Genomic DNA, 60,948 nt, shown 5'->3' with positions numbered 1-60,948 from the left:
TGGAGCCCACCATCGTGGGTGGTTGACATGCACACGGCCACACCCAGCAGAGCAGCCTCTCCCGGGTTTGGCAGTGCCATGGTACACAGTGGCTCTGGAGCACGTGAGAGGCTCGAGCACCCCATAACAACACCCAGTATTTACTGGGTGGGGGCCAGTTTCCAACAGAGGCTAGTGCCATGGACTAGAAGATATACCATGGACAACATCAGGGTGTAAAAAGGAAACACAGTCTTATTTTGCCCCTGATGGTTCCAGGGACATGTGGATTTGCAACGGTTGGCATTTACTGAGTACACACTTTGCACCCCTTATCTCTGATCCTTCAATGCTCCCATTTTAGGGACGCGGAAGTGTAGGCTCAGGGGCAGTAAATAATTGGCCCAAGGTACACAGCTCGGAAGTGGCAATGCTGGGATTGAAACCGAGGTCTCCGATTCCACATCTTCTTAGGGGACCTCCGGAAAACAAGAAGGAAACTCATTCGTTTCACCCAAGCGAGGTTTATTCCCGAGCATTTATGGGCTCAGCCGTACTCAGAGACAACAGAGAAGCCGGGGATTCGTGCTCTGGGGGAATCTCGGGGATGAGGCGCGGACACACGGGCAGCTAGTGAATGAGGCAGGGCAGCATTATTTGAGCTCACATCCTCCAACCCCAGCCCAGCCCTCCAGCAGGCGTCCCTTCACCGTGAACCTGCAGGTACCCACAGTGACCACCAGATGGCGGCTGTAGGCTGCCAAACTGGACTCAGTCCTTGGAGACCAATAGGTCAGCTTGGGTTGTTTTTCTAGAATGGGGTGGCATTGCCTGGCAAGCTAAACAGCTCGAGGGAAAGGAATGAAGGGCAAATGTTTCTAGGCATCCATCGCTAGGTGGGTAAAAATGGCCAGGACGCAGAGAACCTCGGAGGAACGCCAAATCAGATACCAGGGCATGGTGGTAATCGTTGGGGGTGGCTTCCTTGGATCCATCTGGAGTTGAACAAACAAGCCCCTGGCCTCCACCTCCCAAAGCTGGGGCCCTCATCCCAATGCGCAGATGACAGGAGTGCTATCCCCTCCCCATGGTGTAGCCCTGAATCATGCTGTTGAAGTAGGCTGGCGTGTTGCACTCCAGGTGGAAGAGGATCATGTAGCACTTGGGGCCGAAGTAGCCCAGGGTGATGCCCAGGAGGTAGAGCACAGTGACCAAGAGGTCCAGGATGGTGACCAGCACCCCCTCGTAGACAGACACGAAGGTGCAGAGGAAGACGGCGGAGGTGAAGTAGAAGGTCATGCAGAAGGTGATGAACTTGGCCTCGTGGTAGTTGGTGGGCAGCTCCTTGCCTATGTAGGCGAAGCCGAAGCCCAGCACGGAGACGAGCAGGTCCAGGCTGGTGTTGATCAGCAGCCCCCGCTGGTAGCTGGAGTTGCAGGACAGGGTCGTGAGCTTGGGGTCGTCGGGGTCAGTGCGGGCAGTAGGGTTGGTGGTCACGGCCAGTATGCTGCTCCCCACGATGACCGTCTTGAGCACCGTGATGAATGCCACGAAGACGTAGGGCCCATGGCAGCGGACCCAGAAGCCGTAGGCCCGTGGGAGGCATCTGGCCACCTCGAAGATGCAGATGACCTGGAAAGAGCGCACGGTGATGCAGGAGAGTGTGAAGAAGGCCTGGAGGCAGAGGCACGTGGAGACCACGGGCGGCCCTACTTACACGGGGACCACCATGTATGCCATCAGCTGAGGCGTCAGCATCAGGAAGCACACAGGCCCCCCAGCCGAGTGAACCATGGGCGTCTGAAACTGCCTCCAGAAGATTATCGAGATGGCCAGGGTGCTGAGGAAGCCCGGGGCAGCCAGCACGACCACAGTGATGGTGGGTGCCTCATGCCATTCAAGGACGGCCAGCTGCCGCTTGAAGCAGGAGGTGTCTTTCCTGTGGGACCACTCGTAACTTGGGCAGGGCTGGCAGTTGAATTCACCTGCAAGAGCCCACAGCAACTCCCATCAGCCAAACCTGCCTTCTCAGCATCTACATCCACTGGGCCTGCATTGGGCCAGGCCACGGCAGGAGAAAGAGAGAGAGAGAGCTAAGGGCGACCAATGCTCACTGAGTCCCTTACACCCCCCGACTCATCAACTCCTCACAGCAACCCCATTTCACAGATTAGGAAACTGAGGCTCAGCCAGGTAAAGTCACAAAGCCAGGAAGTTATAGAGGCAGGATTTGAACCGAGGACTCCTTGACTCAGAGTCTAATAACTATAATTCCTTCCTCCCAAGACCTCACCCTCTGGTGGGAAAGACATAATTCTTGGCCTTTGGACACTTACGTACCATGGGGGAGACCCCAGAGACCCTGCCGAAGGTGAAGGGCCCTGGAGACCACCCCCCTCCCAGGGCAGAGCAGTGGCAAGGCAAGCATGTGGGCCCATGAATCATACCTGCAGCTCGGTGTTGAGGAAGGTGCCACAGAGGCAGTCAATACGCTCGAAGCAGCAGGGGTGGATGACAGCTGGCTTCTTCTTTTGCCCAGGATGGCAGTCCTTGGAACACACAGATACAGCGATCTGGAGGGAGGAGAGCAAAAGACCCTGAGTCCTCTTTCCCACTCTCTGGGGGCTCCCTCACCCTCTCTAACTCATCCCCAGCAGGATGCTCAGGGGAGGGGAACTGGCTTCTGTCTGGGAGGGGGAGGGGTGCTGGGATTGCCATTAGGACTGGACCTCTGTAGACACCTTCTTAGTTTCGCCCAGCAAAGACCTAATCCGCCTTCTTCGGGTTAACAGCACCCAGCTATTGAGATGGAGACTTTCTGAGGTTGCTGAGTGAATAGGATATAACTCTGGAGCTGCTAGCAGCCTGCTGGTTTCCAGGGGGAGGACATGCCTGAGGAAGGATCTGGGAGATGGAGAGAGTGAGACCCTGGATCCAGCCTTGCCTGAAGCTTCCCCTTCAGGTCAACTCCTGGAATTTTCAATGATGTGAGGCAATAAACTAACTTTTTGTTTATATTGCTTTCTGTCGCTTACCACCAAGAGTCCTAATTAACACATCTTTTATGGAGGGGCAGGGGTTTTCAGGTGAGCAAGAGCAGGTAGGCAGTGGCCATGTCTATTGCTTTTACTGCTATATTTCTTTTTTCTTTTTTAAAAAATAAATTTACTTGTTTATTTATTTATTTTTGGCTGCGTTGGGTCTTCGCTGCTGCATGTGGGCTTTCTCTAGTTGTGGCGAGCAGGGGCTACTCTTCATTGCGGTGCACAGGCTTCTCATTGCAGTGGCTTCTCTTGTTGCAGAGCACAGGCTCTAAGCGTGCGGACTTCAGTAGTTGCGGCACGTGGGCTCAGTAGTTGTGGCACATGTAGTAGTAGTAGTAGTAGTAGTAGTAGTAGTAGTAGCAGCTCCACAGCATGTGGGATCTTCCCAGACCAGGGATCGAACCCATGTCCCTTGCATTAGCAGACAGATTCTTAACTATTGTGTCACCAGGGAAGTCCCTGCTATATTTCTAGAAATGAGAAGAGTGCCCAGCAAAGAGGAGGCCTCCAATGATTGTTTATTAAATGAATGAATGAATTACAAGTAGAGGAAACAGTAAGAGCAATGAAGTGGAGGAGAGGATGGTTATGGCATTTTGGGGAAGAGGGTGTGTCCGAGCCTGGCTAAAGTCAGGCTGCATGGGGAGAGGGTGGGAGAGAGTGGAAGACTGAACTATGACACTAAAAATGTAGGGGTGGTGGGAAGCAGCCATGGCTCTTGGGAGTGGCCTGAGTAGATTCGGGTTGTATAAAAATCATTCTGACAACCAATGAGGAGGGTGTTGCAAGAGTACACAGATAAAGGACCAAGGGCCCAGACAAGAAGAGCCATGGTAGGACCACTCGACCTCAGAGCCCTTCTCTTCTGGCCTCTCAGAGACCACCTGCTTTCCTGTTCCGCCCCTCTAGTCTCTTGCACATACATCAGATGATGTTTCTGGATGTCTTGTTCGCTCCCTGAAATCTAATGGAAGAGCCTCTCCATCAGCCAAGTTAAGTCTGATCCCCTGCCAGCCTTCCCTCTGTGGTCTTTTCTGCCTCCTGTGGGACCACACACATGTGCAGGCGTATGCCCACCAACACACACACACACACACACACACACACACCTTATCCAGACCTACACCCCACCACTCCCTTGCCATGTACTCTCCCCCTCCTCCAAATTCATCTCTACACTAACTCTGAGCCCCTAAGTAACCGAATTAATCCTACCTCTTACCCATGGAGTCTCAACCTGATATTCACACATTCATTCATTCAAAAAGGCATTGAGTACATACCGATGCCAGGCACTGGAAATATAGCTGTGAACCAAATGAGACAAAGTCTCTGTTCTTATGAAATGAATACTTTCACGGGGAAGAGAGACAACACACATATAAATCTGTGCTACAACAGATGGTGATAAATATTGTGAAGGAAAATAAAGCCATGCAAGGGATATGGAAAATGATGGAGGAGCTGATTTCACTTTCACATTGGGTGAGAGGGGAAGGAAGGCCTCATCCAGCAGGTGACATTGGAGCAAAGATGTAAAGGCTGGGAGGGAGCAGGTCATGAAGATATCTGTTTAGGCAGCAGGGACAGCATGTGCAAAGGTCCTGCGGTTGGGAGACTTGGCATAGTCGAGGAGCAGTAAGGCCAGCGTGGCTCTAGCAGAATGAGCAAGAGGAAGAACAGTGGATCTGTTCAAAGAGTTGGAGTCGGGCTTCCCTGGTGGCGAAGTGGTTGAGAGTCCGCCTGCCGATGCAGGAGACACGGGTTCGTGCCCCGGTCCGGGAAGATCCCACATGCCACAGAGCGGCTGGGCCCGTGAGCCGTGGCCGCTGAGCCTGCGTGCCCGGAGCCTGTGCTTCGCAATGGGAGAGGCCACAACAGTGAGAGGCCCGTGTACCGCAAAAAAAAAAAAGAAAGAGTTGGAGTCAAAATACTTTGGCTTTTACTCTGAATGAAACGCTACTGGAGGATCCCAAGCAGAGGAGTGACAGGATCTGACCTTCATTTTAACAGGATTGCCCTGGCTGAATATAGATCACGAGGGGTAATGGCACAACAGGAGAGCAGGCAGGGTGTTATTGTAATAGCCCAGCTGAGAAATGGTGGCGGTTCTGACTAAAGAGAGAGCCGTGGAAGAGGTGAGAAGTGGTCAGATTCTGGATGTGTTTTGAAAGTAGGCTGGACAAGATTTACTGCTGGGTTGGATGAGAAAGAAAGGAGTCAAGGATGATTCAATGCTTTTGGTCAAACAACAGAAAGATGGTGTTGCCTTTTACTGGAATGGGAAGACCATGGGGGAGCAACTTTGCATAAGCAGGTGAATATTTGACTTAAAGTTGAGGGGAGAAGTCCAGTCTGAAGATATAAAATTGGAAGTTATAAACCTATGGATCATATTTCCAGCCCTGTAGACAGAGAAGAGAATAAGTCCATTGGCTGACCTCTTGTACCCTCCAGGGTTTAAAGGTCAAGGGGATAAGGAGGGACGAGGAAATGAGACCTAGAAGGAGTAGTCATAGCTGTAGGGGAACCAAGAGAGAGACTGGCCCAGAATTCGAGTAAAGATATTGTTTCCAAAGAGAGGAAGTAATCAGCTGTGTCACATCTGTTCACAGGTTGACTACGATGATGATGGTTGGATTGGCAATATCTAGACATCAGGGACCATCACAAAAGCAGTTTCAGAAGAGTGACGTGGTGGAAAGCCTTGCTGATGTAGATTCAGGAGAGAATGGGGAACTTCTGGTTTCTGGTCTGGCATGTAAGGAGCTTGGAAGTCATCACCTCCATCCTCACAACAAGGAAAAGGCTGAACAAGCTAAAAATCAACAACCCTTCTTAGGTCCATCAGAGAATTGGGGTCATGGGGCAAACTACAGATCCCAAAACCGGGGAGACAGGTGCACACAAAGAGTCACAGCTTAGCAGGAGCAGGAAATGCTGCTGGAGGCAGCAACTGGTAGGAGCAGCTAGAGAGCAAATGACCAGTTGCTGGGACTGAGCTCAGACTAGCTTGAGAGAGAGCTCTAGGGGCGCATCCTTAACCTCAGGAGCCCCACCAGCTTCTCAGGGTAAAGACTGCTCTCCAGCAAGGGGAGAGGAAAAAGCAACCATTCTGAAATACACCCAGAGCATTCTGTTCTCCTTAACAAAGGCCTGCCCTCAAGGGAAACTATTTTGCCACAGCTGAATTGACATAGGGGAAAGGAAGTACCCAACTGCAGCCCCCCTCTGGCCTTCCTGTCTCACCGAAGGTGGGGAGAGCTGAGAGGCACTTGTGAAGGGCACAGCCCAGGGCACAGGCTTACCAAAAGAATAAAACCTGGTCACAGATGATTCCAGAATTCTTCCCCTCCTCCCACATCTTACCACCACATCATTCAGGCTCCTGTATAATAACAGGGGATTACAACCAAAAGAACTGCAAGGCTCAAATTCTGTTTAAGAAGGAGTCTCTAGGGAAACCCAAAGCCAGCAGGGAAGACCAAAAGAGGGAGACATTAGAGGAAATTTTAGCCTCTGACACCACAGCTATGGCAAAGAGTAAACATAGCCTCACTCCTACCCCAAATAAACATAAAACCTCATGCTAAAATTTATTTACCTCAGTTCCTTTAACAAACACATCATGTCTGGCTTTCAACAAAAAATTACAAGGCATGTTAAAAGACAAAAAAAAAAAAGTCTGAAGAGACAAAACAAGCATCAGAATGAGACTCATATATGGTAGAGATTTTCCAATTATCAGACAGGAAATTTAAAATAACTATGATTAATATGCTAAGAGCTGTAACTGAAAAAGTGAACAACATTCAAGAAAAGATGGGTGATGTAAGCAGAGAACTGGAAACTGAAAGAAAGAACCAAAAGGAAATGCAACACATTTTGAAAACACCTATGGTAACAGGTTACCTATGTTACCTATGGTAACAGAAATACAGAACGTCTTTGATGGGCTCATCAGTAGACTGGACACAGCTGAGGAAAAAGCCAATGAGCTTGAAGGTATATCTATAGAAACATCCCAAAGTGAAAAGCGAAGAGAAAAAAAGTGAAGAGAAGAGAAGAGAATACCTAAGAGCTATAGAACAATTGTAAAATATGTAACATACATATAATGAGAATACCCAAAAGAGAAGAAGGAAAGGAACAGAAGAAATATTTGAAGGAATATAGGCTGAGAATTTTATAGTTATGAATGACATGGCAAATCACAGATCCAGGAAGTTCAGAGAACACCAAGTGGGATAAATACTTTTAAAAAACTACTCTTAGGTATACAATATTCAAAATGTAAAAAAAAAAAGATAAAGTCTCAAAGGAAGCCGGTGGGGGGGGGGGGGGCGGAATACCAACAAAAACGTTTACTAGGGGAAAAGAAGGACCTTTATGACAATAAAAGGGTCAATAGATCAAGAAGATATAATAATTATAAACAGATATGCACCTAACTAGAGAGCCACAAAATACATGGAGCAAAGACCATCAGAATTGAAGGGAGAAAAGACAATTCAACACATAATATTCCCCAGTAATAACTGAAGACTTCCATACCTCACTCTCAATAATGGATAGAACAACCAGACAGAAAATAAGTAAGGAAATAGAGGACTTGAACAACACAATAAACCAACTGGATTTAACAGATATACATAGGACATTCTACCCAACAACAACAGAATATACATCTTCTCAAGTGCACCTGGGACATTTTCCAGATAAGGACAGACCTTATGTTAAACCATGAATTAAGTGTGAATAAATTTTAAAAGATAGATATCAGGCTTCCCTGGTGGCACAGTGGTTGAGAGTCCACCTGCCAATGCAAGGGATGCAGGTTCGTGCCCCGATCCGGGGGGGTCCCGCATGCCGTGGAGCGGCTGGGCCCATGGGCCATGGCCACTGAGCCTGCGCATCCGGAGCCTGTGCTCCGCAGCAGGGGGGGCCACAACAGTGAGAGGCCTGCATACTGCAAAAATAAATAAATAAATAAATTAAATAAAAAATAAATAAATTTAAAAAGATAGATACCACACAAAGTATCTTCTCTGACCACAATAGGATGAAGTTAAAAATCAATAACAGAATGAAAACCGGAAAATTTGTGAAAATTAAACAATGCTCTTACACAACCAACAAATCAAAGAACTCACAAATGGGATTAGAAAATACTTAAAGATGAATGAAAATGAAAACACAATGAACCAAAACATGGGATACAGCAAAGCAGTGCTAAGGGGGGAATTTAAAGCTATAAACACTTAACATTGGAAAACAAGAAAGATCTCAAATCAACAACCTAACTTTACAGCTTAGGGAACTAGAAAAAGAAGATCAAACTAAACCTGAAACTAGCTGAAGGAAGGAAATAATAAAGATTAAAGCAGAGTGAAACAAATTAAAAAATAGAAAAATATTAGAGAAAATCGATTAAGCCAAAAGTTGGTTCTTTGAAAAGATCAGCAAAATTGACAAACCTCTAGCTAAAATGGCTAAGAAAAAAAGAGAGGATTCAAATTACTAAAATCAGAAGTGAAAGTGAGGACATTCCCACTGATTCTACAGAAATAAAAACAATTATAAGAGAGTACTATAAGCAATTACACACCAACAAATTGGATAAACTAGATGAAACAAATTCCTAGAAACACAAAATCTACTAATACTAAATCACGAAGAAATAGAAAATCTGAATAGACCTATAACTAATAAGGAGATTGAATCAGTAATCAAAAAATCTCCCCACAAAGAAAAGTCCTGGATCTGATGGCTTCACTGGTGAATTCTACCAAAAACTAAAGAGGAAGGAACTCTCCTTAACTCATTCTATGAGGCCAGCATCAATCTGATAACAAAGCCAGTCAAAAAGACTTCAAGAAAAGAAAACTACAAACCAATATCCCTTATGAATAGTGATGCAAAAATTCTCAACAAAATACTAGCAGACTGAATTCAGCAGCATACTAAAAGGATTATACACCATGATCACATGGGATTTACTCCTGTAATACAAAGATAGCTCAACATATGAAAATCAATCAACATAATACACCACATTAACAAAATGAAGGGAAAAAAAAACACATGTTCCTCAGTCATAAGAAAGAAGGAAATTTGCAACAACATTGATGGACTTGGATGATGTTATGCTAGTGAAATAAGTCAGACAAAGACAAATACTGTATAGTATCACTTATATGTGAAATCTAAAGAATACAACAAGCTAGTGAATATAACAAAAAAGAAACAGACTCACAGAAATAGAGAACAAACTAGTGGTTACCAATGGGGAAAGGGGAAGAGAAGAGGGTCAGTATAGGGGTAGGGGATTAAGAGGTACAAACTACTATGTATAAAATAAGCTACAAGGAAACACTGTACAACATAGGGAATATAGCCAATATTTTATAATAACTATAAATGGAGTATAACCTTTAAAAATTGTGAATCACTATATTGCGCCCCTGTAACTTATATAATATTGCACATCAAGTATACTTCAATCAAAAATAAATAAATAAAATAAATTTAATAAAACACATGATCATCTCACTTGATGAAGGAGAAGTATTTGACTCTTTCATGATAAAAAAACACTCAACAAACAAGAAGTAGAGGAAAACTACCTCAACATAATAAAAGCTCTATGTGAAAAGCCAACAGTGAATATCATATTCAATGGAGAAGGTCTGAAAGCTTTTCCTCTAAAATCAGGAACAAGGCAAAGATGTGCAGTTTCACCCCTTCTATTAACACAGTACTGGAGGTCCTAGCCAGAGCAATTAGGCAAGAAAAAAAAAGTCATCTAAATTGGAAAGTAATCAATAAAATTACCTGCTTACAGATGATATCTTATATGTAAAATATCCTAAAGATTCTGCAAAAAAATTGTTAGGACCAATAAGTGAACTCTGCAAAGTATCAAGACACAAAGTCAACACACAAAAATCAGTTGTTTTCTACACACTAACAATGAATAATTCAAAAAGGAAATTAAGAAAATAGTTCTATTTACAATAGCATCAAAAAGAATAAAATACTTAGGAATTAACCAAGGAGGGAAAGGCTTGTACAATGAACACTACAAAACATTTCCAAAAGAAATTAAAGAAGACACAAATAAATGGAAAGACATCCCACGTTTACGGATTGGCAGACTTATTACTGTTATGATGTCAATACTACCCAAAGCAATCTACAGATTTAATGTAGTTCTCATCAAAATTCCAATGAGGTTTTTTTGCAGAAATACAAAAACTGAAATTCATATGGAATCTCAAGGGACCCTGAATAGCCAAAACAATCTTGAAAAAGAACAAAGCTGGAGGAGTCACATTTCCTGATTTCAAAACTTTCTACAAAGTGACAGTAATCAAACAGTGTGGTACCAGACTAAAGAGACACACAGACAAATGGAATAAAATAAAGTCCAAAAATAAAACCTCACATATATGGTCAAATGATTTTTTTTTTTTTTTTTTTTTTTGCGGTACGCGGGCCTCTCACTGTTGTGGCCTCTCCCGTTGCGGAGCACAGGCTCCGGATGCGCAGGCTCAGCGGCCATGGCTCACGGGCCCAGCCGCTCCGCGGCATGTGGGATCTTCCCGGACCGGGGCATGAACCCGTGTCCCCTGCATCGGCAGGTGGACTCTCAACCACTGAACCACCAGGGAAGCCCTGGTCAAATGATTTTGACAAAGGTTTCTAGGTCATTCAATGGGGAAAACATAGTTTTTTAAGCCAATGATGCTGGGAAAACTGGATACCCACAAGCAAGAGAATGAAGTGGCCTGTACTTAACACCATATATAAAAATTAACTGAAAATAGATCCATGACCTAAATGGAAGATCTAAAACTATAAAAACTCTTAGAAGAAAACACAGGGCAAAAGTTTCACGACACTGACTTTGGCAATGGTTTCTTGGAGATGACACCAAAGGCACAGGCAACAAAAGAAAAGAAGTGGTGAAATTGGACTTAATGAAAAATTTTAAATTTATGCATCAAAGATACTATCAACCAAGTAAAAGGCAACCTATAGCATGGGAGAAAATATTTGCAAATAAGATATACAAGGTATTAACACGCAGAATACGGAGAACTCCTAAAACTCAACAACAACCAAAAAAACCAACCTGATTCAAAAATGAAAAAAATAGGGGCTTCCCCGGTGGTGCAGTGGTTGAGAGTCCGCCTGCTGATGCAGGGGACAGGGGTTCATGCCCCAGTCTGGGAAGATCCCACATGCCGCGGAGCGGCTGGGCCCGTGAGCCATGGCCGCTGAGCCTGCGCGTCCGGAGCCTGTGCTCCACAACGGGAGAGGCCGCAACAGTGAGAGGCCCACGTACCGCAAAAAAAAAAAAAAAAAAAGACAAATACTGTATGATTCCACTTATATGAGGTATCTATTGCTGTCAAATTCAGAGATAGAAAGTAGAATGGTGCTTTCTAGGGGCTGGAGGAGAGGAATGAAGGAGGAGTTACTGTTTAATGGGCACAGAGTTTCAATTTTGCCAGATGAAAGTATTCTAGAGATGGATGGCAGTGATGGTTGTACAACAGTATAAATGTACTTAATGTTACTCAACGGTCAACTTAAAAATGGTTAAGATGGTAAAGTTTATGTTATGTGTATTTTACCACAATTAAAACACTGGGAAAAATCTTTTAAGACGGTAACGTTTATGGGGTTTTTTTTTTACCATAGTTAAAGATAATTTTTTCAAGTAACAAAACTTATGAAATACAATGAAAGCAGTACTTAGAGGGAAGTGTCTAGCTGTCAATGCCCACGTTTAAAAAGAAAGACCTCAAATCACACTCGCTACCTTGTTGCAGAGTTACGTACTCTGCTACTGTCTGTCATGACAGACTCCACAAGGAGCTTGATCACTCTAGAAGACGTGGGTCCAGCAACCACAGGGTGGGAAAAGGATTGGCCACACTCACCATTCTTTGCAGAGGCCCATGGTAGAATCAGGGCTTCTCATCTCCAGAACCTTAGATTCTGCTAGAATAAAGCATGGTCTCCAAAGGGGGAATACTCCCACCAGCAGACACAATAGGGCTCTATGGTTACCACCTGGTCATTTAGGGGGTCTCATGCCAGCGAACGAGAAAGCCAAGAAAGGAGAGGTAAATGACCTGGATTAGCAGGAGGGGCTAGGAGTGCTGCTAAGGGTAGGAAGGCGTAGGACTGGGATCCAAGGTGGCATTTGGTGTTTCTAGCCCAGTGATGACTGCTACTAGACAGCCACCGGACCACAAGCCAGCCAGGACAAGGTGACAACAGCCTCTGACACCTTGGGGATGAATGTCTGGACCACCCCACATGCCAATGACCTAGAGCAGCCAATGGCTGAGGGTGAAGGAATCCAGAATGGATGGTGGCAGAAAGAGAGGTTGAATCAGGTCCACCCGGGGCCCAGGGCAGCAGCAGGGCCCGTGGCTGGGTTCACTCGACTCCCCTTGTGCAGAGACCAACCTGGCCGCTCTCTGCCCAGGGGCTGCAGGGTGAGACGCCCGCAGGGAGCTGCTGGGTATCACACGAGCGCGACCTGGAAACGCCAGGGAATTCATACCCCCTGGCACAACCCTTGACCACTGGGAGATACGGAGCCAACGGATCAGTGCCATCCTCTTCCCACCCTCGGGGACCGTTCTAAAGTGACTTCTGAGAAGGTCCAGGTAAGACTGAGATCCCATGGCTCACAGCAGCACCCAGCTTGAGAACATTCCCTTATACTGACTCTTTCTCTGTTAAATACTCCCCAGCCTCCTGTTCCCCCAGATCATATCCTGAGATAAACCATCTGCTGGCCAAGCTGGGCTGAGGAACCTGGATTCCAGGGGCCCAACACATGGGGCCAGGAAGCATTTCCCTGTAATTCTCCTGAGTAGGCAGGGCAGGGCCTATTATTGGCAGGGGCCTGGGTCTCTCTGGGCTCCCCTTTTGGGTCTGAGCCTTGCTTCCCCTTCCTCACCTAGCCCCACCTCCAACCCCAGCAGTGGCTCTACCCCCAAGCCCCAGCCTCTCTCCTAAGGCCAGACACTGGTGTCAGAAACAGAGGAGGAGACACTCAGCTTCTACTCTGCACCAGGTAATGTACATACATTATTACTAATCCTCATCATAACTCAGCAGCACACACATTACTCCCTCTGTTTAATAAATGAGAAAGCCGAGGCTCAGAGATATTAAATAACTGGCCCAAAGTGGCACAGCTAGTGGTGGCAGAACTGGGACTTGAACCCAGGCTGCCTGATTCCAAAGCTGTGCTCAGATCATCACCACCTGCCTCCTAACAGATGGGCTGTATCAGAGGGGCCTGAGGGGTATCAGGGGAGGATAAAGACGGGGATGCGGGGAGGCTGAGCGATAGAGTAGGCAGCTGGTTCCAAACTATGGGAAAGTCAGTGAACTGTTTAAGCAGAGATGTCTAATGCTGAGTAGAGAGCGTACATCTCTGGTGTGTATCTCCTCTTCTCCTCTGGATCCTCAGTAAAACCTTCTACACCTTCCACAGGCCCGAGGTAGGGTGTGTGTGTGCCTGTGCCTAAACCAGGAAAACACAGCTTTAAATTCCAGGCCTGAATCTAGGTGATGCCGAACTGGGACCATGAACCTGAGAGCTGATGGGGATACACAAGCTCATCCCCAGGACCTCCACCCTGGAGAGGCTGCGGGGAGAACTGGGGCTCCGGCCTGCGGGGCTTCATTCTAGGGAATTTCACCCAAATCTCCAAGGACAGACTATCATGGGTGGTGATGATTAAGTTAATTTGTTTTTTTAAAGGAATTTTGTTTTGTCACCACGAAGGACTCCTATGTGTCTGGAGGCAGGGCATGATCCATGGCCTCTCCCACCCATTTGCCCAGAACCCACCAAGGGAAGGGCAGGATAGAGCAGAGCAGTGGGCAGCTCTGCGGTCTCCATGGCAACCACGGACTCTGCACCTGCTCCGTGGGGCCCTGGCTTTCCACAGGCCAGAACTCACCTGCCAAGGGTAGACCACCTCCTTGTGGCAGCCGGTCTGGTTGCAGCCCAGGAGGCTCTGCAGCGCGTGAGCCACGGCGTAGATGGCGGAGTACACGCTGTAGACCACGCGTTCGCCAGAGAGCGTGAGGATGGTGTTGAAGGACTCAGAGGTGTCCATACAGGTGTCACGCTCCTGGTTGCAGGTGGCCCCCAGGCTGCTCCTGTTGAGCGCGGGCCGGCTGACCTGGGAGCGGTGCACGCGGAACTCGCTGAAGCCCGGGATGGGCACGCTCTGCCGTGAGCGGTGATGCCCAGGAAGGTGCCTGTGCGCTGCAGCTGGGTGAGGTGGTGCAGGACCGGCTCGATGGCCCAGGGTTCGGAGGCGACCCACACTGCGCCCGTGGAGTTCTGGCGCAGAACCTCGCGTTAGAAGTTGAACAGGGCCAGGTCTGGCGAGGACACGGCCACGACACGCTCCATGCTCTGCTGCAGCTTGCCCATGATGGCCTCCAGGCGCTCACGCTCCTGCTGCGTCATCGTCCGGTTGGGCTGCGGCATGGGCAGCGACTCCCGGCAGGCGATGCAGATGTCACGGTGGGCCAGGCACTCGCTGAGCAGCTGGCTGCTGCCGCGGCCATAGTCATCGCTGCTTGTCAACACAAGGATCCAGTTCCAGCGGAAGTGCCGCATCAACCGCACCACGGTCTCCATTTGGTGATGCACACCTGGCGCCGTGCGCAGCACAGCTAGGAAATGCAGCTGGTCATTGATGGCACCGTAGGTGATCTGCCGGAGGGGAGGGTCCAGCAGGTATTAGCGAGGGCCTCACAGGGTCCCCCGCCAGGGGGGTTCCACCCACCACCATCATCCTTATGGCACTTGAGGAGCACATAGCGCCAGCCACGCCCAGGGCTAAGCGGTTTACTCCACCATCATCGTGGACATCACAGTAATGACAATGAATGAGGACCTACTATGTGTTGGACCCTGAACTAGTTGGTTTACTCCATCGTCACCATGGTCATTACTGAAATAACATTTCACAAGAATCTATCATGTACCTGGCCCTAGGCTAGGTGCTTTACGTTAACATCATCATGATTATCCTTGTGGTAACACTTACCAAGCACCTACTGTGTGCCACGCCCTGGGCTAAGTGATGTACACCATCTCACGATGGTCATCAGCCTGGCAGCCTTTAGTGGGCACCCACCACATGCCAGGCCCTGGGCAAGATGCTTCTCATCGACGTCAGCCCCACCTCAGCCTTTAGCAACACTGTTGACCACCTATTGTGTGCCAGGCCCTAGGCTAGGTGATTTCCATCATTATCATTCTCATGATCTAGTAACATTTATTGAGTGCCTACTGTGTGCCCCTGAGCATAAAGCTTTCCTCCTCGCCCTCCTCAGATTAGTCACATTTCCTTCCGCAGCCTCTGGGATGGCACAGTCTCGGTTTTCTTCCCCTTTCACTGGTTGCTTCTTCTCCTCTTCTCTATGACCTCTTGAACTTGGGGGACCCCAGGGCTCAGCCTGCAGTCCTTGTGTCTTCTCCATCTGCTCCCCTTCCCTTGGTGATCTCATCCAGGCTCCTGGCTTTAAATACCATATCCGCGCTGACAATTCCCAATAGCCCTGCCCCGGACCCCCCTCTGCTAAATTTCAGACTCATACCTGCAACTACCTCCTTGACATTTCAAACTTAATGTAGCCAGAACTGAACCCCTGTCTCCCCTGAACCTGCTTCACCCACAATCTCCCCATCTCCCCTGATGGCGAATCCATCCTTCCAGTTACTCAGGCCAAAACCGTAGAGGCCTCACTGGCTTGTCTCTCTCAAACATGCCACCTTCAAGCCATCCGCACATCCCACTGGATCTACCTTCAAAGTGTGTCCATTCAGTGCCTACACCTCCCCACACCACCCTAGTCCAGCCACCATCATTCCTGCTATGAGTTACCCCGATATCCTCTCCCCTCTCCCCTCTACAATCTACACTTAGCGTGGCTCCAGGGCGACCCTGCTCACACACACACCAGTCACATATTCAAGACCCTCCAACAGTTCCTAATGCCACTCAGGAAAAGCCAGAGTCCGTCAGTGGTCCCCAAGGGGCTCCATCGTTGACCCCAGCGCTTACCGCTCTGATTTCATCTCCTTCTCTCCCACTAGTCCCAGCTCTGCTCACCCAGTTCCATGGACACACCAGCCACCTCCCAGCCTCTGCATCTGCTGACCCCTTGTCGTGGAGGCTGCTCTTCCTCCTCCAGCCCCTTCAAGCCTCCATCCAATCTCCCTGTACCCACTCCGCCTGCCTGCCGACGTGCCCCACCTCCCTTAACCTTGACCTGACTTTTCCTTTTATCCATTTCACGTCTCACTTCCTATCATCCTATATCACATACTTATTTACATCGATCGTCTGTCTCTCCCCACTGGAAGATAAACTCTATGAGGGCAAACTTCTGTGCATTTCCCCAGCTGCATCCCCAACACCTACAGCAAGACCTGGCACAGTCGGTGCTCCATAAATATTTGTTAAATGAATGAAAGAATTACTTCAGTCCCAGACTAGATTCTTCACATAAGAATATTAACACTGATTGAGCACCTACTCTGAGTCAGATCCTTGGTGCTTGATATAATAAAAACAACAGCAAAAATTACAGTATTTGGGGCTTCCCTGGTGGCGCAGTGGTTGAGAGTCCGCCTGCCGATGCAGGGGACATGGGTTCGTGCCCCGATCCGGGAAGATCCCACATGCCGCGGAGCGGCTGGGCCCGTGAGCCATGGCCGCTGAGCCTGCGCGTCCGGAGCCTGTGCTCCGCAACGGGAGAGGCCACAGCAGTGAGAGGCCCGTGTACCGCAAAAAAAAAAAAAAAAAATTACAGTATTTGTAACTACCCACTGCGGGCCAAGTCTTGTGCTAGCTGCTCTTTAATGAGCAGATATCTTATGCCACTTCTGGACTACGCCTTTTTGATCACGATGGTGAAAATAGTTAGAATAGCAGTAGTAATTCTATAGCACTTTTTTGAGGACCTGCTGTGACGCAGATTCTGTGCTAGGCAATTATATAGGATAACATTGAGCGCATTCTGAGTTTTTATCCTCGCGCAAGATGCTTCACGTAACAACAGTAACATCATTGACTACCTATTGTGCACTAGAAATTCTTACCTAAATTGAACGCTTTGATCTTCAGACAGTCCAAGGATGGGACTCTTATCATCCCACTTTAGAGATGGGGAAACTGAGGCTTGGGAAAGTTAAGAGGTTGGCTCAAGGCCTCACACTGGCCAAGACTCAGAGGCAAGATGCACACCGAGGTCTTTCTGCCTCCAAAGCCTGAGCTCTTAACCGATAGGCTGGCTACCTTGCCAGGGCTGGGGTGGATGTCCTGACCTTGCTTCTGCTCCCCAATCCAACACCCCCGGGACGGGTGGGGGTGTTGAGCCCTCAGGAAAAGCACTCGGCTACCCTCCTTCCCAGCCCCTTCTCCCAGGGCCCAGGGGCCTCACCTGTGGAAGGGGAAAGAGGGAGAGGAAGTGGGCCACAGTCATGGGGGACTCGGAGTTGTCAGGGCCGGTGATGGCCACCACACAGGGTATGTAGTGGCTGTAGTCTTCCTGGATGGGCAGGAAATAGTCGTCCTGTGACAGGAAGTAGAGCACAGGATGGATGTTGTTGGACATGTAGCAGGTGTCCACCATCTCATAGCCCAGCAGCACACTGGGCAGCAGGCTGCTGTCATTGCTGTCATTGTTGATTTCCTCCACTGCAAAGCGCATGGCCTGCATGAGGTTGTAGCCCAGCACCTTCATCTCATACCTGGAGAGGCTGCAGTAGGGTGGGGTTGGCAACGGGTCCAGAGTGAGGAGGGGAGGGGAGGGGAGGGGAGGGGAGAGCCAGCCTGTCCCTCCTGCCTGCAGTAGGAAAGCCAAGGCATCGCCCAAGAAGGAACCACTCCAGAGGGTTCTGGCATTTTTACCACATCATTTCACCATCGCCATCACTTCCATCACCACCATCATCTCACAGCCGCTCCACCATCACCAGAAGCATCAAAATATACAACATCATGCTTAGTACCCTCACCCTCACCACTCTCAAGCCAGCATATAATCTTCCCCAACATCTTATAAATGCTTCATTTCTTATAGCCAGGCTTTAATCATCTTTGCACTCTCCTTCCTTCCCTTCTCTCTTTCTCAGAATGCCTCGCCCTCTCTGCACAAGATCACTATTTTATAAGCCCAGGCTGGCTCAAGTATCCCAGCCTTCATGCCTGCCTGAAGGTGGCCCACTCAATCTCTGAACGATGCTGCCACCCCAGTGGGTTCACAGGGGATGGAGTGCAGAGGAAAGCCCCCCTAGTCCTGGAAACACCCCTGCCCACCCAACCACAGCCCTGGGGAAATACAAACTTTCCTTCCAGTCTGACAACCTGCCTCCCAAAGGTATAACAGTCGGGTCTTGGCATGGACTCACTGGGAGTCCCACTGCTGCCAGAGGGAAGGGGGTTGGTTTTGATGGCCTCTAAGACCCCTCTAGGTTCAAACATCCCATAACTCTTTAGTAAGAGACGTGACATTAAGACACCAGGTTTCAAAATTTCAGGACATAGTCGCCATAGATTTTAATAAGGCGGACTGTGCTGGGCCTCCCTGAGAGCCAGTGGGGTGCATCCAGGATGGGGGCTTGGCAATGAATGAGGAGACGCATTCTGACCCGTTGGTCTTGGCTTGGCCTCCCCAGGGCCACAGGACCAGCCTCGGCTCCCACCCCGCCCCCACCATCACTTCCAGCCTCACACTGGAGACTCACTCATTGCACCTGGGCACCTGCCGGTAGTTGAGGTGGACAGTGCCCTTCACGTTGGCATGGAAGGTGAAGAGGCCACCCAGGAGGTAATCCTCAAGCAAGTAGAACTCCGAGTTCTCAGTCAGCTCAGCCAGGGCCCGCAGCAGGAAGATCAGGGAGCAGACCACCCTGCCCTGGGCTCCCATGGCTGTGAAGTGGAGGTCCCAGAGGTGGCTTTGCCTCCCTGGAGAGCTGGCAACCTAACCCCAGGGGATTTGCGCAGACATTTACATATGGGTCCTGTCACTGTCCAAGGAGCAGGAAAGCACCTGGGACAGGCAGAGAAGTTTGAGGGCTCTGAAGGAAGGGGAGGAGGCTGGAATGAGGATGATCCCTTCTTAGGGCACAGCAGAGGCTGGATGGTCCAGGAGAGCCCCATCTGGCAGTAGACAGAGCATGTCCTGCTAACCTGGCCACGCCTACACCTTCTGCCATTTAGATGAGGTCAGGTCACATCTCCCTGATGTTTCAAGCATTTGGGAGTAAAGGACATAGATGCTCCCATCAGGAGACAGAGTAGGGGGGCAAAGGGAGCCCACACTCCAGAGCCTGACCAAGTTGGGGCTGGCACGTGGTCATGTGTCCTGCCCCTGACCCATAGTAGTTGTTCCAAAACAGCAGCCACTGATTCTAAGAACCAGGCATCATGCTGAGTGCTTGTCACTCACCATCTCATTTAACACTCACAGTAACTAGGACTATTACTAACCCCATTTCACAGGTGAGGAAACTGAGGCACAGAGAAGGTAAGAAACTCAGTGTCGGTTGCACAACCAGCAGAGCTGCGATTCAAATCACACAGCCAGACCTCAGGGCCTGGCTCTTAACCTCCATGCCATATTACATCGCGAGCACCTTGCTTTTGGTCAAAGTAGCAGAACAGCGGCAAAGAGATTGGGAAGTGGGAGTGGGCTCCCACATCTGTCAGCCCAATAATCCATCATCACCTCTGCAGAGGGAGCCCTCTCTAGGTACCCCCCCTTGGATCCAGGACCCAGGGCCAGGGGTGTTGGCAGAAAGGAAAGTTGAAAATTCCTAACGTTGAAGGTGACTGCCCCCAAGGAGTGGAATGGAGGGAGACGGCTCCAGCAAATCAGGGACCTGTTTTAATCAAAGACCCTTGTCCACAAAATGCTGTTTTGGTCCTTTCCTGACCCAACAACATGGCCTAGCAGGAGCCTTGGGGGCCTGCTGTAAAACGCCCAGCCTAGGTGGATATGTCACAGGCCTGAATGCTGCTCCTGGAGCCCAGGCTTATGGTGGGAGGAGGCTCCAAGGGACAATAAGGGGATTGGAAACTCAGTACTGTCCCCCTGCCCACCCCTGCCAAACCCTGATCCTCCTTCAAGGGCCAGTTGGAGCCTCACCTCCTCCTAGAACCCTTTCCTGGTGCCAGTTCACGGGAACAACTTCTGCTCTGCGTTGCAGTGACTCTTCCACCTGTATCAGCACTGCGCCCCTGGTGACAGACCTACATCATCGACCAGCTCCTGCTGACATGTGTGTCTACACTCGAGGAACATTGAGGCAGCATGTCCAGCCGGCCTGGACTGGACATCAGCTCTGTGTGCTGTGTGAGAATGGGCAGGTTACTTAAGCTCTCTGAGCCTCTGTTTGCTACTGAAATAGGAATAATAATTCTAGCCTCATGAGATCGGTGTGGGGATTAAATAAGAAGGCATGTGTGAACGGCGGGGTGCAGGGCAGACCCTGGAGAAAGGTAAATTTGCCAGAGTGCGAGCTTGTCCTTTCTTGTAATGAAATGAACTGCCCTGGGGGGCACCCCGGGCTCTGAGCCCAGCTGAAAGAGCCCAAATCTTCTCGAAGTTACCCTGAAAGATACTGGCTGTGAATTTAGCAACTCCAGAGGGAGCACCCCCTCCCTCGCCCCTGACCTCCCCTGGGGTGGAGTCAACCCACAGACATTGAAAACAACAGGGAGAGGCCTCTGGGTGCTGTGGAAAGATGCAGGATTTGCTGCGTGATTTGGGGCCTGGCCCTGGCCCTCTCTGGGTGTATGTCAACCAGTGGGGGGTGGGGAGATCCAACCCATAGAATGAAAGGAAGAGCCCTGCATGGGATGTCTGGAGGTGTGGGTTCTGGTCCTAGCTCTCCCCTCTCCTGACCTCAGTTTCCTCATCTGTACAATGGGGAGGTCCTCTTTGGAACTTATTCACCCTCCGTGTCAGCAGGTCAAAAGCCCCAGCACTAATTCACAGTGTCTATCGGTTCTCTCCAGACTCCTCCCCCTTTTGCCACACCCCAAGCTCAGACCCTTATAACTTCCTGTCTGGACCTCCCCGTCTGCCTCAGGTTGACAGTTTAAATCCCTGAAGGACAGCTCTGAGTCTATCACAGCTTGGCTCTAACACCCCCTGGGACTCCACATTGCTGTAGGATCACAGCCGAGCTCCTGGCCTTGGCTTTCAAGGCCTCCCCAGCTTGGCCCCAGCTCACGCATCCTGCCCCGCCTGCTCTCTCCTGCGCTGTGTGCCCCAAACTACAGCCACGTTGGCCTCCTTGGAACGCGGTCCCTGGTGGCGTTCTAGGAGCCCCCGAGACCACTGTCCTCTGCCCGGCCAGATACTTAGGGAGCCGTGAAGACAATAACTAAACAGCACTTTTCTGGGGTGTATCGTATGCCAGGCACAGTGCCAAGCACTTTTTGTGCATCATATCGTTTAGCTACCCTGCAAAGCAGCCATTATTACTCCCATTTTTAAAGTGAAGAAACTGAAGCTGAACAGTTAAGCAACTTGCCGAAAAGCACACATTTAATAGGGAGTGACGCTAGAATTTATTTATTTTAATTTTTTTGGCCGCACCGCACAGCTTGCGGGATCTTAGTTCCCGGATGAGGGACTGAACCCGGGCCCACAGCAGTGAAAGCACCGGGTCCTAACCACTGGACCGCCAGGGAATTCCCAATGACACTAGAATTTAGACCCAAGCTGCCAAGCTCTCAACCCTGTACTGTCTGATTTGGGTGTGTTCTGCCCTCAGGAGCTACACCCACCACGGGGGTGGGGACTGGTGCCGCCCTCTCCCAGTGCAGGTCCCACCTCAAGGCCAAGGTGTTGGTGAAGGACCAGTTCCAGGCACAATGAGTGGGTGCGTCAGTTTGAAGAGGGAGAATAAAGATGCCAGTTGCTGGGTGGCCCTGGAATGTTCTGGAGGCTCCCAGTCAAGTCAGATAATTTAGCAAAGCTTGGGGGTAAGGGGTTGGTAGAGAAAAAGAGCATCTAAGTTAACTGGAGCCCCCGGGTGTGGCGTTGTGGAGGACAAGAGTGGCTGAGAAAACCATGCATCCAGAGGGCACTAGCAGAGCCCACTATGTGCCAGGGCTGGGTGGGGCACAAGGGACACAGCCAGGACACACAAGGGATACGGCTTGCGGTCTGGAGACAGAAATCAGGGCCATGTGCTCGTGAAGGCAGCACATGCTGGAAGATGCCAGGGGCACCAGGGCCATCCATAGTGTGGCGTATTGTATCAGAGCTGAGAGGGTCTGCAGAGCTCCACAAACCTACCCATTATACAGATGGGGAAACTGAGGCCCAGAGAGGGCCAGTCGCCAAAGGGCCGGAAAAGCAGGTGGATTTCCCCTGGGCTCCAATCAAGTCAAAAGCATGTCGGGACAGCTCTATGATGACCCACGCTGTGCTGGTTGCCAAGAAGGGGTAAGGAGGAGGGAAGGCGTGGGCCAGCCAAGAGCTCCATGGGGGAGGCAGCGTCTGTGCCACGAAGAATGGGAGGAGGATGGGGATAATGAGCACAAGTTATTTCTATCATTAACACGTTTGCAGGGCTCATTCTACGCCAGGCTGCCATCCCATTTTATTCTCACTACCTTTTGAGGTGCTGTTATTATCTCTCCATTTTTCAGATGAGGAGACTGAGGTTCAGAGAGGGACAGTAACTTATTCAAAGCCACATGGCAAGTATGTGGACTGGAGGAATCCAAGACCCTAATGGGGGCTCATGGGAATGGTGTTGACCAAGGCACTCCAATGAGGAAGGAATGATGGGGTCCCCCTGCTTAGTGGGGGCTATTAGTCCAGATGGATGATCTTCTCTGAAGACTAAAATCTGAAGAAGGAGCTCTGGATAGAAAGTCAGAAGTCTTGGCTTCTGGTTCAGCTCTGCCCCAACCTGAAGGCTGCCCTCACACAAGTGGCTTCCATTCTCTAGGCCTCAGTCTCCCCACCTGTAAAATGGACTCGGTGCTTCTTAACATTTCAGGGGCAAGGATCCTTTTGAGATTCTGATGAAAACCCTGGACACTAATACACACACTGGCAGATGCAGCCGTGCGCCCAGATCCAGGAAGACACAAGGCTCAGTCCGTGACCCTTGAGATGCCCCGGGCTGGATGATCTCCGCGGTCCCCTCTAGCCTTGACGTCACCTAAGAAGGGCAAGTGGGTGAGGCTAGGGCACTGGCTGCCCTGAGAACAAATGTCCAGGAACACCAAGGCCCTGCAGTTCTCCTTCAGGGCTGCACCCAGAGCACATGCCCCACGGTGGCCCAGGCTGAACACACTGCCATCCTCACGGCCCAGTCCAGGGCCCGAGGTCCCCATGATCACACCTGTGTGGCTACTGGTTGCCAAGGTGATGGAGAACCATGACAGACTTATGCAAAGTTCATGGGGCAGGGGCGAGCCATGGAAATAGGGGCCCGGGAGATGCTGCCCATTTGCCTTACATCTGCTTCCCTGGGTGCTTACAGAAAGGAACTAGCCACGTTTGCTTTGGGCAGGAGGGGGCCGCCCTGCACTTCCTTCCTCTCCCTGCCATGGTGGTTGGAAGGGACTAGAGTGCAGGGGGGAGCCCCCAAAAGGGGCATGACCCCAGGGACTGGGGGCTGCATCGGCTTCTCTCCCCTACCCCACCTTTGTACATCCTGTTTGCTTCTGTGCCCCACCCCCCACCCACCATTTCCCCTGTCTCTTTCCTACCAGTACTGCCTCCTCCAGGACAAAATTGGGCAGCTGGAAACCTAGCTCCAATCCAGCTGAGGGTAGAGCAGGGGTAGGCAGGCAGGGCTTCCCCAAGGAGGGTCTGGGAGCTGCACAGCCCCTGAGCCAGCTGGCTTGGTTCAGAGACACCTTGGAAGAGGGCACAGGATAGGCCTCAGAGCTGGTTATCAGAGGACCCAGCCTCATTGGTCACCCCTCTGAGATGTCAAAAGTGTAATGGGTAGGGTGACCCCTAGAAGCTGGGGACCTAGGGGTCAGCTAAGGCCTGAAGGAGGGACTCTGCTGTGGTTGGGACACCTTCTTGAGTCCAGAGATCCACGCAAGCCAGCTTTGTCTCATTCAGAAAAAGATCTGAAGATTCCAAACAACCACAAGCCCAATAAAAGCCCAAAAGGTGATAGTCGCTAAAGGGAGCATAAAGGGCTGGGATGGGGAAGGGGGCTGGTCCTGTTCTGTGGGGCTCTGGACGGCCCCACCCGCACCACTGGACAGGGGCCAACCAGCAGGCCCTAACTCCGCTCAGCTTCCTCGCCTGTAAAATGCGCACAGCCACCTCAAACAAGGGTGATTAAATGGGATGAATACATCAAGCACCTACCTCATACATGATAGTGAATATTACGTTACAGTGTTGATGGCTTTTGTCCTAGTATGGAACTGGCATGGGACCCTCGGTTCTAGGCCCAGTAAAGGGCTAGGGTCTATGATTCTGTATGACTCTCCTTCCTAAGACTCAGATCTCTCCACAAGCCTCACTCTCCTTCCGACAACACCTGCCCGGATGCACCTCACCAAGCAGGTGCCCGGCAGAACATCAGCTCCCTCGTTTCGCCCTGGCCTCTGTGCACCAAATGCTCACGAGATTGAAGAGTACCTGCCACGCACCTGGGGCCTGGAGGGAGGGCATGGCAGAGCCCCAGAACAGAATGCTCATGTACCCCGGCACCTAGGGTCATATGGTACCTGCTCCACCATCCAGGGTGGCTGTCAACAACCCGGGGGAGGGGGACAAGGCTGGCTATGTCTGGAGCCAGTGTCAGCCACACCTACTCCCATCCACCTACTGGATGGCTCCCACCCAGAAGCTGCTGCATTCCTTCGAGGGACCGGGACAAGGGGGTGCTGGTATAGCCAGCTCTTGCCCCTGTACCTGTCGCTTACTGAACAAGTCTCCCTGAGGCTCCCTAAGCCTCCGTTTCCTCATCTGTGAAATGGGGCCAAAATACTACTCCCTCCCTCCCAGGCTGGTGTGGTCCAAGCTAATTAGCAGGAGCACCTGCCCATGGATAGGTGCTCAGGGAAGCCCAGCTTCATCTCCTTCCTGGGCACAGGCATCCAGGATGAGGGTATTGAGAGGGTGGGCGAAGGTAAGTTCTCACTCACTGAGCATCTCACTCTGTGCAGGGCACGGGACCTGGCATTTTGTTCTAAAACATGTCATTCGATCCTCAGCTCCCACAGAAACGTCAACTCTGAGAGTGGGGAGGCCAAGGCACAGGTAAGAGGGGTTAAGGCAGGACATCAAGGCCGTGCTCAGTGCCCAGGCAGGCAGACATGAGAAACAGAAACTCAGGCAGTCATCTCCTACTGGTGCACTGGTTACTTCACCCATGCGTGCCTCAGCCTCCTCGTCTGTAAAATGGGACTAACGGATGTCCCTTCGGGGGCTGCGATGAGGATCCGAGGGTGTGCCGTCTAAAGCATTTAGCACAACGCCCGGCACACAGCCTGCGTTCAAGTAATGGTGACTCTTACTATCTCCTACGCCGCCTCTAGACAGAGGACCTACAGGAACTGTGATAACGAATGTGTCGGTAGGGGAATTAATGAAAATGAGGGCGTGACTCTGTGAAGAGTGTGGGTCTGCACCCTGCTGCTTCCTCTTGCCCCCCAGGAGCTCCAGGTCTGCCTGGCGACCAGGGCACTGGTGGCCCCTCATTTCTTTAGCATGCACGCCCCACTGGCGGCACCGCGGTGGCAGGGACATCCAGCCTCAGTCAAATGGTTCACGCTCCAGCCCAGGCCTGCGGCTGGGCCCCCGGCCACAGCAGGGAAATGAAGAGGCTCCTTGGGCCACCGTGGACATGGGGACTTACTGCAGTGACCATGCAAAGAGGCCTCGGTCACCCGGGTGGGCACTGGGCCTTTGGGAGCCACCAGCCCCAAGTCTGGGGGACAAGGGAGGGCAGACAGAACAGAGTGAACGATAGCTTTGAGCCACCCCCTGACCTCGTTCAGTGGGGTCAGAGCCACCAGGATAAAATGACACTGGTAGAGGCACAGCTCCTGGGAGGCATAGGTCCCTGGGAGTCGGGGACCTGATGGAGCAGGTGGCAAGGACCATGGGCTGTGGCACCCATAGCCCTGGGTTCTAACCCGGCCCTTTACTAACCAGCTATGTGACCTTGGGCTTGTCATTCTACCTCTGAACTCCATAGCCCTTCCATAGAATGTTGTAATAGTTACCTGGTAAGGTCAATGTCAAGGCTCTGAGACTAGGCAGGTAAAACACTACCAGTCATCAGCCAGCTCTGCGGCTGTCTCAGCGTGACCTTGAATAAGTCACTCCACTCAGCAACGTTAACGAGGCCTATGTATCCCCCGACAACAAAAGGCAGCTGCCTCCCTTCCCTTCCGTGAGCTCCAGCCAGAGCACTCTGGGGGCTGCCCTTTGTCCCCGACTCAAGCCCCCTTTGGCACAAATCAGTAGCAGCCCCTGGGTGAGCCAGGGCACGGGTTCTGCCCGGAGTTGAGTCCCCTTCCCTCCCCACAGCTCTGAGAGCCTCCAGCCAACAGCCCTAACCAATGGACCCTCGGACAGGGTGGCGTCTGTGTGGTTCAGGACCAGCTCTGTTTACATTACCTGTGGTTGGAGACAGGTCAGGACACACGTGTCTTCCCCTCCAAGTCAGCTGGCCCAGGTGGGTTTAGGCCCACGGATTCCAGGCTCAAGCTAACTGGCCACGGTTGCTCCCTGCCATGTCACCTGGCCAACTGAGCCGATCTTTGCGAGCCATGTGTGGACATCTGGGTGGAAGAGAATGGGTTTTGGAATCAGACGGACCTGGGTTTCCACCCCACTGATAGCATACCCTCAGCAAGTCCCTTCACCTTTCTACACCCCAGGGCCCTCATCTGCGAAATGGGAGCACAGCAGCTCTTCCTAAGACTTGTGAGTGAGAAAACATACGCATAGTCTTTGGCACGTGTATGACTCAGGGTTCTGAAGAGAAGCAGAACCTCTATGAGGCGTAGAGAGACAGACACAGGGAGAGAGATTTATTGTAACGAAGTAGCTCACGTGGTCATGGAGGCTGTTAAGTTCAAAATTTGTAGTGCCGGCCAGCAGGCCAGAGACGCAGGAAGTTGCAGTTGAGTCCAAAGGCAGCCACTGGCAGAATTCCTTCTTGCCTGGGGGAGGCCAGTGTCTGTTCTGTTAAGGCCTTCAACTGATTGGATGGGGCCACCCACGTTATGGAGGGCGATCTGCTTTCCTCAAAGTCCACTGATTTAAATGTTATTCTCACCAAAAAACACCTCCATGGAAACATCCAGAATAATGCTTACGTAGATATCTGGGCACCATAGCCCAGCCAAGTTGACCCATAAACTTAACTATCACAGTACATAACAGTGGTTGTTATAACATGGATAAATGGGTTACATTGTTGAATCATTACCTATCTGAGCACTTGTATGAATTAACTCATTGAATTCTCAAGACAACCTGTGTGCATGTGAGTGCACACATGTGCGTGCGTGTGTGTGTGTGTGTGTGTGTGTGGTTATTTCCATCTAAGACATGAAGAGACAGAGGGTCAGAGAGATTGCACAACTTTTTGGAGCCGGGATTTGAACCCAGGCCCTCCGGCGCCAGAGTTCCTGCCACCCACAGCAGGGATTCCCGGCATCAGTGCTCACCCTTCCTTCCATCACACCAAGGGCACTGCCCTCCTGACACCTAATGACACACTGGCAACTCCGTCGGATGTAGAAGGTGACCAGTCCCCACCAACCCCACCAGAAAGACCACCGACTTGGTTAAGTAAGAGGCATTTTATTAGGTGGCATCAGGCAGATCCTATTGCCACCTCACAGTGTAGAACCAGTAGAATCAGGAACACCTCCAGCCCCCCGCCGCCTGACCTGGCCCCTTGTGGGAAACAACCCGGGCAGCATCAGGACCCACCCCTGACCGGGGGCCAAGGTGTGTGACCGCGCACTTGGGGAACGGCCACTCCAGCCCCGCGGGGGTCCCATGCCAGCTGTGCTTGAGGAGGGTCCAGCCCTTTCGGGGCCCCTAAAAGCTGTCCTCCACAGTCACCACTTCTCATTCCCTGGCCACCAGAATCTACTCAGGATGCATTTGCAAGTGTCCACCGATTGGCTGCGTCAAGGAACAGGCCTCTTAGGGGCCAGTCCACACAGAGCCACTGACATGCAAAGGAGGAATAATTTTAGAGGCAAGCCTCAGCCCGGGCTGGACGGGGACCCAAGGAGAGGTCTCAGGGTGCTGGGGAAGGTGGGAGCAACATGTACCCGGGCCTGTTCAACCACAGCCAGTGGGTGCTGAGCTCCTGCAGGAAACCCCAGGCTCTAGAGGCAGGACCCGAGAGCTAAGGGAAGCAGCAGGAAGGGCCCCCCAAAGTCTGCCAATCTCACAGCCCAAACAGGAAGGACCAGCACATCCCACATCTTGGCAGGTGGCCTTCAGCAGTCCCCTCAGACCCCCAAACGGAGATAGCCAGGAATCCGTGGGTCTCAGGTGAGCTCAGGCACTCTGGAGCAAGGCACATGGGGTCTAAGGCATTTGGTTGGGCACAGGTACCTGCTGGTACAGGCGCACCTGGGCAAAGAGCTAGTGAGCCGCCCGGACTACAGAGGGCAAGGCCAGCTGGTGCCCCCATGCCCTGCAGCCACGATTTGCCAGCCCTGTAGGCCACTGTGGCCACACGTGACCCTGGACACCCGGAGAAGCCGGGGCCAAGGCCAGGAGCCTCTGTGGGTGGTGAGGTTTGCCAGGGGCCCCCAAGATGCCTCCTTTTCCTCCATGGATCCGTGAGCTACTCTACCACCATTCCTCAGGTCCCTGAGCCACTGGGCCACAGTGTAGAGGAAAGGGAAGGGGACATATGGAGAACCAGCCGGGCACCAAGGTCACACCTACCAGATGGAATTTCTAGGACAGCCGATGGGGTCAAGGGTGGCGGCCCTGTTCTCCCCACAGCGTAATCTCAAACCAGAGCCCGGCATCTGACTCCAAGGGTGGGACAGGCCAGGCCAGTGGGGGGCAGGGGGCAGGCCTCGGCCCTAGAAAGAGGGTCGTCCCGTGGGGAGCGGGTGGAGGGCCTGGGGTGCACTGACGTCAGTCGTTTGGACAGACAGACGGGTGGACGGCAGAGGCGCCGAGCGGGGCTCACTGCATGTACGGGTAGCGCCAATCCCCCAGAGGCTTGTGGGTCTCCTTGATGACCTGGGGTGACGTCCACCGCAGGATGTAGTGGGGCCCTCCTGGCTTGTCATTAGTCCCTGTGGAAAAGACAGCTCTGTTTATCTCCAAAAAGATACAACGGCTCTGGGCAGAGGGAAAAGGAGTGGGGAGGAGCTGATGGAATAAATGGGGCACCACGGGCAGAGGGAAAAGGAGTGAGGAGGAGGAATAAATGGGGCACCATGGGCAGAGGGAAAAGGAGTGGGGAGGAGGAATAAATGGGGCACCAGCACGGGCAGCAAATTGCCAAAGTAACCCTAACACAGCCACAGCAGCCAGGGTTTCCCGAGCGCATCTGTGCGGAGGGCACTCAGCCGGAGGTCGGGCAAGGCAGGAGCTGGTGAGCAGGCAGGACGCCCATGCTCCCCAGGTCCCTGCACCCCACCTGCAAGAAGTGTCTGGGAGGCAGTGGGGCACCGTGGAGGGCACTGGACTGGGAGTCGGGAGACCTGGCTTCCGGCCCTTGGGAACTCTGGCAAGTCACCGCCCCTCGCCGACCCTCAGTTTCCCTATTTGTAAACAGGAGGGGGATGGACTTTGGTAGCCTGGAGTATGACAGTAAAAGGTGTGGGCGCTGGGACCCAAATCCCGGCTCCACCACTCTCTAGCCATGTGCCCTTAGGCAAGTCACTTCACTTCTCTGGGCCTCAGTTTCCCCCTGCATAAAATGGGAAGAAGAATGGCAGCACCTGGGCTTCGGCGGCTGTTGGCAGGACTGAGTTAGCACAGGGCCCAGCCCACGGTGCTCAGTAAATGGTGCTACTGCTGCTCCTCTTAACACCCTTGAGATGAAGGACCGAGGGTCTCCCGCCGGGAACTCGGCCCCCCTCTGGAAAGGGGGCCCCACTCACCAGAGGTTCGGGCCCCCCCGAAGGGCTGCTGGCCCACCACCGAGCCAGTGGACTTGTCGTTGATGTAGAAGTTGCCGGCAGCGTTCCTCAGCATCTCTGTGGCCTCCCGGACGACATCCCTACAAGGCAGGGCAGGGGTAAGAGGGCGGCCAGCTCACCCTCATTCCAGATCCAGGGCCAACCTCCAACACCCCCGTCCCAGCCCACGTGGGCCACCCTGGTGGGCATGAGGCCAGCCGCCAGCTATGGGCCCTTGACAGGCTCCCAGGAGTCTCTGAGCCTCAGCCTCCTCCTCTGAAAAGGGGGTTAGCACGCCTCCCTCGCAGGGCATCTGTGAGGGCTGGATGAGGCTCAGGCTGTACGTACTCGAGGGAGTGGCCCATCTCGGTCCAGTTTTCCTGCCTTTGGGAGCTGGGGAACCTCCAGACCCCTAGCCTGCCCCTCAGGTTCCAATCCCGCCTCCACTCTTTTTTTTTTAACAATTCAATGTTTTCTTTTTTCTCTCTTTTTTTAAAAATTTATTTTATTTATTTATTTTTGGCTGCACTGGGTCTTCATTGCTGCGCGTGGGCTTTCTCTAGTTGCGTCGAGCAGGGGCTACTCTTCGTTGCGGTGCGCGGGCTTCCCATTGCGGTGGCTTCTCTCGTTGCGGAGCACAGGCTCTAGGCACACAGGCTTTGGTAGTTATGGCACGCAGGCTCAGTAGTTGTGGTTTGCGGGCTCTAGAGCGCAGGCTCAGTAGTTGTGGCACATGGGGTTAGTTGCTCCGCGGCACGTGGGATCATCCCGGACCAGGGCTTGAACCTGTGTCCCTTGCATTGGTGGGCGGATTCTTAACCACTGCGCCACCAGGGAAGCCACCCCCCTCCACTCTTAAAGGCAGACAAAGGGAGACAAGCAGTACCACGGAGAAAGGAAAGGGCAAAGCCTCGGGTTTAGTGTCCCGGTGCTCAAGTTGGAATCCTGCCTCTGCCAGACAAGCAGTGCACCCGGGCCCGAGCCTCTGTCTTCCACTCTGCAGCCCCATCAGACCCGGGGAGCAGGTCAAAGGCACCGATTCCCCAGCCCCACCCCTAGACACCTACATTCAGCAGCCAAGAGTGGGGCCCCGGAATCTGCATTTTAACAAAGAGCCCACTGCCTGTGTCTACCTGCCGGTCAGGGCAGAGGTGAGGAGAATGGAGAGAAGCAAGGGCAGCATTATTACTAGGATCAGCGCCCAGGAGGCAGTCTCCAGGGACAGCAGGGTCCTGTGGGGACAGGACACCAGGACTAGAGCGGAGGGGCTGCGGCCACTCACTTATCCTGGGCAAATACTGCCCCCGTGAGGCCATAGCTCGTGGTGCTGTCGACCAGCCTCAGCGTCTCTTTGTACTTGTCATCCGGGTAGACGTACACGGTCAGCACAGGTCCGAAGATCTCCTGGGAGAGAAGCCCCAGGGTCAGGCCCCACCTGGACCAACACCCCGAGGCCTCCCGTCTCCCTGCTCTGGCCTCCGCCTCTCCCCATCCCCCTCCTCAGCCCCTGCAGGAAGGGCCAGGCGCTGCCTCCCGCTGGGTTCCCTCGGGGTTGGCTTCCACCCGGCCCACCCCACCCCAACCTGGCAGAAGATCCAAGGAGTCTCTGGCCTCCCTGCCAGCCAGACCCACACCCAGAGTCAAGGGCCCAGGCCCTTGGAAAGGAGAGACTTCTGGCAACAGCCGGCCCAGGAATTGCCCGACGGTATCACCGTCCCCTCTGCCATCGAGGGGCTGGGGGAAGACCCCCACCCCTGCACTGTCCTCCTGACCCCCCCTGACCTCTCGGAGACTCAGTTTCTCATCTGTAAAATGGGAACGATATGCCCACCTCATCTCTGTCAAATGCCCGGCCCACAGTTAAGAGTCTACAAGTGTCAGCCACTGAGACGGCCGCAGGGACCTCGGTGGCTGCGGACAGCGCAAGTGCCATGACACCAGCCCGGGTCAGCAGTGTCGAAGACACAGCACTGGATTTGGGGTCAGGAGGCCCTAGCTCAGGGCCTGGCTCTGCTCTCACCGGGTGTGAGATGGTCCCCTCGTAGGGCCTCGCTTTCCACATCTGTGAGATGGGATGACGCCCCGTGAAGCACCAGGGCCCTGTGCGTGTGCCATGCTCAGGGGAGAGGCTGCCTCCTCCCGGCCCCGGGCCGCCCGCCCCATCACCTCCTTCATGATGGGATCCTGGGGGTCCTTGCTCTCGATGATGCAGGGCTCCACGAAGTAGCCCACGGAGTCGTCACACTGGCCCCCAGCCAGGACGGTGAGGCTGGGCGAGGAGTGGGCGTGCTCCAGCCACTTCCTGATGCGGCTGAAGGACTGGGGGAGTAGGGTGGGGTAGGGGGCGTCAAGGGCTGGCTGGAGGCCATTCCCAGCAGCAGCCCCCTGACACACTCACCCCAAACACCTGTCCCTGAAGGGCCCAAATTCTGAAGTGGGGGGAGCGGGGGGAGGGGGCCCTGACAGCAAAAGTCGGGGCCTGGCTGAACCAGGGCAGAGACAAGGGCAGATGTGCACGCTTGTGTGTGTGTGTGTATGTGTGTGTTACAACTACAAACATCACAAGCACACATATACATGTATGGCCATGAATCTGTAGGTTTACGTACATAGGCACACATATGCCTGCATTATATGGACGTGTTTGTTATGTGTGTTTGTGCGTGCACACCCACAAGTGTGCCTATATACACATGTGAACCTGTACACCAATGTTTCTCTGTAGGATATGTGTGCATGCGGGCGTGCGTGTGTACGTGGGTGAATCTACAGGCATGCTCCCACTCAGAGATCTAAATGAACGTGCTCGCGGCTGTGCATGTACGTGCGCGTTCGGGTTGATGCATGCGGTGTACAGGCCTGTTTGTATGTGTGCGTATGAACACAGGCACTTAAAGGGGGCTTGTCGAGCCTGGGGCAGGGTGTGCGGGAGGCGAGTTGCCCTCTGGGTACGGATGCCTCCACCCTTTTCAGAGCTGGCAGGGGTGGTGCGGGTGTATGCGTGGCTATCAGGCTGCCCTGCTCGAAGCAGCAGGTCTGGGTCGCCCCTATAGCTGTTCCTACGCCTCCCACCCAGTCCAGGCACGGGACCCCCGGGAACGGCCTGCTTCCTGCTCATACCTTGGCATCAATCACGGCGGAGAAGAAGCTCCCAAAATCCTCTGCAGGCTGGAAGCAAGGGAGACATGGGAGGAGACAGAGTCGGAGACAAAGGGAGCGCCCTCCCCGCACCCCCTCACCAGCCTCCAATCCCATCAGCCCCCCGCTGGGCCATGGCGGGGAGGCCGGCGCCACTCACGTTGCCCACTTTGATCCTGCTGCGCTCCTCCAGCAGCCGCCCTTTGATCTGCGACCACAGCGAGCGGGGCACGTAGAGGCGGGAGCAGGCCGAGCACTTCTGGCCGCCGTACTCGAAGGCTGAGCGCAGGGTCCCGCTCACCACGCTGTCCACGTCGGCCGAGCGGTGCACAAAGTGGAAGTTCTTCCCGCCACACTCTTCAGGGGTGGGGCGGGGCGGTGGAGGAGCATGAGGAGGGGGTGGGCTCCCCAGGCCAGCGAGGGGCCCGACGCACTGCCCACACCCGTCCGCAGGGCCCTGCGACCAGCCCCAGTACTGGCAGGACAAGGGCACGAGAAGGCAGAGTCGGAGCCCAATAACCTCCCAGAAACTGATCAGCCAGGCCTGTCCGCCCACCCTAGGGATGAGAAAACGGAGGCCCAGGCAAGGGCGAAGGGCACCAGGGGGCATCAGGACCAGCTCCCGCAGCTCACAGATGAGAAAACTGAGCCCTGGGGCTGCTGCCCAACATAAAGGCAGAGGAAGGACCAGAACCCAAGGCTCCCCAAAGCTGGCCCACTCCCTGCAGTGGGCACGGCTTCCTCTGAGCCTTCCCCTGACCCCCACCCAGCGAGAGGAGAGGGGGCCGCCCCAGGTCCACGGCCAGGGCTGGCCCCTCTTCCTGATCCACGGTGGAGACACCCCTCCTCGATCTCCTTGGCATGAGGGAGCCTCGGCAGATCACTCCACCCTCGGGGCCTCGGCTTCCTCACTCCGTTAAACATCAGCTACTAGCAGCTCGTTACAAAGCACTTCGGGCTCTGTCTCGCTGAAGCCTCACAGCAGCCTCCCATTATTATCCCACTTTAAAGACAAGAAAACTGAGGCACAGAGAGATAAAAGTCTCATACTCAAGGGGGGAAGCCGTAGAGTAAGTAGTGGTCTCTCTCCCTCAGGGAGATGGTGGGAAGGAGACAGAACAGGAAACCATGGACAGCTCACACAAGGGACTCACTGTCCCCCATCTCGTGAAGGCTGGACTGGCGCACACTGGGGAACCGGAAATTGGAGATGCAACAGCTGGCCCTGAGGACGGTCACCTGCCCTGACACCCCCATCACAGCTCCCACCAGCTTAAGAGGCAAACTATTATATATAGGATGGATAAACAATAAGGTCCTACTGTATAGCACCGGGAGCTAGATTCAATATCCTGTGATAAATCATAATGGAAAAGAATATGAAAAAGAATATATATATATATGTATAACTGACTCACTTTGCTGTACAGTGGAAATTAACCCAGTATTATAAACTCAACTATACTTCAATAAAATTTTACAAAGTTCCCACCCGCTCAGGCGTGGGGTCCAGTCTCCCTGTGAGCCCCCACTTCACCCCCAGGAGCAAGAATGCTGAACCACCAGCTCCAGCTCTGCCATTACTGCACTGTGTGAGCCTGGAGAGCCCTCCCTCTCGAGAGGTCTCAGCATCTTCCCAGAGTGTGTTCCATGAAAAACATGGTCCAGGGGGTCCCCTGTCAAAACAGGGTTGTGTATTCCAAAGAGTTTGGGAAACACTGCACATCAGCCTTTGCTCTTGAAGATAAGCAATGCGTATATTAGTGCATTAAAGGCTCTGAGAAGTCCTGCAGGTGAGGAATCCGTTTTACTTTAAACACAGTGCACTCCAAATATCCTTGACCATGAAACTGTTTCTTTGTGGGAAAATTATTTTGACAAGACCTGGCCCTGCTGACCTCTCAGCCCCATCTCCTGCCACCCGCCCTCCCTCCCTTCCCCAGCTACACTGGCCTTGTTTCTTCAAACACAAGCTCATTCCCACCTCGTGGCCTCTGCATTTGCCATTTCCTTGGCCTAGATCTGGGCTGTGCAACAGGGTAGCCACCAGCCACAAGTGGCTATTTAAGTTCAAATTAATTAAAATTAAATGAAACCAAACTTTCACTTCCTCTGCCATGCCAGCCACGTTTCAAGTGCCCTGCGGCCACACGTGGCGAGTGGCTATACTATTGGACAGCACAGATACAGCCCATGTCCATTACTGCAGAAAGTTCTAGCGGACAGTGCGGGTGCCCATGATGGCCCATCCTCCGGACCTTTGCGAAGCTGGTTTCTTTTCATTGCTCAGGTTTCAGCTCAAATGTTCCCTCCCTGAAGAGGCCTCCCACCCCACCAGCCACCCTAAGTCACAGTCCCACCACGCCCAGCCCTTGAGGATCCCTGCCTGTCACCTCTTTGCCCTCCTTTAATTATCCACAGCCCTTCTCACTCCCTGACATCATTTATCTAGTTGTTTACTGTCTGCCTCCCGCTGTTGGAATAGAGGTTCGTAACGGCTGGGTCTCTGGGTCTCATCATCTTTTGCATCCCCAGTGTCCAAAAAGTGCCTGTGAACATACTTAATAATTTACTTGCTGAAGGATGGATGGATGAATGAATGAATGGAAGGAGAAATGCACACTCAGAGGCATAAATGCTCTGTGTAAGTGCCAGAGCAGGGGCTCCACCCTGAAGGAGTTCTCTGCGTCTGCAGGGCCGCCCCACCTCTGGGGGCATCACCTCCGCCTCCTTCTCTTGCATGGCGGCCAGGGCAGGGAGGGGTCCCTAGGGCTGTAGGGCAGGGCACGGGGAGAAGGGCCCTTACCTCCGGCCAGGCGCGGGAAGGTGTGGAACCGGTCCAGGTTCTGGGCCACTTGCTTCCACAGGTGTTTGAAGGTGCTAAAACCAGAGGACAGGGCAGTGACTAGGGAGCCGGGCTCAGGCACCTGAGAGGGTGAGGGGCCTGGGGGCTAGGGAGCAGGCCCTAGCAGAGGAAGAGCCTGGAAAGCCCAGGGAGGAGCGCTAGGGGCAGCAGCCCCACAGGAGACGGGCAGGGGTCACAGCGGTGGTGGTGGTGGTGGTGGTGGTGGTGATGGTGATGGTGATGGTGATGGGGAACCGAGTAGGTGGTAGCAGCTGGAAATGGGCTGCATTCTGGGCCTACAAGGAGGGAGCAAGGGGAGGCCTGGCGGCAAGATAGTGCAGAGAAGGGCCAGGCTTTGAGGCCAGGGCATGCCGGGTTTGAGTCCTGACTCAGGCACACACGGTTGTGTGATCTTGCGACCAACGCTTAACCTCTGTGAGCCTCAAATTCTGTGCCACATCTGGGAACTGGAAAGAACAATTCCACGTGGCGGGGCTGTTCTGTGACGGCTCTAATGCGAGTCAAGTGCTTGGGACAGTGCTGGGTATGCTATGGGTGCCTGATGGGGGACAGGCACCACCGTGGTCTGCGAGGGGCAGCACGAGCTCACGCCCAGGCTCCAGAGAACCAAAGAGGGTCCTGGGAGAGGCAGCTCAGGCCCCTACCTCCTCCCTGGGCTCCAAGTGTGACCAACCTCAGCACCACAAAACAATAAAAATGCTAATCACCAGGGAGCTGGCGACACAGTAGCTAATACTAATTTATGACTTTCCTACCTTTAAGCCCGCTGCTCATCAGAGCATGGCAAATGGGGGCCAGGCCCGCTCCACCCGCTAATAGGCAGAGACCCATGGGGCCCGTGGCTGGCAGAGCGGGCCTTTTGGAAAACAGCCCTCCTCAGCAATTCTAACGCTGCCACCGCCACCCGGCAAACCTTAGCAGGGGTTGTTGTTGCAAGGGAGCCTGAGGCCAGGCAGAGAGGGCGAGAAGCCACCGCAGGTGTCCCTAGGATACCTGGAAGGCCCGGAGTGCAGACCCCAACATCTCCAGCCAGATGGCCCATGGGGACCTCAAACTCAAAGTGACCACCATGTGATTCATCTTCTTCCCTAGGCTCCCAGGTGCCCAGCCAACTGGGTTGCCCACCTTGGTGAACGATGCCCACCTCCTGCCCCGAGCCTGGATGTTCCCACTGAACACCCCCAACCTTGACCCCACAGACAGGTGATCGAGTCTCCCTGATACTTCCTCACTTGAATCAGCCCACCTCACCCCGTTCCCACGACTCCACCTGAGTTTAGGCGCCCACCATCCCTCCCCGGACGTGGACACCTCCTAACCTGTCTCCTGCTTCTACCCACCGGAGACTTGTGCTCAGAGTAGCCAGAGCGATCATCTAGATCAGAGGCTGCACACGCAGGGGCCCGGAGGGGCCGGACAGAGAATGAGCGAGGCTGTCCACGTAGGCAGAGGCCCAGGGCCTGTCAGGACGGGGGGAACCAGAGACCTCCCACCCGCCTCCAGCCAATGGTGCCACATGGAAATGCAGGCCCAGTGGGACCAGGTTCTTAAGAGAGGCCCAATATTTGGATTTTTACATGAAACTGTCCCAATGGTACAAGGTTGGTCCATCCCTATTAGGAGTCAAAGAAAACAGAGCCACTTGCCAGGGCCAACCGGAGAGCTACCATCTGCAATCCCTGTTTGAAACAAAAGAAGTCTGATTAAGCCACGCCCCCTGCATGTAACTTTCCGTGGCTGCCATCATCTTCAGGATAAAGTCCAGACACCTTAGCAGGCTCATGGGGCCTTATAGTCACAAGACTAAATCCCCCAAGAGGTAGGCCCTTGCCCACTCCACGTGTTCACTGCCCAGTCTTAGCACCGGCAGAGCCTGGTATACATGGGGGCTCGATCAACACCAGCTGAGTGAGTGAGTGAGTGAGTGAATGAGCAGTTGTGATTGAACCATATCCTGCCCCCACCCTCTGACCCTCGGCCCCCAGCTCCACACTCCAGCCCCACGGGACCACGTCCACAGCCCAGAGCCCAACAGCTTCAGCCTTATGCCTCTGCATATGCTGTTCCCCCTCCTAGAACGCTCTCCTCCACCTCTGCCTGGCCTACTCGTTTGCTTAGATGCCACCTCCTCCAGGAAGCCTTCCTGACTCTCCTCCTCCAGTTTATCCCAAGCTCCCTTGTGCCCTTTCCAGGGATGGTAGTGGCATCGAAATCCATATCACTAAACAACTGTAGGCCGCTTCCAGCCTGTCACACTCCTTCCTGTCCATTAACTAGTTTGGCCTTCACGATTACTCTGCAAGGTAAGAATCATGACTGCTGTCATAAAGGTGAAGAAACAGGCTCAGGGAGGTGAAGTGGCTCACCCAGGGCCACATAGCACCTGACCTCTGGGCTCACAGCCCCAGCTCCCGGACAGAGGTCACGAGGTCTGGTAAGCGTCCCCAGGCCACCCTGCCCACCCCACCTCGGGGACTTACGGCACGCTGCCTGTGAAGTTGATGCCACACAGGTGCTCCGAGCTGGTGACAGTGTCCCCAAACGTGGGCCCATCAGCTGGCACAAACTGGATGACGTTGGGGGGCAGACCGGCCTCCCGGAGGATGCGGTAGACGGCATAGCTGGCCAGCACGGCAGTGTCACTGGGCTTCCACAGGACCACGTTGCCCTGCCCGGGAGGCACAGTGATGACTCATGAGGTCAGGGGCCGCCAGCCCCGACTCCCACCCTACCCTGAAGCATGGCCATCCCTCACCTGGAGCCACCAGGACCCCATGCGAGCCAGGATATCCCCTACCCAGCCCCATTCCTACAGGTGCCCAGGTGCTGCACACCAGGCCCTAGAAGCCCTTGTCAGTGAGCTCGCACCCTGCCCTGTCTGCTCCCACACTCTGGCTATGAAAGCCTCCCTTCCTCCGGAAGCCTGTGCCCACTGGTCCTGCCAGCACCCCTCGGGCAGGTCTGTTCTGGGTGTTTCCAACTCGCTGGATGCTCACGGGGCGAGGCTGGGCAAGTGCTCACAGGGCTCTGTCTGCACGTGTCCTGGACGAGGGCACGTGGGTGCCGGGTGTGTGCGCGTCTGTCTGAGTGCAGATGCACGAGGATGGCCCTGCGCACGAGCACCCTTCCAGATCACCCAGCTGCCCGACAGCTGTCAGCCCTCCTCCTGCTGTGCCCCGAGCCACCCAGGACCTCCGAGGGTAGGGCTGCATCTCCCCCATCGATTGGGAGCCGATGGCCACCTTCACCATGATAACGACAGTGGAGCCCACCAACTTCGAGACCACCTGCCCAGAGACAGACCAAGCCCAGATCCGTACCCGTCCCGTCATTTGCTAGCCTTGCAACCCCGACAAATAAGTCGCCAGGCACAGAGCAGGCACTCAAAGGTGGGCTCTAAGCGGCATCACTAGTAGCAGCCCCTAAGTAACGCCAAGCCCGCGCCGGGCCAGGCCTGCCTGGCGCTAGGTGCGTCACAAGCGTGGCCTCCTTTGCTCCTCATGACCCTGTATTGTAAGCTTTTCTTTTACTTCCACTTTGTAGGTGAGGAAACTGCCTCAGAGGAGGGCGGGGACTTGCCTGGGGTCACCCAGACAGCGTGGGGCAAAGCCGGGACCCAGACCAGCCTCTGGCCCCCAAGCCTTTTTCCACAGCCCCCAGCTGCCTCCACTTTCTGTGCTTCTCCCCGCGACGAGGGCTGGGACCCCAGGGGCTCTGACGTGGCCTCCTGTCTGTTGACAGGGGAGTGATGACCCGTTCCCGCCACGCCCACCTGCTGCCCACAGCTCACCATCAAGGCCGGCGCCCCCGCCAGGTTGCCGCCGATCGCAGTGAAGTTAAAGGGGGAGATGGCTGCCACGAAGCCCTGGGGAGGGAGGAGGTGGTGAGGCCAAGCCCAGGGCTTCCGGCAGCCCCCAACCCCCGCTCCACCACCTGGGGGTACCTCCAGCCCCCGGTACACCACGCTGTTGGTGCTGGGCGGCACACTGATGGGCTGCTCCCCCTCCAGCTCCACGGCAAACTTGGCGTTGAATCGGAAGAAGTCAATGAGTTCGGCTGCAGCATCGATCTCTGCTTGGATCACCGTCTTCCCCTGTGAAGCGGGAGGGCCGGGGGGTCAGTGGTGGAGGACGTGCCTCCCAATAGCCCTCTTCTGACACTGGACCCTGAGCCCATGGTGACACTGGGTTGCAGGTGCATTTGGGCCAAGAACCAGGAGACCTGAGGACTGTAAACATTTCCTTAGGCTGTCTGTTCCTCCTGACGGTGAACGTGAGCCGTGAGGAAAGGACTCTGGGCAGCAAGAATAGGGCTTTCTCGGGTCGGGCGGCCCCTCCTGGGGTCACTGGCAGCTGCTAACCCTGCTCAGGACGCACAGCAGGGGAAGCTGAGCTAAGACGCACTGCCTCCTGCTCTGCGTGGCCACCATGCTTCCTACAAGCTCCTGAGTCTTAAGTCAAATAAAGAGGCACCTTCACCTGGTCTTGGAGTGTGTGCGCCTCTTCCTGCCCAGGTGTGGCTCACCTGGGACACTCTGGAGCCCGACACCCACCCCAGGGGTTTCTGCTGAATCCGGAGACACTTAGCCGGGTGTGGAGCTGTCATACCAGCTCCGTGCAGCAGAGGGCGCTCTCACTACGTGATGGCGAACAGGAAGAGCGCTGGGGTCACCCAAACCCCCTAAGGCGAAATTAACCGTCTCTCAACTGCTAATGCCACTCCCTGGCTCAACATGCATTCAACTCAAAAAACATCTACCAGGCACTTCTGTGACTCCAGGAAGACACGGTGCAAGACGCAGAAAGAGAACACTAGCATGTGATTACAATGCCCAAAAAGCTTGTAAAGGGAAACAAACACAAAGGAAGTCATTACACCCCGATGGGATCTGAGCTGTAACCCACAGAGGAACAGCATGTTGGGGAAGGGGGGCGGGCACAGAGGTAGGACAGATCGTTATGGACTAAGAAGGTTCTAGAAGCCTCACAGAGGAGGCGCTATCTGGGCTAGACCTTGACAGTTAAGAGTTCATGAGGCAGAGAAGACAGGGAGCATTGCAGGTAGGGGACCCGGGGCAGAGGCAGGAGATGGGCTGCTTGAGGTGTCCAGGAGCCTTGCTAGGTCCAGGCTGGTGACATCATGGGCGGGATGGCCTGGCAGGAAAGGGCAGAGCGGCTGGTGAGCTGGACAGAGGTGGGAATGGAAGGGCTCTGCGGGCTGGCTCAGGACTTGGGATGTGACCCTCAGCCAGAGAGAGACAGATCTCGGTGGTTCGTAAGGCTAGAGTGACCTGCTGGAGATGTCACAGAAACTGCTCTAAGGGCTGCAGAGGTCTGATGGAGCCTGGAGGACCGCGTAGGGCAACTGTCAGTCCAGGCAAAGCACGACAAGGGCCTGGCCCAGGGCGGGGACAGAAGTGGATGGGAGGGGCCATTTCCAGAGTAGGACACTCGAGCGTAGTTCAATCCACCTTGTCTACAAAGTATATAGGTCTGTCCCCTCTCCGAGGCCTGGTCCCTCAAGGACACCTCCTGGGCTCCCGCACGCAGAGCAGGTCTGGGCACCCAGAAGCCACTCAGCTGACGCCTGCTGAATTGGATGGGGTACGACTGCCTCCCCTACATCCCCGGTTGTGCCGGTGCGCATCTCACCTGTCCCACCATGGTCTTGGCCAGGACCTCTGCCCTGCGCGGCCCACTGAGCATATCTGCTGCCTTTAGGAAGACCTGGGCCCGGTCTGCAACAGGCTTCAGGTCCCACTCTTTCCTGGCGGCCAAGGCGGCCTCGATGGCTCTGTGAAGCAGGGCCTGATGAAGAGGGAAAGGTTGGGGGCTTCCTCCTGCAGCAGGAAGGGTCCCAGAGGAGCGAGGGAGGGAGGAGAGATCTGGAGGTCACTCTTCACCCAGGGAAGACCCCTGGCTCCCTTGGCCCTCAGCCCCCGCCCCCTACAGCGGCAGACGCCATGTCCCATGGCCAGCTGGGCTGCCCCAGGCTCCGAGCCTGCCCTGCTACAGTCTGGAGGAGTCCGAGGGGCCTGCCAGGTAGGACAACATGCCAAGGACTCGCTCCATTCTCTCTCGTGGTCTCGTCAGGGCCTCCTCTTGCTCCTGGGGCCTGGTGCTCCTGAACCCGCTGTCCAGAGCCTCCAGCCCTTGAGGTCCGGGCCTGACCTTGCCCTTGCCAGGCCAGAACTGCAGCCAGAGACAGACACCTGCCGCTGGCATCCCAGCTGCCAACCGCCCTCATCACCACGTGACACCAGCGCCTTGACCCTGTGGCCTCTCGCTGGCCCTCCCTGATGCCAATTCTCTGCCCGGCTTTCCATCCACGATGCCTCTAATTTCCCTGACTCACCCTTCCAGCACCCCCTCCCCCTCCCTAAATCAGGGTAGCCTCACAAGGGGCATGTGCAGGGATGTCCCAGCCCTGGCCAAAGCAGCTCTCATTAGGCGCAAGTTAACCCCGGCACGCCTGGCCCAGTCAAAGACACGTGCCCGGGGACGCCCTCAGTGCCAGCCACCCCCCGGACGCCCCCACCCTCCATGGCCCGAGAGGGGAGCAGTGACTGACCTCTACCCCCATGGCAGCAACTAACCGGACAAGACGGGGTAGCACCCCAACCCTAAAGTCACCAGGGACTCACCTTGTCTGCATAGCAGAACTTGGCCACCTTGTGTCCATGGTTAAAGGGCTAAAAGAAGAGAGAAGAGTGAGGTCGCTGTCCAGGAGGGAGGTGTCAGGTCAGGTGGCGATGGAGCCAGGCTCAGAGCTGGCATTCCAGGCCACTTGCTCTCTGCCCTCCAATCCCCATGATGCCTTCTCCAATCGCCCGGGCCCCACGCTGACCTCTCCACCTTGAGAGTTACAGGGGCACCTGCTGTTTGATGAGCTCTGGAAGGTTCACGGTGCAGGAGAAAGGTATGAACAGAACAGTCTTTGAGGGAAAGCATGGACGTTTGGGTCAGACATAGGTTCGAATCCCGGCTCTGCCCCCTACTAGCTGTGCAGCTTTCTGTAAACTGACTTTCCTTCTCCAAGTCTCCCCATCAGGGAAAGCACGGAGAGGAGGACCAAATGGGGTCACAGGTGAAAAGTCCTCCAACATAGCTCCTGCCCTTACACCTGGGTCTGGCGTGAGGCTCGGTGGTGGGCTCTCACCACGGGAGGCCCCAGGCGATGCACTGCGTTGTGAAACACTCAGGATTTCTGCCGCCCCCCAAGGCCCTAAAGGAACAGAGCAACTGCTTCTCGAGCCCCGTGCTTGGGACCCAGATTAACTCGTCTAAATGGGATGAAACCCCAACAGACGTTTACAAACAACCCGGCAGTGCTGAATGTCAGCCTGGGCAGCAAGGCGGGGGAAACACCACTTCTTTCCCGACCTATTTTTTCCACCATAATTATCAGCACTTTCGCCACCTATAAGTCCTCCAATGGACTGTTTAGGGCCTTCCTGTCTAATAAGGCAGCCGCTAGTCACACATGCCTACTGGAACTTCAACTCACGTGGCACAAGCCAGGTTTCATGTGCTCAATAACCACGTGGGGCTGGTGGCTGCCGAAAGAACAGAGTAGATTCAGAACATTTCCACCATCATCTCAGAACGTTCTACTGGGCAGCACTGGTCTGGTCTGAGTGCAAAGTGGCCTCCCCGGCATGGTCACCTGTATCCTGTCTATACCTGAGATTGGCCTTTGAGCCTCAGGGGCTGAGAAGCTGGGGACCCGGGCCCTTCTATTCAGCACATCCAATCCCAGTGGACTGCGGACACCCCAAGTCAGCAATACATCCCGGTAACAGAGCTCCTGCCCTCACGCCGCCACGGCCCCAAATGCCAGGGCTCCAAGGATGACACATGGCCAGGTCAGTGAGGTGGTATGGGAAATGAAAACCAGAAGTGCCCACCAGGGGGTTATCAAAATCCCAGTGTCTGGAAAAATACTCAGGTGCTGCAGTGGCCATGGAGGCCGGCGGAGCTGCAGGTGAGGTCGGGCTCTGGGCGGTTACAGAGACCAGGTGAGCGAAGCCGTGGGAGCCGCGCTGGGCTGACACCTGGCACACACCCGTGCAGACCTGCAGAGCCTGCAGACCCCAGGCTGTGCTGACACCCCAGGTGTGGGCCCTCTGGTTGCGGATCCAGCCACAGGGGCTCTAAGATGCCTCTGTGGGTGACCCCTGTCCCAGGCCATCTTCGGAACCGTCAGAGTAGGGGCCCTGGGCCCGCCCCCTTAACCCTGCACATGCTGCTCAGGGCTCCATCTGGACAGATGTGTGCTCAGCCCATTTGCAAAAGGGCCAGCCCTTCACTCCCCTAAATCAGAGACCTGTGAGTTTCCTGATCCGTCCAAAGCACATGCCAGCTCCTGGCTTCATAAACTCCAAACAGGTGGGTTTCTTAGGGCAATGTCATCATGGGGCTTGGAGCCCAGCTTGCCACCCTAGCCCACCATTAGCCCCTAAACCGCCTTGTGGAGAAATCCATCAGGAATAACGGAAGATGCTGTGTGGACCCCTCAGGATCTTTCTTGCCTGTGGACAGGACTCAGTGATATCACAAAACCCCACGTGGCACCTGCGTGACAACTGGGGTGGGTTAGCAGAAAGTCTCTTGACAAGGTAGTGAACAACTTCCAATGGTTAAAAACAGTTCTGCCTCTCACTTCTTTTTAACTAGCTCTTTGTTTTTTGTTTTTGTTTTTTTTTTTGCGGTACGCGGGCCTCTCACTGCTGTGGCCTCTCCCGTTGCAGAGCACAGGCTCCAGACGCGCAGGCTCAGCGGCCATGGCTCACGGGCCCAGCCGCTCTGCGGCATGTGGGATCTTCCCCGACCGGGGCACGAACCCGTGTCCCCCGTATCGGCAGGCGGACTCCCAACCACTGCGCCACCAGGGCAGCCCTTAACTAGCTCTTTTTGGCGTGAACTAGCTGCAGGCCCCTGGTTAAGGAGCACTGATAGCTACTGTCAAAGCTAACGCTAGTCAGTTTCCCACGTGCAGAGGCTCCAAGTGTTTGACACGGACTAATCCGTTGAACCCTGACGACATCCCTCCGTGGCGTGATTGTTACCCCATTTTACATATGAGAAAGCTGAGGCACAGAGAGGTCAAGCAGCTCAAAGATACATAAGCAGCAAGTGGGCAGAAAGGGGCCTCCTCACGGTGACTAGGGTGGGATGCAGCTGGGTCTTAGGAAGACCCGAGAGGCCCAGCCTGAAAACCCCGAGGCTCCTTCTCCTTTGCCTCTGCTCCTCTGAGACTTGGTGTCCTGCATGTTTCAACAGACCCGCTTCCTTAGTTTCTCTCATCCTCTGTGGGGAGGTGTTCAATGCCCTCCCCACAGCTCCCAGCCCCGCAAAGAAAGATGCTTGTGGCTGGTTCCAAGTTTCCAGGGCAGGTAATTCCGACTGGCCCAGCTGGGGTCAGATGCCCATCCCTGGACCCAGCATCCCTCAGGTAGCAGCACCACACGATTTCAAAGGCTGCCCTGGCTCACCGCATGGGGGCAGGCGAGGAGCTCATCAATTTGAGCAGACACAGCCCCCCCCCCAGACGCCCAGTGCGCCTCTCTACCTCGCATGGAACCCTCAGTGCTTTGTTCCAAGCTGTTCCCACGGCTTCGTACACGACGCCTTCCCCGGCCTCCCAGGCCACCCACCTGCTGTGGGCTCCTCATCGTGGCCCTCCACCCGCCTTCCCATCCCAGCTCCCTGGCTGCCCACGGGAACCTGGCCCTCCAAACATCTATGTCCGGACTCACTTCTTCTGCCAAGCCCACACTCCTAATCCCTCCTCTGTCCTGAAATCAGAAAGCATTCCAGCGAGCAATGGGCTTTTTCGGAAAGTCTCACCCTCCTTAACCCCCTCCAATGGCTCCCTGGGCTCTTGGAAGAGGCTCTTAACCACAGCCAACAAGAACCACATGTGGGACGTCCCTGGTGGCACAGTGGTTAAGAATCCGCCTGCCAATGCCGGGGACATGGGTTCGGGCCCTGGTCCGGGAAGATCCCACATGCCGCAGAGCAACTAAGCCCGTGCGCCACAACTACTGAGCCTGCGTGCCGCAACTACTGAAGCCCGCGAGCCGCAACTACTGAAGCCCGCGAGCCTAGAGCCCGTGCTCCGCAACAAGAGAAGCCACCACAGTGAGAAGCCCATGCACCGCAACAAAGAGTAGTCCCCTGCTCACTGCAACCAGAGAAAGCCTGCGTGCGTCATCGTGCAGCAAGGAAGACCCAACGCAGCCAAAAATAAACAAACAAACACATAAATAAATAAATAAATAAAAGAACCACACCCAAATCCCCTGGCCCCACTGGCTTCCTCTCTGTTCTGCAGCTCACCAAGCCCCCTCCTAACTCTGCACCCGCAGACCCCTCTGCTGGCGATGAGTCCCCAGCCCATCTTCACCCCTGGGGTTCAACTCAGATGTCACCTCCTCAGAGAGGCCTGTGGACCACCTCGCCTTACGTGGCCTCGCATCTCCAGCCCATCACCAGTGCCTTCCACAGCCCCTCTCACCATCTGGAATTCCGTTTGTTTCTTTCCTGACATGTAGGCCAATCTCACTCTCCCCTAGGTCAGCACCGTGAGGGCAGAGCCATGTGCCATGTTCACCGCTGTGTCCCAGAACCCAGCCCTAGGTCTGGGGCCGAGGAGGCTTGGATGGATGAATGGATGGATGGGTGGGTTTTATTATCATGATTTACAAGTACCCCTCCTAGAAAGAGCTAAAGTCAGCCTTTTGGAAACTGTTTTCCAACTTCAAACAGGTTTCTAGCTAATAATGCCATAGAGTAAACCACTTTGTTTACATACCGTGGCATTTATTTTGCAACTGGTTCCATTTGCACAAAGCTGGAAACTCCCTATGTATCCATAACATCAAAACGTATACATAGGGCTTCTCTGGCGGCCCAGTGGCTGAGAATCCGCCTGCCAATGCAGGGGAAACGGGTTCGATCCCTGGTCTGGGAAGATCCCACATGCCGCGGAGCAACTAAGCCCATGAGCCACAACTACTGAGCCTGTGCTCTAGAGCCCGTGAGACACAACTACTGAGCCCGCGTGTCGCAACTACTGAAGCCCACGTGCCTAGAGCCCATGCTCCGCAACAAGAGAAGCCACCGCAGTGAGAAGACTGCACCGCAAAGAAGAGTAGCCCCCACTCGCTGCAACTAGAGGAAGCCTGTGTGCAGCAACAAAGACCCAACACAGCCAAAAATAAATAAATAAAATAAATTAATTTTAAAAAAAAAAGTATATATATGTGTACACAAAGACAAATACACACTTCCCTTTTGTTCATAGCCAAGGTGCATATTTGCTTTAAGCCTTTCTGGGCTAAAACTGTCATGACCATAACAAGGGATAAAAAGGGATGGGGTGGTGCCTCTGCCTGGGGTTGGAGCAGACCCAGGGGTTCACCCTCAGGCCACCTTGTAGGGAAGCACCGCAGACTTCCCATTCAGCTGTGAGTCCTGGTCAAGATCCCCAACTGTCACCAAAGAATGTCACTCTCACTCTTGAACAGACTGGCACCGGTATGGGTGCCATTTCTTAACTGTCAAGCCAGACTAGATGCCTCCCAGGGACTTGCTAGGAAAGGCACGCTGTCTTATCGCCGTCCCATCATCCAGCAAAATCCCCGCTGAGAGAAAGGCTTAAGGAGAATGCAGGAGGGACACGCAGACCAGCTACTGCTCTGGCCGGGGCTCTGAGAGGCCTGCCAGGGCCAGAGAGGCAAGAGGGATGAGTGGAGAGGGCTAGGCTGGGGACTGGAGCCACTAGAGGGTCACCCCACATGCGGACTCACAGGAAGGCCACTTGTGTGGCCACATCTTCCTTCTCTCAAGAGAAGCCAGACATTTGAATTCGTACATGAAATCGCCCCATGTTTAGGTTTTGGAAACAAAGCTACCAGCTATCGATTTGCAGTCTGAGCTCTGGATGGAAAGTCCACCCCAGCAGTGGACATGGGGCCTGCAGGGCGACCTCTGGGCATCCTCAGGCACTGGGCTTTGATGACATCCTCAGCCCACACGACAATGTGTGAGAAGCAGCCCCACCAAACATCCGTGCATGAGACGTGTGACTCTTGCGGGGATCTGTCACGTCACTGTGTCCTTCTGACACTTTCAGGAGAAATTTCTCTCTGGGCCCAGTATCAGAAATGGCTGTGCTTCTCCTACCACACAGTGGGGGATTTATTTCAGGAACACTCTGACTAGGGCAAGTGATGTGCTCTCCTCTCCACCGGAGACCAGGAGGCCTAAAGGCAAGTCTGCGGCCGCCTCCAGCAAGTGCCTAGGGCCTCAGGATTGTGTAACCAGCAGGTCACAGCAAGAATATTATCTTGCTGCCATACGCTAATTAACACTCTGCTTTGAAATCCCCTTTAGACGTAGTCAGGGTGTGAATGAATTCACTTGAATCAAAATCAAGGGGATATGGCTCTGGGGAAACTGCATCCATCATCCCTGTTCCGTATCTAACTGTGCCACCCCAGGAGGGTCACTGATTGTCTCTGAGCTTCTCCCCTGATCTGCAAAATGGGCAGCTAACCTCCTGCTCTTCCAGCCTCCAAGGGGGTTGGCAGGGACTGAGGGAGGAGCTTGTGCAGAGGGGACAGGGTCTCAACAGATGTGCCTGTGGATGGAGTCTGGGCTCCAACAGGAGGGCTTCTAGGAAGAGGTGACACCTGGCCACGCCCTGGGTGCTTACCTCTGCTGAGCTCATTGTCAGCTAGACCACTGGTTCCCAAATACAGACCAGGACTTTGGTGGCTGTCTTTCTTTGGAAGGATTATCTTTTTTTTTTTTTTTTTTTTAAGTATAGTTGATTTACAATATTGTGTTAGTTTCAGGTGTACAGCAAAGTGATTCAGTTATACATATTTTTTTTCAGGTTATTTTCCATTACAGGCTATTACAAGGTATCGAATATTGTTCCCTGGGTTAGACAGTGAATCCTTGCTGCTTATCTACTGTATATATAGTAGTGTGTATCTGTTAATGGAAGGATTCTCTTTGATTCTGACATTCTATCCTTGCTTCTTACTCCCTAGGCTGGTGAGCGGGTCAACTTTTCCAAAGCGATGGCAAAGCTGGGGTCAGCTGCTGTTTTTAACTTCTTGGCAGGCGCGATGTTGGCACCTTTTATGAGAGTCCCCTAAGACTGCCTTTGGAAGTTTTATACCGGTGCACGGAATTCAAAATCTTGCAGGGACTCTAAGTCCTTTTGGAGGCAGAGACCCCATGTTGCATGCTTATGTGCTGCCCGAGAGACAGACCCCAGATTCAGGGGAGAGGCTGAGCCCTGCCCGCCCACTGGACTTACAGACGCCTGGTACTGCACGTCTGAAGTCCACACCTCCTCGTCCCCCACCACGCACGGGATGGCTTCCGTCCGGCCCTTCAGCTCCTTCAAGGCCTGGGGAGAGGAGGAGAGGTCAGATGAGCACTTCCTTCGCCTCTACTTCCCGCCTAAAACACCGATGCAGAGTCTGCCAAGGCGGATGCCCAGGAAGGAATAGAAATGAGGAGGGTGCTGGGCGGGGTCTGTGGTCAGAGACGCTGTGATTGCTCCCCAGGGGCGGGGGCAGACTCGGCTCCCACACTGTCACTTCCTGTCCTGCAGGAAGGTATGGCCAGTGTTGCCAGGTCTTCCCATTAGAGAAAAGATTTAAAAACCTGTGTCTGAAATTTATGTGAAATCTCACAATTTTAGAACACTGGCAATTAACGGGAGAATTTTTTTTTTTTTTTTTTTTGTGGCCACACCTTGCGGCTTTGCGGCTTGTGGGATCTTAGTTCCCCGACCAGGGACTGAACACACGCCCTCATCAGTGAAGGCGCAGAATCCTAACCACTGGACTGCCAGGGAATTCCCGGGAAAATGTGTTTAAGCATAAAATATCTGTGGACTTATGACCCCTGACCTGGCACCCCAAAGAGACCCAGGTTGCCACCCTGCTGCTCCCAGGTCCCCCACCCCCCTCCAGATGCACAGCTCTCCCCAGATTCCCAGTTTCCTCCCGTGGCTGGGAGCAGAGGCAGGAAGGCGTGGGTGGCTGTCGGCACGGAGAGGTATCATGGGGGCTGCTGAAGGCCGTCTCTGCCCCAGGCCCTACACCACTGGGTGCCCCCCACCCTCCCATTACCTTCTGCAGTGCATCTCGCTCAGGGCTGCCCTGCGTGAATGCCAAGACGGGCTCATTGGCCACCTTCAGGGAGGAGACGTGCTTCCAACACAGCCTGGGGAGCGAGGGTGGGGAACAGAGGTGGACAGGTCAGCAGTGGCCACCACCAGCCCCAGCCCTTCTGTCTCCGACAGGGGGTCCTCGGTTGGCCCAGCATCTTGAAATCCAGGGCAACTATAGAACTGGGGGACGAGAACCAGCCTTGGGATCCAAAACCCAAGTTCAAGTCCAGACCCTGTCACTTTGTGTCCTCGGGCATGTGACCTGCCTCCTCTGAGCCTATTTCTCCACCTATCAAGTGAGAATCATCATAGAAACTCACATGGTTGCCTGAAGTTTTTTTGTTTTCTTTTGTTTCCCAGCTGCACTGCACATCACATGGGATCTTAGTTCTGCGACCAGGGGTTGAACCTGTGCCCCCTGCAATGGAAGCGCAGAGTCCTAACCACTGGACCACCAGAGAAGTCCCTGGTTGCCTGAAGTTTAAATTCATAGGTGCAAAACCATGGCTTAGTGTTTTGCACATAGAGAAGTCTTATTCTCCCTTTATTTCCCCACAATGCAGACTTTCTTCCAAACAGACCCGAGTTACTTCTTTCTCTCAGCAGGAAAGTCAGAGCATTCCAGAGCTCAGTCTCATCAGAATGTGAAACAGCTGAGACTCCCTTGGCACAAAGAGCTGAGCTCCGGGTGGGCAAGAAGGGCCAAGAGGTGGGCCGTGAACTTGGAGGAGTACTCTGAGCTCGGTTTACAGACACAGGGAGAGCTACTGTTGGGGTATGGGCTCTGATTCCTGGGTACTGAGCTCCAAGAACTCCTTGTTCTGCAGACGCCATTCAATCTTAACCTGTATGACCTCCCTGACTAGTGCCCACCAGCGGCCTCCACCCCTAATGTGTCTGGAGGTCCCAGGGTGGGAGGACAGGTGGGTAAGAGTCAGTCATTCCACTCACGGACGTAGAGAACAAACTTGTGGTTGCCAAGGGGGAGGGGGTTGAGGGAGGGATGTAGTGGGAGGTTGGGATTAGATGTGAGCTACCGTATGGATATACGGATAAACAATAGCAAGGTCCTACTGTAGAGCACAGGGAACTATATTCAATATCCTGTGATAAACCATAATGGAAAAGAGTATTTAAGAAAAGAAAGTATATATATGTATAACTGAATCACTTTGCTGTACAGCAGAAATTAACACAACACTGTAAGTCAGCAATACTTCAATTAAAAAATTTTTTTGTTAATGAAGAATTATTGTTCACAAGTGGTCCCAAATAAGCCACACAGTATTCTATTGTCTTAATACTGGTGAAAATGGTATATAAACAAAATAACATATACTTAAATGAAAAGAGTTGTAAATACAGCCTTAAAATTTTTCAAAAACAAAACAAAAGGGTCAGTCATTCCAGAGCTGGAGGAACCCCAGTGGTGCGACTTCCCCTCCAGGCCTCAGTTTCCCCATCTGTAAATGAGGACAACAGTGAGGACAAAGCCCGCCTAGGGCACAGGGGGCACATCAGATTAGATAACACCATCGTGGCATCCCAAGGGCCTCGCCAGTGGCACGGTGATAGAAATCAGGTAATTTTGATCCTATAAGTAAAAAGACTAGATCAAGATCAAGAGAAACCTGGATTTGAATCCAGAAAAACCCAGATCTATCTCCCCCTGGTGTCAACACCCCACGGGCAGCACCCGTGGGTGGACGAGTCGGATAACTGGTCGCTGAGGTAGGGAGGACACACACCTGGGGGACCATAGGACCTCCAGAGATGAAGGTGTTGGAAAGAACCTGTCATAGGATTTGGGTTATAGAGGGGTAATTTGGGGAGGGTTAAGGAAGCTGGGGCTGGCTCTGGATCAGGAAGCTCGGCAATTCTACGGTGGGGTGAAAGAGTAGCAGTTCCTCACTTGGCGACGGGGGGGATGCCTGGTACTTTGGGGGTGGCATGGTGACCTCTGTGCTTAGACAAAACTATAGAGGGCCTGTTCTGTCCACTTCATCATGGCCTCCGGTGACCTTGTCTGAGGCTGGGTTTCTGCGAGGTTGTTTATGCCCAAGAGATCCAAACACAATGGCTACGAGTACTGGGCACTTTTTTTTCTTTCTCACTGAGACTGGGTCTGGGGGCTCAAAGACCCAGCCTGGGAGGCCAGGAGGAAGGACACAAAACCAGGGGCCGTGAGGGCGGGTCCTTCATTGATTCTACAAGACGGGCACCTGCTCCGTCTCTGGAGACAACAGCGGTGACCAAGACAGCAAGGCCTGTGGTTGCATGCAGCTGACCTCCAGTGGGGGACGCGGGTAAGAAAGGAACACAGTGGTGACCAAGGGGAGAGGAAAATGAGGAACGGGAAGGGCAGGGCTGCTTCAGCTGGGGTGGTCAGGGAGGGCCTCTCGGAGACGACCTCCGCCAGAGACCTGAAGAAGGTCTGAAAAGAGCTGGAAAGAGCGTTCCAGACAGAGGGACAAGCAAGGGGAAAGGCCCAGAGCAGGGAGCATGAGTCAGGAAGAGCAGAAAGGGGCCTGTGCAGCGGAAGGGGAGGGAACAGACAGTGGGGGGGCGGGGCAGGGCCGGGTGCCCAGGAGGGCAAAGTGAGCCTTGGGGCTTTCTCCTGCCCCTCCCTCCAGGTCCACCCCAGCCCTACACACCACACCCAAGGAAGCCAGCAAGCCTCAGGCCCCACCCTTCCCCAAACAGAGGAAGAAATGTGAGGCTCCTTCACCCTCTGTGGAGCTGTGTGACCTTCAGCTGGATTCCTCGGTATAACACGGAGACACCCAACTCCTGGGGTTATTCTGGAGATCTGAAGAAATAATAATGCAAAGCTACACGTGTGCCCAAAACCTGAAAATCCACACGGCCCCCTTCCACTTACTGCGTGCGGTGGGGAAGAATGCAGAGGCCAGAAAATGGCAGCGGCCACAGGTCTCAACAGCCCGGCAGGAAAGGGGAGGGTGGCGTCTACCCCTCCACCCCCCACCACCTGGAAGGTTCCAGATGCCTCTCTCTGGGCCTCAGTAGCAGCGCACCACCACAAAGCAGTGAATCAGATATCACCTGGTCCTCTTCAAGCCAGGAGAGAGCCGCTGCGTGCTGGGCTGGGAGCCAGAAGCGGGGCCACCCAAAGCCCTCTCTTGACCCCAAGTCCTGGAGGGTGTGAAAAGCAAAGGCTCTGGAAGCAGACAGAGCCCGGACGGACCCCCACACCTGCTCGAGACCTCAGCACATTATTACAAACTCCGCAGGCCTCTGTTTCCTCACCTGAAGAATGGGTGACACCACGTTCCGCACAGGGTCACTGTAAGGATGACAAGCCTTGCCTCTCCTCACCCTTCCTGCTCTTAGGTTTTCCTAAGAAACTGTAAAGGTCTTCCAGAATGTTTACTCCACCAGGCCAGGCTTTCAAAGGCAAAATGGTTCCCAGACACCCCCGAGGATCAGGGGCTGGCCTGGGGGCTCAGCAAACACTGCTGGAATAAACGTAGCCCCATGTCCCACCAGGGCAGAAGTTCAAAAGGTAGCAGCTACCAGCCCTCCTCTCCCTGTTCCCTCCCAAGCAACGTCAGAACCAGAAATCCTACAGGTCTCCCCCGACCTTCCCCAGGGCAGAGGTCCACTGTGACCTCAGGATCACATGCCCCCGTGGCTTTCTCTCTGCCTGGAAAGTCTCCAGGCCCCGGCCCCACTGTCCATCAGTCCGAACGTAGCTTAGGGAAAGAGACTAGTTCAAAGATCAGCCTGAGTCAACTAGAGCCAAAAATAATCCAAGGATGCCTGACAAACTTTCTTTTTTTTTTTTTTGGCTCATGTGCCCTTTGGGATGACATGAGCACCCTTCCACTGGCTCACGGAAAGGCAGCGTGAACCACTCGCAGGACTTGGGGCCTCTACAAGGATCTGCGAGGCCCTCCTAGGCAGGACTGTATTCCCATTCAGTCAGTCAGTCAGCACATATCTATCCCTCATGGCATCTGAGCAGAGATAGCTCAGGTGAGGTCAAATGGCTCACCCAGACCATGTGTTCATCGCACCTGGCAGGTGCTGGGCTCTGGGACACAGAGGTGAATCCAACCCAACCTTCTTAGGGCAGCTCTCAGCCCTCCCGCTTCAGGAAAGAAGCACGAGGCAGAGTCTGAATTTGACTCAGTTTCCCCTAACAACCCGGGGTGCCCCTTCTGCTCACCTGGGGACTTCACGGCCTGGGCCTGAGACCCCAGCTGCCCCTCCCTACCCTCGGCAGGTACCAGGATCTGAGCTAAAAAGGCTGCAACACCAAAACATAGGCTGCACCACCAAAACATAGCCTGCAACCGGTGAACTTTAGAGCCTGCAAGCTCTGAAATTTACAAAGGGGAAAACTGAGGGGGCTGCTGCGAGGGGCTGAGCTGCCAGGGCTTGAGCTCCCAGGCCACCCCTCGGCCTCCACCCTGGTCCAAGGCACCATCAGCTTTTGCCTGGACAACTACAACAGTCATTCCGGCTCCACTGACTCCAAGCTCCTCTCAAAACTGCTGGAATAAACTTAGTCCTGCGTCCCACCCAGGGCAGAAGGTCAAAAGGTAGCAGCTACTGGTTTTCATAGTCTTAACATGAAAACATGATCAACACAGAGAGACAGAGGGTAAGTGCTCAGCTCGTAACTTAGTGGCTTCCCATTTTCTTCTACAATAAAGAATCAGAATCCTGGGACTTCCCTGGTGGTCCCGTGGTTAGGACCCCGCACTTCCACTGCAGGGGGCACAGGATCAATCCCTGGTCGGGGAACTAAGATCCCGCATGCCACGTGGCGCGGCCAAAAAAACAAAAGAATCAGAATCCTTACTGAGGCCTCCAGACTCATTTCCCATCACCCCCCATCCCCTTCCACCTCATCTGCTGCAATCCTGCCACCCTGGTCTCCCCACTCCACCCCACCCCCATCTCCCTCTGCAGCGGATACCAGCCTGCCCTGCCTGGATGGGACCCCTATCAGATCATCTCACAGGTGACAACCCTCATTACAGAGCTCTGATTGTCTGTGCTCCCACACTGCCCAGACCACAGTAAGCATATGAGAAATACCTTTAAAACAATTAACACACAAGTGGACACCAGGCCCCCGGGACGGACGGGACTCCCAGGCAATGTTCTTTTGCTGGATGCAGGTCCCCAGCGGCTGGGGTCAGGGCAGCCAAGGCCAAGGAGAGGACTAGAAAGGAAATTGCCTTTGCTTCATTGAGCTTCCAGGCTGTTATCTGGGACCTGATAAGACCAATCCTCCTTATCACTGAGATAAGGGACCAGTGATGGAGGTGAGCTGAGAGAAAGTACAGAGCCCAGGGCAGGGCCAGAAGGGAGGGGCCTGAAGCCCAGGATGAGCTGCCCTGGAAAACTTCAAAGAACTTTTCTGAAGCATTTACGGCATGCCTCTGGCATAGTGCTAAGTGATGACCGCATTGAATCCACCCTACAAATATATTACCCTGCAAACTCTTATTACCTCTATTGTACAGGGAGGAAGCTGAGGTTCAGAGATTAAGGGCTCATGGTCACAGCTGGTGGAGTGATGGTGCAGGATCTGAAGCCAGGTTCCCTCACTTAGGAGACACGCTTTGGCAGAAGCATGGGGAGCATCTCAGACACCTTTGGCCAGCTGATGGGACAGGTTCATCCTCCTAACCGCCCAGCTGGCACCTCCTCTCTTCCCAACGGAGCAAAGAGGCCACCCTGAGGTGGGGAGGGAAGCTCAGGGCTTTCACTGCATAACAATGCCTGCTAGTGGGGGAGGGGATCAAAATAATGCTTGATGCAACACATTACTTTTCTACGTGCTGGCCACTCTTCAAAGTGGTTTTCGCATATGAATTCGTTTACTCTCTAAGACAATTCCACTATTATCTTTCTTTTTCACGTGGGAACAAGAGGCAGCACAGAGAGGTCGAGCAACCTGCCCAGGGCCACACAGCTGCTAAGAGGTAGAGCCAGGATCCACCCCGGGCTGTCCTGTGGGCCATTCCAACAGCAACTGTCCAGCACCTGCTGTGTGCCGAACCAGGTGCTGGGCACCGGAAGCCAAGTTCCCCAGGGTCCGTGTGCTGGTGCCGACTGCTGCCTGAGTGGGGATTTTGACACCTTTAGAAGCAAGTATTATGATCATTGTAGGTTCTACTTATTCTTTTACTCAACTTATTCACAGAGCGCACACTGAGTCCCAGGCCCCCACCAAGCCACTTGTCACATCATCTCTAACCCTTGTGCTACATGCCTGTTAATAGGATTATTCCCATTTTACAGACAGGGCACTGAAGGGCCAAAGGACAGCTGCCTTGGCAAGGCCACAAAGTGCTGGGTGAGCATGAGTTCACCAGGGGAGGACATTCCAGGCAAGAGGCACTGCCCTGGCCACCGCTTGGAGGAGTGAAAGGGCAGAGTACGTCCAGGGAATGGTGGGAGGTACCAGGCCCCCGCCCTGCACAGCTTCTGCCCATCCCAGGGGAGGGCAGGCTGGGACAAGCACTGGGGGATTTTGAAATGGGGAAAATTAGACAGGCTGGTGGGCTGAGAGGGGTCCAAAGTTACCAGGATTTCTGCAGGGGAATTCCAGCCCGCAAGCCCCCTGACACTGGGGGGGTGCTGAACTGGAGTCACCTCTGGACCCCGGCACCCAGCGAGGTCTGATACAAGAGTATGTAAGGGACAAAAATTAACATTTATTGTAAGCTTCCTATGAGCCCGGGTTAGTTCTTTTTTTTTTGCAGTACGCGGGCCTCTCACTGTTGTGGCCTCTCCCGTTGTGGAGCACAGCCTCTGGAAGCGCAGGCTCAGCGGCCATGGCTCGTGGGCCCAGCCGCTCCGCGGCACGTGGGATCTTCCCGGACCGGGGCACGAACCCATGTCCCCTGCATCGGCAGGCGGACTCTCAACCACTGCGCCACCAGGGAAGCCCCCCGGGGTTAGTTCTTTTATTTATTAAATTTATATATAAATGTGCATCTTGGCTCTTTCCAAAGAGAATTTGCAGAGGACACCCATGACAAAGTTAACGAAATAGAGAAAAGGGCAGGCAGGTCAGGGCCAAAGGAGACAAAAGGCAATCAATTGGGAGGTCTGGTGTTTACCAGCTTAAGGCCTTGGACAAGTTTTCCTTAACTTCCACAGGCCTCAGCTGTTTAATCCGTGAAGTGGGGATAGTAACACCCACATCATAGGCTGCTGAGGAGCTAAGTAGCATCATCCACGTAAAAGGTAAATGGTAGCCCGTAGTGACCATCCCTGGGCCATCCGTAAAGGCCAGGTGTTTGTCATGATTGTCTCCCAGACTGGTTGTGATAAGTCTCTGTTGGCAAGTAAGGAATCACGTGATCGTTCTTTCATTCACCAAATGTTTGCTGAGGGTTACCAGGTGGCAGTCACAGTTCTAGGCCCTGGGGACATATAATAAGGTAGAGAAGTCTCAAGTGAAAAAGCAAGCTACAAAAATGGATTTGCAGGGGAGCCCATTTTTATGTTGTTTTTCTAAAGCGTATATATTCCTGGAATATTAAAAGGCTAGTAATCAAAGTGACAGCAGTGGTTACGTCTGTGTGGTGAGCTGCCGGGCGATTTTTTGTAACCCTTTTTTGCTTTATCTGTACTTTGTACAACGGGCACCTACTAATTCAATAAAAAGAAAATGTACAATCAAGAGTATGTTTAAAAATTGGTTGAGATTCCTGGCACTCCAGGCAGAAAGGGAAACACTACAGAACATCACCCATCCCAGTTCCCCAAGAGATGGTTTTTCTCAGCTTCATGTACAGGACACTGAGAGATATCACTAAAAATGTCCTAAAGCTGTTTCTCCATACATGCAGACACGGCATGCCACAGGACTGTTCTAAACATCTGTCGACTAAATGAACAAGTGACCAAACACCACACCTGTTCTTCTAGAACCATGGCTCTCAACTAGGAGTGATTTTGCCCCCCAGGTGACATCTGGCAATGTCTGGAGACATTATTTTCTTGTCACGACTTGGGGATGCTCTGGCATCTGGTGGGTGGAGGCCAGGGATGCTGCTAAACATCCTGCAATGCATAGGACAGCTCCCACAGCAAAGGATTATCAGACTCAAACGTTAATACTGCCGAGGTTGGAAACCCGGTCTGGGGCAGCGGGCCAGCTGCTGTATCTGAAGAAGTAACCTGAACTGGCAGATCCGGTTGCAAAACGCTTTCTCTGATTGCAAAATGCTTTTTCTCCACTCAGGAGGCTTTGTAATTAAGAGCATGAGTCTGGAGTCAGACTGACTGCGATTTTAGTCTCACATTTGTCTTAACAGGCAGACAAGTTTCCCATCTGTAAAATGGTAATAATACAGGGCTTATCTGCACAATCAGGCCTATGGTACTTGATTGCTTGATAACTATTGCTGTTATGAGCTTTTTTTTTTTTTCAGAATAGGGATTTCTTTCTACCAGATATTAGAGGGGGTTTGTTTTTGGTTTTGTTTTTTAATGTTTAAGGCTTTCTTTCCCATTACACTGAAAATTCTTGGAAGGCTCCCATCCACGTGTAAATCCCCTGGGTACCCCCCCCCCCCCCGCCGTAGCGTTTAGCAAAGCACGTGCACACGGTAGGTACTCAGTAAACAGGTGAATCTATGTGGCTTCCATCTAGGGTCTGAGAGGGATGGTCTCAGAGTGCAGGGAGAGGCCTGCAAATGGGACCACGCTGAGGGTGTAGTGAGCATGGCCCCCATCCTCAGTTTGGAAAAAGAGCCCTTCCTGTCCATGTCCTCTTCCCTGTCCCACTCCCCCATAGAGAATACACAGCGGCGCTGGGACTCATCCGTGCCCAGGGCACCCCTGCACCATCCCTTAGGACACTGATTAACTCAGAAAGGGCATAGCTCATCAGGCGAGACGTAACTGGTGAGTCCTAGAGGTCAGGCAAACACTGGGGGCAGGGGCTGCCCAGCTCTGAAAGGGAGATGGACAGAAACACGGGTCCATAGGGGTGCAGCCTCACCAGACTGTGAGCCCCTCTGGGGCAGGATCTGTGTGCTACCTACCTTCTCCACCAAGCCCAGAGGCAGAAAGGGGCTCTGAGAACATTTGTCGCTGAGTGGGCAAGGGTCCAGGAACCCAACTCCACAGTGCGGGGGTTTGCAAATCTGGGTTTGCAGGGCAGCTCCGCTCTGAAACTGCACCTTGGTTTCTTCATCTGTAATTTGGAATAACAGCTACCCCCAGGAGAAGTTTAAACAAGAGTGATAATGATGGTCATGATTAATAGTAACTGGGCACTGCCTATGTGCCAGGCACTGTTCAATGCACTTTACATGTAGCAACTTATTTATTAATCATCACAATAAGGCACATACCCCAAGTGCGTGGCACAGGTTTGGCACGTTCTACGCACTCCACAAGTATTATGATTCCACCTATCAGAAGAAAGGGGTCCTTTTCTCTGCCCAACACAACTTTTAAAAAGGGGAAGGAGAAAAGAGAGAAATAGAAATGCCGGTAGACAGAAGAGAGGGAAGACCCAGGGAGGGTCCTGAATGTGAGACCGAGGGTGGGGAGGTGAGAAGCGGGGTGTGCTAAAAAATAGAGGTGCCCTGGGAGGAAGGCACTGCACTCCGGCTGTGGGCAAATTTCGAAGATCCAGCATCAGAAGAAGGAGAAGTGATTAAGCGGCTACTTTCTAAGCGTGGGAGCCAACAGGGCACCGAGGCACCCCCACCCCGCAGCAGGATTCGGGAAGGGGGTCCCCCTAGCTGAAGGAAGAACTTTGGGAGACGAGGGTATAGCAATGGGAGGAAGGCCTGCGTGGGGGTCGGGCGGCATCAGAGGAAGTGACCCCCGGCGGAGGGGAGCCCCTAGGAAACCCGGCGAGGGTCTGGCAGGGAGGGAGTCCGGCTCGGGGGCGAGGGAGCGCCCAACGACTCCCGGGACCCCGGGGCAGCAGGCGCCGCGAGGGGCCTCCCCAGGCCTGGTACTCACTCACCCGGCAGCCCTCCACGGGCGAGCCAGCAGGGCGCGGCGGAGCGCGGGCGGCGACAGCAGCAGCATCTTGAGCTTTCGGCACTGCTGTTTGCTGGACCGTTCGCCCCCGGAGTGGCTCTACTGCGCTGCCCCGCCCTGAGCGCACCACCTCGGCTGGCGGGGGGAACATGTCACCCCATCCGTCCTCCAAGCCAGGCTCAACCGAAACGCCTCTGTATTTACCTTCTGCCAATAAAATAATTCCCTTTTTAGGGCATGATAAAGGACGTTATGTGACATAGGGCAAAATTGCCCGAAAGAGAAGCCTTGAAATGTACACACTTCCCCCTCCTCTCTTTATGGTATGACCCAGTCGCCCTCCAAAGGGAGCCGAGGGCAAAAGGGAGTGAGCTCCATCGACCAATCAGAATGATACATGGAAGCTCCTGGACCAATCAGAGGGGCGGTCATGTAGCAGTCTCCTTAGGCCGGGATAGAGGGGCTGAAGCAGCCAATAAGAGAGCGGGAATGGGGCACGTGTGAGGCGGCGCGGAAGGACAGCGGGTCTGCCAGTCAGGGA

At 53.6% G+C, this 60,948-nt stretch overlaps 2 protein-coding genes across 2 annotated transcripts; both read right to left on the bottom strand.

Annotated features, from left to right (window-relative positions):
* Positions 1-496: 496 nt before the first annotated feature.
* Positions 497-19,016, bottom strand: TAS1R2 (taste 1 receptor member 2). The gene is given in 6 exon segments (XM_029230358.1): positions 497-1,983; positions 2,427-2,552; positions 14,024-14,302; positions 14,305-14,790; positions 17,529-17,838; positions 18,835-19,016. Coding segments are annotated over 6 exon segments (2,313 nt in total). The 3' UTR covers positions 497-1,053.
* An 8,878-nt stretch (positions 19,017-27,894) lies between these two features.
* On the bottom strand, positions 27,895-60,584 carry ALDH4A1 (aldehyde dehydrogenase 4 family member A1). Its single transcript, XM_029228458.1, has 15 exons — positions 60,391-60,584; positions 50,374-50,467; positions 49,551-49,643; positions 42,859-42,906; positions 41,867-42,022; positions 40,159-40,308; positions 40,006-40,080; positions 38,696-38,883; positions 36,156-36,229; positions 33,510-33,706; positions 33,332-33,379; positions 32,378-32,530; positions 31,494-31,615; positions 30,194-30,312; positions 27,895-29,380 (listed from the first exon to the last, which is right to left on the bottom strand). The coding sequence occupies exons 1-15, from the start codon at positions 60,453-60,455 to the stop codon at positions 29,268-29,270; spliced, it is 1,695 nt and encodes a 564-aa protein (XP_029084291.1). The 5' UTR covers positions 60,456-60,584; the 3' UTR covers positions 27,895-29,267.
* Between the last annotated feature and the right edge of the window lie 364 nt (positions 60,585-60,948).

The sequence above is a fragment of the Monodon monoceros genome, unplaced genomic scaffold (genome assembly GCF_005190385.1).
Source record: "Monodon monoceros isolate NGI ecotype Baffin Bay Population unplaced genomic scaffold, NGI_Narwhal_1 Super_Scaffold_18, whole genome shotgun sequence".
In the NCBI taxonomy this organism is placed as follows: Eukaryota; Metazoa; Chordata; class Mammalia; order Artiodactyla; family Monodontidae; genus Monodon; species Monodon monoceros.
The sequence above is the reverse complement of the archived record's forward strand: the minus strand, read 5'-3'. Positions and strand labels throughout refer to the sequence as shown.

Excerpts from the sequence above, each read along its gene's own strand:
- ALDH4A1 (XM_029228458.1), bottom strand. The coding sequence starts at position 60,455 with ATGCTGCTGCTGTCGCCGCCCGCGCTCCGCCGCGCCCTGCTGGCTCGC. Across the intron at positions 32,531-33,331 it reads CCGCCGTGATTGATGCCAAG|TCCTTCAGCCGCATCAGGAA; the intron begins GTATGAGCAGGA and ends CTACTCCCCCAG. Across the intron at positions 31,616-32,377 it reads AGGATCCCATCATGAAGGAG|GAGATCTTCGGACCTGTGCT; the intron begins GTGATGGGGCGG and ends CTTCTCTCCCAG.